At 44.2% G+C, this 72,089-nt stretch overlaps 1 protein-coding gene across 1 annotated transcript; it reads left to right on the top strand.

Annotated features, from left to right (window-relative positions):
* Positions 1-15,177: 15,177 nt before the first annotated feature.
* On the top strand, positions 15,178-41,332 carry LOC139420557 (cyclic nucleotide binding domain containing 1). The gene is made up of 9 exons (XM_071170748.1): positions 15,178-15,280; positions 23,153-23,250; positions 24,822-24,959; positions 25,190-25,322; positions 35,098-35,204; positions 35,498-35,648; positions 35,778-35,845; positions 36,032-36,091; positions 40,931-41,332. The coding sequence occupies exons 1-9, from the start codon at positions 15,178-15,180 to the stop codon at positions 41,150-41,152; spliced, it is 1,080 nt and encodes a 359-aa protein (XP_071026849.1). The 3' UTR covers positions 41,153-41,332.
* The last annotated feature ends 30,757 nt before the right edge of the window (positions 41,333-72,089 follow it).

Genomic DNA, 72,089 nt, shown 5'->3' with positions numbered 1-72,089 from the left:
AACTGGGTGATGGTGGACAATTAACCTCTATCTCCACTGCCACGTCTACCCTGCCAAGGCCTAGCTAGCTGGTGTCTGTGGTTCCAGCCATACTGCTGAGCTTTAGCAGGACTATCAGTGGCTGATGCAATACAGAACATTTCTTAATGATATGATATTACCTTGATGAAAATGGTTCACTTGTGACTATTACGATTTCTGTGTCTGGCTCATTTTAGAGTCTATGTGTTAGAGCTGTAACGCTTCACCAAACCCACGGTTTTGCGCTTTTGGGGTCATATTTCGGTACAGCAGGAAAGTTAAATTCCGACAGTTACTGTAGTTAATGTTTGTTAAGAAAATACAAAGCGTTGGTGTTCCTAATTCCATATATGACCATGAGTCCTATAATACCTGTTGAGAGCACAATCAGGAATCCTAACACTTTGTATTTACTATAACAAATGAAAACACACGATTACTCAACACTAAAATAACGTGCAATATGTGCGTGATATCAATATGTACAGTTGAAGTTTACATACACCTTAGCCAAATACATTTAAACTCAGTTTTTCACAATTCCTGACAATTGATCCTAGTAAAAATTCCTTGTCTTAGGTCAGTTAGGATCACCACTTTATTTTAAGAATGTGAAATGTCAGAATAATAGTAGAGAGAGTGATTTATTTCAGTTTTTATTTCTTTCATCACATTCCCAGTGGGTCAGAAGTGTACATACACGGGCCTCCCGGGTGGCGCAGTGGTTAAGGGCGCTGTACTGCAGCGCCAGCTGTGCCATCAGAGTCCTGGGTTCGCGCCCAGGCTCTGTCGTAACCGGCCGCGACCGGGAGGTCCGTGGGGCGACGCACAATTGGCCTAGCGTCGCCCAGGTTAGGGAGGGCTTGGTCGGTAGGGGTGTCCTTGTCTCATCGCGCACCAGCGACTCCTGTGGCGGGCTGGGCGCAGTGTACGCTAGCCAAGGTGGCCAGGTGCACGGTGTTTCCTCCGGCGCATTGGTGCGGCTGGCTTCCGGGTTGGATGTGCGCTGTGTTAAAGAAGCAGCGGCTTGGTTGGTTGTGTATCGGAGGACGCATGACTTTCAACCTTCGTCTCTCCCGAGCCCGTACGGGAGTTGTAGCGATGAGACAAGATCGTAGCTACTACAACAATTGGATACTACGAAATTGGGGAGAAAAAGGGGTAAAATTCAAAAAAGAAAAAAAAAAAAAGAGGTGTACATACACTCAATTAGTATTTGGTAGCCTTTAAACGTTTCGGGTAGCCTTCCACAAGCTTCCCACAATAAGTTGGGTGAATTTTGGCCCATTCCTCCTGACAGAGCTGGTGTAACTGAGTCAGGTTTGTAGGCCTCCTTTCTCACACACGCTTTTTCAGTTCTACCCACAAATGTTCTATAGGATTGAGGTCAGGGCTTTGTGATGGCCACTCCAATACCTTGACTTTGTTGTCCTTAAGCCATTTTGCCACAACTTTGGAAGTATGCTTGGGGTCATTGTCCATTTTGGAAGACCCATTTGCGAGCAAGTTTAAATCTTTTTGGGATAGGTGGCAGCATTTTCACTTTTGGATGAATAGCATGCCCAGAGTGAACTGCCTCCTACTCTGTCCCAGATGCTAATATATCCATATTATTAGTAGTATTGGATAGAAAACACTCTGAACTTTCTAAAACTGTTTGAATGATGTCTGTGAGTATAACAGAACTCATATGGCAGGCGAAAACCTGAGAAAAATCCAACCAGGAAGTGGGACATCTGAGGTTTGTAGTTTTTCAAAGCTTGGCCAACCGAATACACATTGAGATATGGATAAAGTTGCACTTCCTACGGCTTCCACTAGATGTCAACCGTCTTTAGAAACTTGAATGAGGATTTTACTATAAAGGAGGGGCTCTTTGAGTCAGTGGTCCGGCAGAGTGCCTTGGTCTCATGACGCACGTTCCCGACAGAGTTACCTCTCGTTCCAGTGCTTTTCTGAAGACAAAGGAATTCTCAGGTTGGAACATTATTGATGTTTTAGGTTTAAAACATCCTAAAGATTGATTCCATACATCGTTTGACATGTTTCTAAAGGACTGTAATTGAACTTTTCGAGTTTTTGTCTGGATGAAGTGCCTGCGCCTCATGAAGATGGATTACTGGGCTGAACACGCTAACAACAAGTGGCTATTTGGACATACAGTGCCTTGCGAAAGTATTCGGCCCCCTTGAACTTTGCGACCTTTTGCCACATTTCAGGCTTCAAACATAAAGATAGAAAACTGTATTTTTTGTGAAGAATCAAGTGGGACACAATCATGAAGTGGAACGACATTTATTGGATATTTCAAACTTTTTTAACAAATCAAAAACTGAAAAATTGTTGTCCTATGGACAGAGTCTCCCACATCAGCTGTAGATCTCTGCAGTTCATCCAGAGTGATCATGGGCCTCTTGGCTGCATCTCTGATCAGTCTTCTCCTTGTATGAGCTGAAAGTTTAGAGGGACGGCAGGTCTTGGTAGATTTGCAGTGGTCTGATACTCCTTCCATTTCAATATTATCGCTTGCACAGTGCTCCTTGGGATGTTTAAAGCTTGGGAAATCTGTTTGTATCCAAATCCGGCTTTAAACTTCTTCACAACAGTATCTCGGACCTGCCTGGTGTGTTCCTTGTTCTTCATGATGCTCTCTGCGCTTTTGACGGACCTCTGAGACTATCACAGTGCAGTTGCATTTATACGGAGACTTGATTACACACAGGTGGATTGTATTTATCATCATTAGTCATTTAGGTCAACATTGGATCATTCAGAGATCCTCACTGAACTTCTGGAGAGAGTTTGCTGCACTGAAAGTATAGGGGCTGAATAATTTTGCACGCCCAATTTTTCAGTTTTTGATTTGTTAAAAAAGTTTGAAATATGCAATAAATGTCGTTCCACTTCATGATTGTGTCCCACTTGTTGTTGATTCTTCACAAAAAAATACAGTTTTATATCTTTATGTTTGAAGCCTGAAATGTGGCAAAAGGTCGCAAAGTTCAAGGGGGCCGAATACTTTCGCAAGGCACTGTAAATGATGGACTTTATGGAATTTTATGGAACAAATCAGTCATTTATTGTCGACCTGGGATTCCTGGGAGTGCCTTCTGATGAAGATCATCAAAGGTAATTGAATATTTATGGTGTTGTTTCTAACTTTGTTGACTCCAAAATGGCGGATATTCCTCTGGCTGTTTTGGTTCCTGAGCGCCATTCTCAGATTATGCTTTTTTTATTTTTTATTATCTGACACAGCGGTTGCATTAAGGAGAAGTTTATCTTTAATTCTGTGAATTACACTTGTATCTTTTATCAATGTTTATTATGAGTAATTCTGCAAAATCACTGGATGTTTCGGAATCAAAACATTACTGCACATAAGGCGCCAATGTAAACTGAGATTTTTTGATATAAATATACACATTATCGAACAAAACATACATGTATTGTGTAACATGATGTCCTATGAGTGTCATCTGATGAAGATCATCAAGGGTTAGTGATTAATTTAATCTATATTTCTGCTTTTTGTGTGTTTCTTCGACTTGGCTATGACCTAACATAATCATATGTGGTGCTTTCGCTGTAAAGCACTTTTGAAATCGGACACGATGGGTAGATTAACAAGATGTTTATCTTTCATTTGCTGTATTGGACTTGTTAATGTGTGAAAGTTACTTATTTCAAACAAATATGGGCATAGGCTCTAGTTGTTTTAACGGAAATAGCCTGAAATGTTTTTTTCACCTCAAATTTACTCGACAAGGGTGTCCAAATCCTCCACCAGCCTATTGTTTTCATTTTTGATATATCTCTGTAGTCATTCGGGTTCACAGTGTGAACCAAAGAGTGGTCCCCGGTATGAATACAGTAAGTCTCTACTGAAGACTCATCTCTTCAGTGGGTCATATGATTGAGTGTAGTCTGGCCCAGGAGTGGGAGGGTGAACGGAAAGGCTCTGGAGCAACGAACCGCCCTTGCTGTCTCTGCCTGGCCGGTTCCCCTCTTTCCACTGGGATTCTCTGCCTCTAACCCTATTACAGGGGCTGAGTCACTGGCTTACTGGGGCTCTCTCATGCTGTCCCTGGAGGGGGTGCGTCACCTGAGTGGGTTGATTCACTGATGTGGTCATCCTGTCTGGGTTGGCGCCCCCCCCCCCCCCCCCCCCCCCCCTTGGGTTGTGCCGTGGCGGAGGTCTTTGTGGGCTATACTCAGCCTTGTCTCAGGATGGTAAGTTGGTGGTTGAAGATATCCCTCTAGTGGTGTGGGGGCTGTGCTTTGGCAAAGTGGGTGGGGTTATATCCTTCCTGTTTGGCCCTGTCCGGGGGTGTCCTCGGATGGGGCCACAGTGTCTCCTGACCCCTCCTGTCTCAGCCTCCAGTATTTATGCTGCAGTAGTTTATGTGTCGGGGGGCTAGGGTCAGTTTGTTATATCTGGAGTACTTCTCCTATTCGGTGTCCTGTGTGAATTTAAGTGTGCTCTCTCTAATTCTCTCTTTCTCTCTCTCGGAGGACCTGAGCCCTAGGACCATGCCCCAGGACTACCTGACATGATGACTCCTTGCTGTCACCAGTCCACCTGGCCGTGCTGCTGCTCCAGTTTCTTTCAACTGTTCTGCCTTATTATTATTCGACCATGCTGGTCATTTATGAACATTTGAACATCTTGTCCATGTTCTGTTATAATCTCCACCCGGCACAGCCAGAAGAGGACTGGCCATCCCACATATGCTCTCTCTAATTCTCTCTTTCTTTCTCTCTCTCGGAGGACCTGAGCCCTAGGACCATGCCCCAGGAATACCTGACATGATGACTCCTTGCTGTCCCCAGTCCACCTGACTGTGTTGCTGCTCCAGTTTCAACTGTTCTGCCTTATTATTATTCGACCATGCTGGTCATTTATGAACATTTGAACATCTTGACCATGTTCTGTTATAATCTCCACCCGGCACAGCCAGAAGAGGACTGGCCACCCCACATAGCCTGGTTCCTCTCTAGGTTTCTTCCTAGGTTTTGGCCTTTCTAGGGAGTTTTTCCTAGCCACCGTGCTTCTACACCTGCATTGCTTGCTGTTTGGGGTTTTAGGCTGGGTTTCTGTACAGCACTTTGAGATATCAGCTGATGTACGAAGGGCTATATAAATAAATTTTATTTGATTTGAATACATGTACCGTTACACCCCTACTATGTGTAAAGGATGTCACGCTGCTTGCTTAGTGAGTACCGCTTCCCCCTGATTTGGCTCATACAGAGACTCAGGACCTTTGCCTCGCAAACACACGTGACCACCTTCGTGAAGTTTTCCAACCCATCAGGACATTGGAAAAGGCAATTTATAATTGCGTAAGGGTCGACACTCACTGAGGAGTGAGTTTCAGAGATCCCCGCCTTCTACATTCACATCCCAAATTCACTCCAAGGCGACCCCAGCGGTTGAGCTGAGCGCAAGTGCAGATCCGGGTCACAGCACCATTGTAAAGGATAATTGTGCAAGGGGCGACACTTCAGGCTGAGGAGTGAGTTGGACAGATCCCTATCTGCTACATATGTGTGTGAACATTAATAGAGTATATGTGATCTATATGTGTTCACAAAGGCTCTTTGTTTTCCCATCAGAATGAATTAGACAGTGGCAGAAAGGTTCAAGGCTCTCTTGTCTTCTCCCCTCCAACCAAAGATTGATTGGCTCCCTTGCTCTGCACAGGCCGCAGGCATCAGCCATCTCTGATAAAGGTCTAAACAGCTGTATAACACAAATCTTATCACTGTGGTCCCCAAGACATTGCCTTTCTACGTCCCCTCTCCTATGGGAAGTGAATGCTCAGTCAAAGACAAGGGTGTCCAATTCCCCCCCCCCCCCCCTATAATTTTCTTTCCCATTTTCGGAAAAAGTGCAGTTGAAAAGATTAAAAGAAAAAAAGAAACAGAGACAGAGGCCATTGGAGCTGTGATTTGAGTCTTCCTGATTTAAATTGATTACCTCGAAGGTCCCGCCCCCTGTTATCTTCAAAGTGGACTTTGAATTTGAATTAAGTTGGCTAGCCTAGCCAGCATTTTTTCCTTTTTTTGCCCCGGCCGGCCATCTGAAGAAAAGTGCCTTGTGGCTCTAACTTCCAGACAGATAGCTCTTATCAAGCTCTTCTCTCCCTGTGATTTATGTCACTGGCTGGGTCCGCTTTAGGGGCAATTTTCCCCCAGCGTCCTTTGGTGATAGGTGAGAGGAAAGGAAGGCATTTGGTGGGGCGATAAGATGGTGATGGAGCGGCCGGAGCAGGCTGTAGGAGGCTGTAGATAAGGCTGATTACAGTTATTTGTGAGAAGAAAAATAGCGTTTGCTGCCTCTCCTCTCCTAAAAGCAAGGGTCCAGTGTTGAAACCGATCTGATAGGACTTTTGTCTTGTCTAAAGGCTCTCGATGGTGATGACACTTTAAAAGCCTGTAAGCCAAGGAGAGTGCAGGCCAGGGTCTCTTCTCTCCTGAGCTTCCTGAACTTTGGTAATAACGTTTGTCCTGATAAGACCTTGTAGACCAGCCATACTCAACTGGTCTACAAGTTGAATGCTCCGTTGGGCTTTCAACTTGCTGCTGTTGATGGTTGTAGTAGCATAATGCACAAGGTGCAATTTCAACATTTGGAAGTGCATGGGCAGTTTTCCTCTTATGTCATTCACTGACAGACCCTCAAGCTATTTAGAACCTGTCAGACATGTCCAGTTGATCAATTACTAGCCCATGTTAGCCATATTGCTGGTTAGTTTAATTTACCTATCTAATTTGTGTAGTTAATATGTCTAGATTTACGTGCCCAGGGACTCGACCACCAGGGGTCCATCATTTGACTGACAATATCCATCCGGACCTTTGCCACTTAGGAAATTTGTGTGACCGTACATTCTCAAAGTAGTTGAGTTCCTCTGTTGCAGACGATTTGTGTTTTTTTACACATATTTTCTCCTCTTTTCCACTCCTGATTGCATGTGCTGCAATAGAAATATTGTGACTAGAAACGTCATTCCGATTCAAGTCAATGATGGCATAATGAGCAGACAGGCGGCCATTGCGAGTGTACCCATAGCAAAGCAGGAAGTAAAATATGAGCTAAAAATGTGCTGTGATTTGTTGATTGAACTCAACTGACATTTACAAGAAATACATTCCATTGCATGAGCCACATCAGTTAGCATAATTTGAATGGAAATTCTACATCATCATGGAAATTATTGCATCACAATATCAGGCAGCCATTGCGAGTGTACCCATGAGTTTACCAGTAAAATTGCCAGGGTTAGAGGTTCCAAACCTGTTCTATTCATTCTATTTCTGTGTGCTGCTGCTGAATTTGTTTCAGCAAGGAGCAAAGTTTCATCACATTGTTTAGAGTCCATGTAACTACCAACACGGCAGTAACATTGTTGTTTTATTTGAACAACAATGTGTGCTTTAGATTCGGCTTGATCCAATGCTTGACGCAAATGCTAGATAGATTGAAAAAAGAGAATGCGAGTCAGGAGTGGAGCAAGCGGATGGACTGTGTCAGCATCCCTCCAGGCCTGAGCTAAACTGAGCTGAGCATCTCTCTCCCTCTCAATCCCCCATGCTGTTCTCTGAGCCACAAACCCTCTGGTGTGTCCTCTACAGGATCTCTTCTCTCAGCTCCTCTAAGCACCACGGTTAGTACAGCGTAGCCAGCAGCCCCCTTCGGCGCACACACACACACACACACACACACAAACACACACACACACTGCCTCAGCCCTGCGCCCTGCAAATTAATCTGCCACTCTGTTTACACAACCAGCACTTTCTGTCTGCTCAGCTCCTCACTGTGTGTTTGTGAGAGAGAGTGGGAGAAAGAACCTTGTGTTCGTGTTAGAGGCTACAAATCCTTCACGTTTGCAGAAATGACTTATTCACACAAATGAGTCTTTCCCTGTCCTTCCAATGATAAACCTTCATCCAGTTAATTAGAAACTTATGGAAAGGGATTAGCGATAGCAATTACTATTATCATTGGGGAATTTATGATTAATACCAGCGTATGGAAATGTCAACTGGAAGTCTTGGAATTGGTGGTGTAAAAATGTTTACATTACCAAAGTGACCCTCATAGTTCAACCTTTTGATTATACATGTATCTTATAAGTTACTATGTTGTAAATCAAGTTAACTGTTTAATTAATCGATTTTTCCTTAATATGACTGAGGACCATTGCGATTTAAGGGACTGATGTTTTTTTAGAAGGGATTAAGTTGAAAGGGAAAAATTACTGATGTAATGTCTATACTGTAAACATGTAGTAAATGTGGCCCTATAATTTCCAAGGACATCACTACGAGCTAACAATTAAGATATGTAATCAGATGCTGTGGGATGCTCTAGAAGGACTTATCTGGATAATTATGTGGAAGGAAGGCAGTGGTATACACATTTCAGACACCAAAGCATTCCAACGTCCAACCTCAGATGTGTCTGATGATGCAGCGTCAAGCAAGCAGGAAGTGCATAACTCTGGGTCAAAGGTCATGTTGGGGGCACGGAAAGGGTACCAGGAAGTGAGAAGGCAGGGTGGAGTGGTGCTGTATGTACTCTCAATGGCTGATGTGGAAGAGAGGGTAAGATTTTTACAGAAGTTGTCAAATATATTGGAACTCTTGCAATGGAGCAGAATGTTCTGTTTTTTCTTTTCAAAACTGGTTGAATGGCTATTTTTTACCCTGTAGGCACCTGCAACTAACCAGAGGTTAAATTGCACAGTAAATGAGAATCATTGCCAACAACTAAATTATTTTTAATAATAATAACTTTTAATAATTTAGTCAAGGCCATTGTTTGGCTTTGACATTTCTCAATTTCAATGTTTTCAATTTCAACTTATTTTAGAAGAAAAAGTTAATCTTACAAGGGTGCCAATTTATTTGACCACATCTGTATGCCAGTAGTTTTCAAGTCTCAGACAAGGCTAGTCATCACACAAGTGTAGATCACTGAACCACTTCCACCTACACATACACTAGGTCATCCCATCTATAGGGCTGTTGTAAAGAAAGTCAAAGAGGTTGAATGTAGCGCTGCACCGCTTCGACATGCAAAGCGTAATTTGCTTGCAAGTCTCCCCTTTCTCCCAATGACAGAATAGATAGTACCACTACCCCACCCATATTCATTTATATTTTCCCCCTACACAGCTGCTATAGCAATCATTATATGGTAAGGAAATGGAATACAGATGCCCATAGTTCCTTGATATTTCCCATGGGCTTAGTGTATACTGAGTGTACGCTGTACAGTTTGTGCATATGCATTGATTTAGATGTGATGTGTTTAGAATTATTAGCTCGTCCCTGCTGAACCTTGAAATAGCCTGCTGCGATATTAACCAGAGCTCAGCATAAGTCACGCGTTACTATCAAAGAGGATACTCCCTCGGGATGCTGGGTGGGTTACACCACTGACTTTATTGTTCCCGTATAGGAAAAAGTCGTCGCAGTATCATGTACACATTTAAAAGGACAAGAACAATGAATTCCCAGTGATTCCCAGCAATTTAGAACAATTTCTATAGTTTGAAAACTTAAAGCAAAAGTATTCATCCCACTTGGCGTTTTTCCTATTTTGTTGAACTACAATCTGTAATTTAAATGTATTTTTATTTGGATTTCATGTAATGGACATACACAAAATAGTCCAAATTGGTGAAGTGAAATGAAAAAAAAATATTCAAAAAGAAAGGAGGACCAAGGCACACTTCATATAATTCATTAAAATGCCTTTATTTGTATAGCATGTTCAATAGAAACAAAGTGTTAAAAATCTGACTCGTTTCGGCTGCATGGCCTTCGTCAGGGAGTACAAAGAAATAATACATGTCCTCTTTTGAACAGCTTTTCCATTTAGCCCTAATAGCAGTAAAAATTTGTTTCTATTGAACACACCATACAAATAAAGGAATTTTAATTAATTATATAGAGTGCCTTGGTCCTCCTTTCTTTTAGATGACCAATTCACCCCTTTTACCAAAGAGCACCTTCTGTCTACCAAAATTGACTATTATGTACCTTAGTAGTGCCTCCCTTCCTCTTCTTTCTAATAGAAAAAAATTACTTATTTCAAAAAAGTCTTACATTTAAAAAAAAACGGAAAAGTGGTGCGTGCATATGTATTCACCCCCTTTTGCTGTGAAGCCCCTAAATCTAGATCTGGTGCAACCAATTACCTTCATAAGTCACATAAGTTGTTAAATAAAGTCCACCTATGTGCAATTTAAGTGTCACATGATCTCAAATCAAATCAAATCAAATTTTATTTGTCACATACACATGGTTAGCAGATGTTAATGCGAGTGTAGCGAAATGCTTGTGCTTCTAGTTCCGACAATGCAGTCTGTCACGTGATCTCAGTATATAGAGTCTGCAACACCAAGGGGCACCACCAAGCAAGGTGAGGGACAAAGTTGTGGAGAAGAACATATCAGGATTAGGTTATAAAAAAATATCAGAAACTTTGAACATGCCACGGAGCTCCATTAAATCCATTATTGAAAAAGGGAAAGAATATGGCAGCACAACAAACCTGCCAAGAGAGGGCCGACCACCAAAACCAATTGACCAGGCAAGGAGGGCATTAATCAGAGAGGCAACAAAGAGACCAAAGATAACCCTGAAGGAGCTGCAAAGCTCCACAGCGGAGATTGGAGTATCTGTCCATAGGACCACTTAAAGCTGTACACTCCACAGAGCTGGGCTTTATAGAAGAGTGGACAGAAAAAAGCCATTGCTTAAAGGAAAAAATAAGCAAACAGGTTTGGTGTTCGCCAAAAGGCATGTGGGAGACTCCCCAAACATTTGGAAGAAGGTCCTCTGGTCAGATGAAACTAAAATGTAGCTTTTTGGCCATCAAGGAAAACGCTATGTCTGGCGCAAACCCAACACCTCTCATCACCCCGAGAACACCATCAGTGAAGAATGGTGGTGGCAGCATCATGCTGTGGGGATGTTTTTCCATCGGTAGGAACTGGGAAACTGGTCAGAATTGAAGGAATGATGGATGGTGCTAAATACAGGGAAATTATTGAGGGAAACCTGTTTGTCTTCCAGAGATTTGAGACTGGGACAGAGGTTCACCTTCCAACAGGACAATGACTCTAAGCATACTGCTAAAGCAACACTCCAGTGGTTTAAGGGGAAACATTTAAATGTCTTGGAATGGCCTAGTCAAAGCCCAGACCTTAATCCAATTTGAGAATCTGTGGTCTCCTACAATCTAAGCTAGATGCCCTCAATGTCACACAATTTATCAAGAAACCTAACAGGTACAACCCTAAATCCGTATGGGCACCCTCTTAGATAGCATCCTGACCAACTTGCCCTCTAAATACACCTCTGCTGTCTTCAACCAGGATCTCAGCGATCACTGCCTCCATTGCCTGTGTACGTAATGGGTCCGCGGTCAAACGACCACCCCTCATCACTGTCAAATGCTCCCTAAAACACTTCAGCAAGCAGGCCTTTCTAATCGACTTGGCTCAGATATCCTGGAAGGATATTGACCTCATCCCGACAGTAGAAGATGCCAGGTTGCTCTTCAAAAAGTGCTTTCCTCGCCATCTTAAATAAGCACGCCCCATTAAAAAACGTAGAACAAAGAACAGATATAGCCCTTGGTTCACCCCAGACTTGACTGCCCTTGACCAGCACAAAAACATCCTGTGGCGTTCTACATTACCATCAAATAGCACCCGCAATATGCAACTTTTCAGGGAACCAATATACTCAGTCAGTTAGGAAAGCTGAGTCTAGCTTTTTCACACAGAAATTTGCATCCTGTAGTACTAATTCCCAAATGTTTTGGGACACTCTAAAGCCCATGGAGAATAAAAGCACCTCCTCCCAGCTGCCCACTGCACTGAGGATAGGAAACACCGTCACCACCGATAAATCTACGATAATCGAAAGTTTCAATAAGCATTTTTCTACGGCTGGCCATGCTTTCCACCTGGCTACCCCTACCCCAGCCAACATCTCAGCTCCCCCTGCAGCAACTTGCCCAAGCCCCCCCGCTTCTCCTTCACCCAAATCCAGACAGCTGATGTTCTGAAAGAGCTGCAAAATCTGGATCCCTACAAATCAGCTGGGCTAGACAATCTGGGCCTTCTCTTTCTAAAATTATCCCCCGAAATTGTTGCAACCCCTAATACTAGCCTATTCAACCTCTCTTTCATATCGTCTGAGATCCACAATGATTGGAAAGCTGCCACGGTCATCCCCCTCTTCAAAGGGGGAGACACTCTAGACCCAAACTGTTATAGACCTATATCCATCCTGCCCTGCCTTTCTAAAATCTTCGAAAGCCAAGTTAATAAACAGATCACCCACCATTTTGAATCCCACCGTACCTTCTCCACTATGCAATCTGGTCTGGTCATGGGTGCACCTCAGCCACGCTCAAGGTCCTAAACGATATCATAACAGCCATCGATAAAAGACAGTACTGTGCCGCCGTCTTCATTGACCTGGCCAAGGCTTTTGACTCGGTCAATCACCGCAATAGCCTTGGCTTCTCAAATGACTTCCTCGCCTGGTTCACCAGCTACTTCTCAGATATAGTTCAGTGTGTCAAATCGGAGGGCCTGTTGTCCGGACCTCTGGCAGTCTCTATGGGGGTGCCACAGGGTTCAATTCTCGGGCCGACTCTTTTCTCTGTATGTATCAATGATGTCGCTCTTGCTGCTGGTGATTCTCTGATCCACCTCCACGCATACATCACCATTCTGTATACATCTGGCCCTTCTTTGGACACTGTTAACAAACCTCCAGACGAGCTTCAATGCCATACAACACTCCTTCCGTGGCCTCCAACTGCTTTTAAATGCTGTAAAACAAAGTGCATGGTCTTCAACCGATTGCTGCCCGCACCCTCCCGCCCGACTAGCATCACTATTCTGGATGGTTCTGACCTAGAATATGTGGACTACTACAAATACCTAGGTGCTGGTTAGACTGTAAACTCTCCTTCCAGACTCACATTAAGCATCTCCAATCCAAAATTAAATCTAGAATCGGCTTTCTATTTTGCAACAAAGCCTCCTTCACTCATGCTGCTAAACAATTCCTCATAAAACTGACTATCAAATAAAATAAAATAAAATAACATTTATTTATATAGCCCTTCGTACATCAGCTGATATCTCAAAGTGCTATACAGAAACTCAGCCTAAAACCCCAAACAGCAAGCAATGCAGGTGTAGAAGCACGGTGGCTAGGAAAAACTCCCTAGAAAGGCAAAAACCTAGGAAGAAACCTAGAGAGGAACCAGGCTATGTGGGGTGGCCAGTCCTCTTCTGGCTGTGCCGGGTGGAGATTATAACAGAACATGGCCAAGATGTTCAAATGTTCATAAATGACCAGCATGGTCCAATAATAATAAGGCAGAACAGTTGAAACTGGAGCAGCAGCACGGCCAGGTGGACTGGGGACAGCAAGGAGTCATCATGTCAGGTAGTCCTGAGGCATGGTCCTAGGGCTCAGGTCCTCCGAGAGAGAGAAAGAAAGAGAGAAAGAGAGAATTAGAGAGAGCACACTTAAATTCACACAGGACACCGAATAGGACAGGAGAAGTACTCCAGATATAACAAACTGACCCTAGCCCCCCGACACATAAACTACTGCAGCATAAATACTGGAGACAGAAGGGGTCACTGTGGCTCCATCCGAGGACACCCCCGGACAGGGCCAAACAGGAAGGATATAACCCCACCCACTTTGCCAAAGCACAGCCTCCACACCACTAGAGGGATATCTTCAACCACCAACTTACCATCCTGAGACAAGGCCGAGTATTGCCCACAAAGATCTCCGCCACGGCACAACCCAAGGGGGGGGCGGCAACCCAGACAGGAAGATCACATCAGTGACTCAACCCACTCAAGTGACGCACCCCTCCCAGGGACGGTATGAAAGAGCCCCAGTAAGCCAGTGACTCAGCCCCTGTAATAGGGTTAGAGGCAGAGAATCCCAGTGGAAAGAGGGGAACCGGCCAGGCAGAGACAGCAAGGGCGGTTTGTTGCTCCAGAGCCTTTCCGTTCACCTTCCCACTCCTGGGCCAGACTACACTCAATCATATGACCCACTGAAGAGATGAGTCTTCAGTAAAGACTTAAAGGTTGAGACCGAGTTTGCGTCTCTTACATGGGTAGGCAGACCATTCCATAAAAATGGAGCTCTATAGGAGAAAGCCCTGCCTCCAGCTGTTTGCTTAGAAATTCTAGGGACAATTAGGAGGCCTGCGTGTTGTGACCGTAGCGTACGTGTAGATATCTATCCTACCGATCCTTCACTTCGGCAAAATAACTCTACTCAGCCAACTGGATGTAGTCTATCACAGTGCCATCCGTTTTGTCACCAAAGCCCCATATACTACCCACCACTGCGACCTGTATGCTCTCATTGGCTGGCCCTCACTACATATCCGTCACCAAACCCACTGGCTCCAGGTTATCTATAAGTCTTTGCTATGTAAAGCCCCGCTTTAGCTCAGCTCACTGGTCACCATAGCAACAACAGGTATATTTCCCTGGTCATCCCCAAAGCCAAAACTTTCTTTGGCCGCCTTTCCTTCCAGTTCTCTGCTGCCAATGACTGGAACGAATTGCAAAATATCTCCATCTCTAACTTTAAGCATCAGCTGTCAGTAGCTTACCGATCACTGTACCTGTACATAGCCAATCTGTAAATAGCACACCCAACTACCTCATCCGCATATTATTAATTGCCCTCTTGCTCTTTTGCACCCAGTATCTCTACTTGCACATCATCATCTGCACATCTATCACTGGGCTCAGACGTTCAGACGTTTTCTGGGCTCAGACGTACTGACACGTCTGCATCCTGATTGCCCGGTCATCATCATCTCTCCAAATTAGTAGAGAAATACCCAGCGATCATCATCAATTAATGCGCACGTGTGCACGTCCGTGCTCCCATGCACGCGCAAAAATAATTTTTGGGGGGAGTTTTGAAAAATGTTGTTTTCTCTGTCTGTCTGCCTGTCTGTCTGTCTGTCTGTCTGTCTGTCTGTCTGTCTGTCTGTCTGTCTGTCTCTGTCTGTCTGTCAGCCCTATAGAGCGGTCCCAGTTGGAGCACCATTCTATCCATAAGATGCTGAAGGTGTTCCCGTGTCTGACAGCCTACCTCTCCAGACATGAGTTACAGCAGATCAGCACCATCGTCATCATAGAGACCTGGGATAGGGCACAGATCAGTGAGTCACACACACACCATATTCTTCTTGCATTGTAAACTTAAACATGCTCTAGCATAGCATTGGCAATATATCATTTTGTTTTCCCACACAAACACAGAGAGAAATACTCATACAGGTTTTTATAAGGCCTTGATTTTGTTCTCAGGTATTCTTTCTAGTCCATTCCCATGGTCTTTAACAGGAGATGCTGTCTGTCAGAGTGCTCACAGTCAATGTTATACCTACTGTTTGTCTTAAGAAGTACTGGAGGGCTGTGCATGCGGTGATGTTATTGATTGAGACAGCACTATTCCAGCGCTGTAGACCTCAATCATCCCAAATTCACCATCTATTATTCATGCTATTCAACAGTAATCTGAGTACATCACACGTGCTTCTAGGCTGTTCTATCTATCACATTTCACTGGCGGAGGCTGGTGGGGATAGACAAACAACAAACTCTCATCACGCATGCCTAAGCTGATACACACACACGGTTATACATTATGCATCATGTGCATGCGCACACACGCATACAAACACCCTTCAGCCTCACCCCAAAACACACTCCTTCACCCCACGAAGTACATCGCTCCCTTCACACCCCTGCCCACAGTGCATCTGACTGTGAACATACAGTACTGAAATGGAGTCTTTTTGCTTCCCTTCTGTGAGGGTTTCACGAGCAGTTTTATCTGTGTCCGTTTCTTTTCATCATTCATCCCTCATGTGTGCGCGTACACCGTGTGTGCGTGCACTGATTTGGGCAGATTGAAACCCCTCTAGCTACTCACTGAGATAGAACATCTACAAGTGGTGGTGAGATATGCAGCAGAGCACCGCAGGGAAATATAGAAGCTGCTTGTATATGAAACTCTGCGAGCTGGTTTGGCTTCTGAAATGACTGTCATCCATAGAGGCAGGCAGCACTATCAACGGAATGCTTAGACTCAATCCCCTCTCCTGTTATGTTTGATTTGGTGGTTGGATATTGCTTTTCTGTTACCTTTCCCAGGAGCTTGAGTCGGGAGGCTGATATTTTTGTAGATTTTGATGAGGGGAGAGAAGTACTATATTTTCTAGAGAGGGAAATGAATACTTTAAATAAATTGATCTCTGTTTATGTACACACACATATATATATATATATATATATATATATATATATATATATATATATATATATATATATATACACACACACACATATATATATATATATATATATATATATATATATATATATATATATATATATATATATATATATATATATATATATATATATATGTGTGTACATAAGCAGAGATCAATATATATATATATACACTGCTCAAAAAAATAAAGGGAACACTAAAAAAGCACATCCTAGATCTGAATGAATGAAATATTCTTATTAAATACTTTTTTCTTTACATAGTTGAATGTGCTGACAACAAAATCACACAAAAATGATCAATGGAAATCAAATGTATCAACCCATGGAGGTCTGGATTTGGAGTCACACTCAAAATTAAAGTGAAAAACCACACTACAGGCTGATCCAACTTTGATGTCATGTCCTTAAAACAAGTCAAAATGAGGCTCAGTAGTGTGTGTGGCCTCCACGTGCCTGTATGACCTCCCTACAATGCCTGGGCATGCTCCTGATGAGGTGGCGGATGGTCTCCTAAGAGATCTCCTCCCAGACCTTGACTAAAGCATCCGCCAACTCCTGGACAGTCTGTGGTGCAACGTGGCGTTGGTGGATGGAGCGAGACATGATGTCCCAGATGTGCTCAATTGGATTCAGGTCTGGGGAACGGGCGGGCAGGTCCATAGCAGCAATGCCTTCCTCTTGCAGGAACTGCTGACACACTCCAGCCACATGAGGTCTAGCATTGTCTTGCATTAGGAGGAACCCAGGGCCAACCGCACCAGCATATGGTCTCACAAGGGGTCTGAGGATCTCATCTCGGTACCTAATGGCAGTCAGGCTATCTCTGGCGAGCACATGGAGGAATGCCACCCCACACCATAACTGACCCTCCGCCAAACCGGTCATGCTGGAGGATGTTGCAGGCAGCAGAACGTTCTCCACGGCGTCTCCAGACTGTCACGTCTGTCACATGTGCTCAGTGTGAACCTGCTTTCATCTGTGAAGAGCACAGGGCGCCAGTGGCGAATTTGCCAATCTTGATGTTCTCTGGCAAATGAAAAACGTCCTGCACGGTGTTGGGCTGTAAGCACAACCCCCACCTGTGGACGTCGGGCCCTCATACCACCCTCATGGAGTCTGTTTCTGTCACGGTCGTCCTCCTCTTCGTCTGAAGAGGAGAGGCGAGAAGGATCAGAGGACCAATATGCGGCGTGGTAAGTGTCCATGGTAAAATCTTTAATAAAGAAAGACTGAACACTGTACAAAAGAGTAACAAAAACAATAAACCAAATTCGACCGTGAAGCTACAAAATGAGACCTGTGCTGACACAAGCCACTAACATAGACAATCACCCACATACAAACAGTGCAACCCAGGCTACCTAAGTATGATTCTCAATCAGAGACAACCAATGACACCTGCCTCTGATTGAGAACCATACTAGGCCGAAAACATAGAAATGCCCCAAAACATAGAAAAACCAACATAGACTGCCCACCCAACTCACGCCCTGACCATAATAAATAAATACAAAACAAAGGAAATAAAGGTCAGAACGTGACAGTACCCCCCCCCAAAGGTGCGGACTCCGGCCGCAAAACCTTGACCTATAGGGGAGGGTCTGGGTGGGCGTCTGTCCGCGGTGGCGGCTCTGGCGCGGGACGCGGACCCCACTTCACCATTGTCTTAGTCCGCCTCCGTGGCTTTCTCACCATGACCACCCCTCTCAATGACCCCACTGGACAGAGGGGCTGCTCGGGACAGAGGGGCAGCTGCTCTGGGCAGAGGGGCTCCGGCAGCGGCGCCGGGCAGGCGGGAGGCTCCGGCAGCGGCGCCGGACAGGCGGGAGGCTCCGGCAGCGGCGCCGGACAGGCGGGAGGCTCCGGCAGCGGCGCCGGACAGGCGGGAGGCTCCGGCAGCGGCGCCGGACAGGCGGGAGACTCCGGCAGAGGCGCCGGACAGGCGGGAGACTCCGGCAGAGGCGCCGGACAGGCGGGAGACTCCGGCAGAGGCGCCGGACAGGCGGGAGACTCCGGCAGAGGCGCCGGACAGGCGGGAGACTCCGGCAGAGGCGCCGGACAGGCGGGAGACTCCGGCAGAGGCGCCGGACAGGCGGGAGACTCCGGCAGCGGCGCCGGACAGGCGGGACCACCTGCAGGGAGGAGACAGAGAGACAGCCTGGTGCGTGGGGCTGCCACAGGAACCACCAGGCTGGGGAGACCTTCAGGAGGCTTGGGGTTAAGAGGAGGCACCTGAAAGACCGGGCTGTGGGGGAGCACTGGAGCTCTGGTGCGCAACCTTGGCACCACTTCCCCAGGCTGGACAACCACTCTAGCCCGGACCCTCCAGAGTGCAGGCACAGGTTGAACCGGGCTGTGGGTAAGCACGGGAGATCTAGTGCTTACTACACGCACCTCTCCCTTCGGCTCCATTCCCACATTCGCCCGGCACGAGCGGAGCGCGGGCAGAGGACGCACTGCACCCTCCCAGCGCCCCGGAGACACAGCACGCAGAGCCGGCGCAGGATACCCTGGACCAAAACTGCGTACCGGCGACCAGACCCGCTGAGCAGGCACCATACGCCCTGGCTCGATGCCCGCACTCGCATGACACTCTCGGGGGGCTGTCCTATAGCGCACCGGGCTATGGACACGTACTGGCGACACCGTGCGCTTAACCGCATAACACGGTGCCTGCCCAGTATCCCGCTGCTTATAATAAGCACGAGGAGTGAGCGCAGGTCTGCTACCTGGCTTAGCTCCACCCCTCGTGTGCCCCCCCCCAAAAATTTTTTGGGGCTGTCTCATGTACCTGTCGCACTGCCGTGCTGCCTCCTCATATCGCCGCCGCTCAGCTTTCGCTGCCTCCAGCTCTGCTTTGGGGCGGCGATATTCCCCAGCCTGTGCCCAGGGTCCCTCTCCGTTCAGTATCTCCTCCCATGTCCAGGAGTCCTGTGATACCGGCCGCTGTTGTTGCTGCTGCTGCTGCTGTCGCTGTTTTCTACCACGCCGCTTGGTCCTTGGTTGGTGGGTGATTCTGTCACGGTCGTCCTCCTCTTCGTCTGAAGAGGAGAGGCGAGAAGGATCAGAGGACCAATATGCGGCGTGGTAAGTGTCCATGGTAAAATCTTTAATAAAGAAAGACTGAACACTGTACAAAAGAGTAACAAAAACAATAAACCAAATTCGACCGTGAAGCTACAAAATGAGACCTGTGCTGACACAAGCCACTAACATAGACAATCACCCACATACAAACAGTGCAACCCAGGCTACCTAAGTATGATTCTCAATCAGAGACAACCAATGACACCTGCCTCTGATTGAGAACCATACTAGGCCGAAAACATAGAAATGCCCCAAAACATAGAAAAACCAACATAGACTGCCCACCCAACTCACACCCTGACCATAATAAATAAATACAAAACAAAGGAAATAAAGGTCAGAACGTGACAGTTTCTGACCGTTTGAGCAGACACATGCACATTTGTGGCCTGCTGGAGGTCATTTTGCAGTGCTCTGGCAGTGCTCCTCCTGCTACTCCTTGCACAAAGGCGGAGGTAGCGGTCCTGCTGCTGGGTTGTTGCCCTCCTACGGCCTCCTCCACGTCTCCTGATGTACTGGCCTGTCTCCTGGTAGCGCCTCCATGCTCTGGACACTACGCTGACAGACACAGCAAACCTTCTTGCCACATCTCGCATTGATGTTCCATCCTGGATGAGCTGCACTACCTGAGCCACTTGTGTGGGTTGTAGACTCCGTCTCATGCTACCACTAGAGTGAAAGCACCGCCAGCATTCAAAAGTGACCAAAACATCAGCCAGGAAGCATAGGAACTGAGAAGTGGTCTGTGGTCCCCACCTGCAGAACCACTCCTTTATTGGGGGTGTCTTGCTAATTGCCTAAAATTTCCACCTGTTGTCTATTCCATTTGCACAACAGCATGTGAAATTTATTGTCAATCAGTGTTGCTTCCTAAGTGGACAGTTTGATTTCACAGAAGTGTGATTGACTTGGAGTTACATTGTGTTGTTTAAGTGTTCACTTTATTTTTTTGAGCAGTGTACTGTATATATTATATACATACATACAGTACCAGTCAAAAGTTTGGACACACCTACCTATTCCAGAGTTTTTCTTTATTTTTAAGCGCAAACCAGATGGGATGGTTTATCACTGCAGAATGCTGTGGTAGCCATGCTGGTTAAGTGTGGTTAAATGTGCCTTGAATTCTAAATAAATGATCTTCTTATTGGTGTTCTTTAATAGTGGATTCTTTGCAGCATTTTGACCACAAAGGCCTGATTCACACATCAACTGTTCTCTGAACAGTTGATGTTGAGATGTCTGTTACTTGAACTCAGTTATTTGGACTGCAATTTCTGAGGCTGGTAACTCTAATGAACCTATTATCTGCAGCAGAGGTAACTCTGGGTCTTCCTTTCCTGTGGCCGTCCTCATGAGAGACAGTTTCATCACAGCGCTTGATGGTTTTTGCGACTGCACTTGAAGAAACTTTCAAAGTTCTTGACATTTTCCGGATTGACTGACCTTCATGTCTTAAAGTAATGATGGACTGTTGTTTCTCTTGGCTTATTTGAGCTGTTCTTACCATAATATGGACTTGGTCTTTTACCAAATAGGGCTATCTTCTGTATACCACCCCTACTTTGTCAGAACACAACTGATTGGCTCAAACACATTAAGAAGAAGAAGAATTCCACCAATAAACTTTTAACAAGGCACACCGGTTAATTGAAATGCATTCCAGGTGACTACCTCATGAAGCTGGTTGAGAGAATGCCAAGAGTTTGCAAAGCTGTCACCAAGGCAAAAGGTGGCTACTGTGAAGAATCTCAAATATAAAATATGATGGCAAGGTTTAATGTCTGAGACGTGTGATGTGATAAGCTACAGTGCCTTGCAAAAGTATTCGGCCCCCTTGAACTTTGCGACCTTTTGCCACATTTCAGGCTTCAAACATAAAGATAGAAAACTGTATTTTTTTGTGAAGAATCAACAACAAGTGGGACACAATCATGAAGTGGAACGACATTTATTGGATATTTCAAAAACTGAAAAATTGGGCGTGCAAAATTATTCAGCCCCTTTACTTTCAGTGCAGCAAACTCTCTCCAGAAGTTCAGTGAGGATGTCTGAATGATCCAATGTTGATCTAAATGACTAATGATGATAAATACAATCCACCTGTGTGTAATCAAGTCTCCGTATAAATGCACCTGCACTGTGATAGTCTCAGAGGTCCGTTAAAAGCGCAGAGAGCATCATGAAGAACAAGGAACACACCAGGCAGGTCCGAGATACTGTTGTGAAGAAGTTTAAAGCCGGATTTGGATACAAAAAGATTTCCCAAGCGTTAAACATCCCAAGGAGCACTGTGCAAGCGATAATATTGAAATGGAAGGAGTATCAGACCACTGCAAATCTACCAAGACCTGGCCGCCCCTCTAAAATTTCAGCTCATACAAGGAGAAGACTGATCAGAGATGCAGCCAAGAGGCCCATGATCACTCTGGATGAACTGCAGAGATCTACAGCTGAGGTGGGAGACTCTGTCCATAGGACAACAATCAGTCGTATATTGCACAAATCTGGCCTTTATGGAAGAGTGGCAAGAAGAAAGCCATTTCTTAAAGATATCCATAAAAAGTGTTGTTTAAAGTTTGCCACAAGCCACCTGGGAGACACACCAAACATGTAGAAGAAGGTGCTCTGGTCAGATGAAACCAAAATTGAACCATTTGGCAACAATGCAAAACGTTATGTTTGCCGTAAAAGCAACACAGCTCATCACCCTGAACATACCATCCCCACTGTCAAACATGGTGGTGGCAGCATCATGGTTTGGGCCTGCTTTTCTTCAGCAGGGACAGGGAAGATGGTTAAAATTGATGGGAAGATGGATGGAGCCAAATACAGGACCATTCTGGAAGAAAACCTGATGCAGTCTGCAAAAGACCTGAGACTGGGACGGAGATTTGTCTTCCAACAAGACAATGATCCAAAACATAAAGCAAAATCTACAATGGAATGGTTCAAAAATAAACATATCCAGGTGTTAGAATGGCCAAGTCAAAGTCCAGACCTGAATCCAATCGAGAATCTATGGAAAGAACTGAAAACTGCTGTTCAGAAATGCTCTCCATCCAACCTCACTGAGCTCGAGCTGTTTTGCAAGGAGGAATGGGAAAAATTTCAGTCTCTCGATGTGCAAAACTGATAGAGACATACCCCAAGCGACTTACAGCTGTAATCGCAGCAAAAGGGGGCGCTACAAAGTATTAACTTAAGGGGGCTGAATAATTTTGCACGCCCAATTTTTCAGTTTTTGATTTGTTAAAAAAGTTTGAAATATCCAATAAATGTCGTTCCACTTCATGATTGTGTCCCACTTGTTGTTGATTCTTCACAAAAAAATACAGTTTTCTATCTTTATGTTTGAAGCCTGAAATGTGGCAAAAGGTCGCAAAGTTCAAGGGGGGCGAATACTGTAAGGCACTGTATTTGAAACGTTCTGAAAAGACGAGACCGGTGCATTTGGGATTTGGGATATGCTGTGAGAGAGTTTTTTCTGTCTACTATAGTGTACTGGTCTAAAGTAGTGCACTATATAGAGAATAGGGTGCCATTTGGGATGCAGGGAGATTCTGTGATGTTCCTCTGTGATTCTTTACTTTTTAAAGTTTTTATTTCATTTTAACACTTTAACATCCCTTATCCTCCTGCAGTATTTGGACACAATGGATTCTACCTCATCCTGAAAGGTTCAGTAGCTCCGTACACTCAAAAAAGATCCAAGGAGGCTGTTGATCCAAAGGGCTCAGTGGTAAGCAACCACACCATGGCATTGCCAGAATGTTACTCCAGAGTGTTAAAGATGGTATCTGCTGTAGGGGGAAACGGTGACACTGGCCACCCAAACCACCATTGTTATCGTTTTTGTTGCCGAGCTGAGGAGCATCGTGCAGCATGGTAAAAGCGGAAAGAACCGTGTTCGTTGTTTGCAGTGACTTCTCTGTTGTAATCTCGCAATGGAATGTGGCTGTTTCACCATTAAGGATTCTTTAACCCTTGTGTAGTCTTAACATTCGGTATACTCCCCTTGTCCTAAGGGTAAAAAATTACCCACCTTCACTAAACCCCTAAAATAAAGCAGCTTAATTTAATTTTAAAGAAACAACCTGTCGTTCATCACAAACTTTGTGAATATCTGGGTTTTCCCTCTTCACAATGCAGAAAGACTGCATTTAATCAGTGGACACCACTCGTTTTTATTACAACACACCTGTCATAATTGTTTTATCATTTATTATTATTATTATTGCTAAAGGTAGTACGTAGGTGTAAACATACATTTTTTAGCAAGAGATAGCACCTGTATAGCCAAAGAAAGTAGCAGAAATGTGAAGCAAGTAGTTTTGAATGCATTTTATTGAAGGGAAATATTAACGTTCTTGAACTTTTTTGGGTACATAGTGATATATTCTTATATACTGTACAATGAGGAATTCAACTACAAAATACTAGTCTCTTCACATTTTTTTGACCATTGCTCCCACCCACAAGGTGTATAAACAACAACAATAAATAAGAATAAAATAAGATAATAGATACAAAACAAAAACGTGAAGAACACAAATCAATCAACTCTAATTAGCACATGTAGGACAGTATGCAAGTGTGTGTGCATGGACTTTGCAGATGTATTTCTCACATGTACAGCACATAGTATTTGTTTTACAGTCCTTCTTTGGGGGGCAGAATTGGAATCTCCTCCTCTTGCCTGCCCCAGCTGCAGCCTCAGGTGGATCAGGACAAGATTCAGCCCCCTAAACAGCTTTCACAAGCGCTGCAGAGGCTGCTGTGTGGGGGAGGCACTCCCTTCTTTGAATGTGTGGGGTTACAAGTGCCTTTTACAGCTGCTCCAGGAACACCCTCCTCTTGTTCTGCTTATCAGGCATCCAGGTAGGGTTGATTTTGTTCCATATCATGAAGGCATTGTATGAGGACACATCAATGATGTTATGGAAGATGACCAGGGGCCAAGCTGAGTTCAATCTCTCATTGTGTGTGTGTCTTTGTGATTTTTATGGTGTGTAAGTTATTTTATAACTGCCGGGTCAAAAATGACCCTAAGACAATCTTTGTGCCCTGGTGGTGTACAGCTTTCATGGAAATATGAACAAAGGCGATGTTTAACTTTTTGTAATGTTGGGGTCACTCATCAAATGTCAAGTTGAAAAAATATAATTTAAGGTGTTTTCTCTGCTATTAAACATAGTGGCGGGTCATGTTTTACCCTTAAGACAACACAAGGGTTAAGCTTTAAGGTCTTTTCACAGTTTTGGTTAGTTGATTGATTTGTTGGTTGATTGAGTGATTGATTGCGTGTTTCAGATAGGTGTGGGTGGCAGCTTTGGATCGTTTGAACCTCCTGCAGGTACTGAGGCAGGCATCACCATCCAGTGTACATTAACACAGGAACCCTGCGAGATCCTGAAAATCTCCCACTCAGGCTACGCCAAGCTGAAGAAGGTGAAGGAGCTACATTTACTATCCAAAATGAATATGCTATGTACCTGATTTATATGCATACCAGCATATGCGACTGTATTAATCAACCACAAATACAAGTTACTTATACTTCCACATGTTTCAATGTCTTTAGACATGCCCTCAATGTTTTCAACTTTATTTTTACACTAAGACATGTGTCCTTGCCCACTGTCTTGAATCTGTATTGTGCTGTATGTCTCTTGTTGTAGGAGATCTTGGCCCAGAACTATGCTCTGAAGGAATCTCTGATCCAGGGTTGTCACTTCTACCTGCAGTGGCCCAAGCTCTCCATCGATAGGTTGGCCAACCTCATCCAGATGAAGAACTTACCAGCCAAACACGGTACAGTTCAGTAATAACCTCCCCTCAGTCAGCCAATCACGGTAAACCCATTTCTGTCACCCAATCATGGTACAGTAATACCCTCAGTGAGCCAATCACGCTAATACTCGCCTCACAGTCAGCCGATCATGGTAATACTGTACTACTACTACCTTATTCGAATCATGGTAGTACATGGTAATTCCATAGTGCATGGGAGTTAGGCTGTGTGTTCCTGTAATGAATAATATATGTTCTCTTTTCCACACATTCATCTCTGTATGAGTTCAATTAAATCCCTTTGTTGTTTTTTTATCTTGGAAAATATGATACATCATGTATGAAATAAGTCTTTGTAATGTGTGGCAGTTTTTTTATTACATCTTTATTTGTCAGTAATTAGGTACAGATGCTGTATGCTTCATTGAAAACAAGACAGACTTAGACCTAGACGCAGATGGTTGCATATGAAACCGAGGTTACTGTAGTATACCACTAGATCTTAACATCTTCAAGACAATATCAAAGCAACATGAACGGCTTATGCATTAACCAAGCAAACAAGCACAAGCAAGGCGACAGTAAAACATGTCATCCCCCACGAATGATACAGCGCCCCCCCTTCTGCCAATCAGTGTAATTTGTGTAAACGGCGGCTCTCTATGACGAGATGTATCATTCACCCAAGTTTCGTCAAAAATGGGCCAGTGGCGTCTGAGATATCGTGTAGGACTAACGTACCAACAGTTGATTCCTGTAGCGCCCTCTTGGGCCAGTCAATGTCATTTTGTCAATGCCGGATCACTATGGCAAACGCATCATTCACCAATTTCATCACTCTGAGTCAAACAGATCAAGAGATATAAACAATTGCCCGTTATAGCGCCACCGGGTGGTCAATATTAATATTCTTGCATATGTTGAGTGATGATAGTGTTTGCAACAAGTGTGCCACATTTTGTTACAATACGAATATCCTTGACTAATTTCTATTTATTAATGTGCTAGAGCACGCCTGCTTGAATATGTATTCGTCAATGTCGGCGAAATTGTTTAACGTAGTCTGGAAAAAATTGCATTGAGAGACCTTTGTCCATAGATGTCACATATGAAGTTTCGTGCAGATTGGTCATTTGGGGCCAGAAAAGTAGCGTTTTGCCAAACATTTTAAATGGAAGAAAATCAATCATGGCGGACCTTATGGGTCCTTGAGGGAAATGTGTTCTTTGTGAGAACAGGGACCTATGTACCAAATTTCATGACTAGGTCAAATGGGGTGAGGGGCGTAACCTTTTAAAGTTTGCGTTTTCAATCTCCTGTTATAGCTCCACCATCTGGCCAATCAGTAAATGCCAGATCTTTATGACAAGACGCATCATTCACCCAAGTTTAGTCAAAATCGGGCTCGTGCTGTCTGAGATATTGCGTGACTAACGTACTAATGGACAGATGCACAGTCCCCTCCCCAATTTAATTGGGGGGAACAACAAATTAGATCCATCCTCTACTTCTTCCTCTCTCTCTCTCTCTCTCTCTCTCTCTCTCTGTCTTTCTCTCTAGCCTCTACCTATCCCTATTCCATCTTTAGATGTAGTCGAGGCGACAGGAGAGCATATGGTGAACGTTGAATGGAGACGTTACGCAGTGAGGCTAAAGGCACCGTACCAAATGTTTTATATCAAACACTTAACTCAGAACCTTGTCTTTTCCACTACTTGTAGCGCATGTCATCATCACTGATCCCCTCCCTCTTCTCTCACCTTTCTTCTTGTCTTTTAAGGAGAGAGCGAGCCAGGGCCTTCCTACAGCTCCCTCCAACAGGAGACCATACTCTCTCCATCCCCATTTTCCTCTTCATCCCCTTCATCCGAATGCAATGATACATTACCTATATCAGAGGGAAAGTGAAAGACGAAAAAATGGTGGGTGTGCATACGTGCATCCGCTAGTGATTGGATATGTTGGGTGGGGTATAGGATGGTATCATACTGTCAAACGATAGGATCTCATCGCAGGCTGGAATAAGTCGAGCGAGTCGTGTGTGCTGTGTGTGCCATTCGTTGATTGCTATAGGGCCGATCTCTAGCTCTATTTGCCCAGTGGGGAAGCTGAAGCTAGCCAGCCGGCTGGATCTGGGTTTATGTATCCTGGATAGATGAACGGTTTGCCTGGAGGGCAGGACTCCTGTCCTGAGGTTTGTACAGATGAATGACTTGTTTACATGCTGCTGCCTATCATCAGAGGCCTAGTCTGCCTCCCAAATGGCACATTATTACCTATTTAGTGCACTACTACCCATAGGGCTTTGGTCAAAGGTAGTGCACTATATAGGGAATAGGGTGCCATTTGTAATTCAACCCTATAACACAATATCCCCATTTGTCTCTCTGTATTTTGGCCTGTGACATGGAGAGGATACCATAACCATCTGGCTTACCTGCCTGCCATGTTAACCTATACGTACGCCTAAGCCTGTCTCTCAATCCCCAACAGGCTACTTGATCACCTTGATTGGCTCCATGTTGATGCTTCAGTGGCTTTGAGAGGGATAGTGTTTCATGTAAAGGTTTGTGAGAGCAGAATGAAGACTGTTATCTGCTGATGCCACCATAGAGACATTCAACTACTGTCGGAACAGACAATAACTCTGGAGGTTAGGCCGGGCCATGACATTTGGGGCCACCTCAATTTGGGGCCCCTCTGTTGAAGTAATAGCCATTTTAACATTTTGATGCATCCTAAATCTCTCTATGACCCCTTCCGTCACATCTGTTATGCCAGCGCCTGTATACAGTACTATAGGTGAGATGTACAAGTCAGTGGAGAAAGGCAGTGTTACAGAAGGCTATGACCTCACCACTGCAGGGGGACTCTTCATCTCAGAGGGGTGTGTGTCTAACTCTGGTGTTAACACTTCATGTCACCACAGGCACAACTGTCCTACAGTAGCTGCTTCAAGTTTCCACATACTGATCCTTTGTCTATATGAGATGACCTCAGTCACAGTGAATGTGTTGGACAGGCTTGCTTGCCGGCTGACTGACTGGCCGACAGGCTGGCTCTGGTCCATCCAGTACCCTTTTTACATTACTATGCGTTTCACATTGTCCTCTCCAACATGGTTCAAGCAACTAAGGAACTGTAGTTGCGTAACCTGGCTTGGCTCGGTAGTGTAAAAAGGGTACATTCGTTTCCCTTCTGGCTCCAACACAACAGAAACAGCAGTCTGGCTGGAGACTAAGGCGTTTTCCCACGCGAGGCTTTTTCAGAACGTCCGATAGACAAGGCTGTCTGTATGGGAATACTGTGTCCCCATCCCAGACGGTCATGCTTGTCCATGAGCTCTCCTCTGGAATGTAGTCCTCTGACACACGCGGGCGCGTACAAACACACACACACACACACACACACTGCACATAGTTTGGCAGACTGTTTTACATTGATTGTTCACGGGGATCAAACATCCAGCCGGTATCTTAATCCAAGCAAGAGATGGATTACATTACGCTTTGTGTGTAAAGTGGCTGATGGATATTTTCATAGTGGTGCATGGCAGGAATGAAACACATGTTTTCGGGGTATTGTAAAGAGTTGAGTGATTCACCATGCCTTAGTCTTACAGACTACGTCTTCAGCGAGGTATCCTGTTACACTTAATTGAATATGACCGCTCTGCCTTATGACGTACGTCGAATGCCTCCGAGGCCGACAGGTAGAGTAGTGGTTGATCACAAGCAGATAAGTATGCTTTTCCCCTTCCTGGAATCTGGTGAAGCCAACACAATTTCAACGTATACTGGTAATAGAAAATAAAACGGTTAATTTAGAAAATATCCCTTTCCTTCGGTTGTAGTCATTTCCTCTTCTTAATAATTCTCAGCTGTCATCTTTGTGCCCTTCTCACCCCTTCTTCCATCACCTCACCCTCCTCCCCTTCTCCAAACTGTGGCAAGGCTCTACTATCCATCATTGGCTGATTATTGTTTCAGAGAGCTCATTACTGTAGACGAGGGCCTCAAACAGATTAATAACTGACTATTAGGGCCCTATTAGAGTGGCTAATTCAACCCCTATTTGGATTTCCTCCCTCCGTCCCTATATACAGTGAATGAGGTCTACCACAGTGTTTGGACAAAACTCCCTTCCGAATCTTTCTCTGTCTGGCGCATGAATGCACATGCACACACATAGGAGAGGAGAGAGGGTTTGGCTGTCTCCCATCACACCAGTAAAAACACTGGCATTAACTACCCATTAGTTCTGTGACAATCAAAAGTCTGTCAGGCAGCAACTTAAACGTTAAGGGGAGAGGACAGGGAGGCTAGAGACGATATGGCTTGTCAGTCAAGAGGTACTATCAGCTCCAGGAAAGATAATGGACTGCACGCTTGATGTTTTCATTTCACGGTAGATGCTGTATGCTTGGAGATATAGTAAGCACAACCAATGCACTCTGATGTATGGGAAAATCATACCAAAGACAACCTCACACTAACCCTGCCATCTAGCAGTTTATCCTAAATACCCTGCACATTGCCCATTTTTCATTTTCTATGTGAAAAAGGATAACAAAACAGACATGGCCACTAAATTAACCTGATTGCCAGGGGAAAACAGCCCTCTCACTTAATATGTGACGGCAGTTTGAGTGAACCTTGGCCCCAGCCTGTTCTGGAGGGAACATTGACTATGACTGTGTTAGAAATTACACCCTGTTCCCTATAAAGTGCACTATTTTTGACCAGAGCCCTATGTGTCCTGGTCAAAAGTAGTGCACTAGGGTATAGTGTGATATTTGGAACGCAGTCTTTGACAGAGAGTTGGAGCAGACAGACACAGTCCAGGGGATCCTACTGGGTAATTTCCCAGGTGAGGCCCTGTTAACTGTTTGATTATTCTGGGGCCTGAGTGAGTGAGAAAGGTCAAAGGGGATCTTGAGGTTCTGAGGTCTTAAATAAAAGCTGCCAAGCGTTTCATTGGAATAGGCCGAGAATGACACACACACACACACACACCATGGCTCCCCCAGTGATGTCTACCACTGTATGTGAGGCTGGGCCCTCCCGTACTGTCAGCACACATAACAAATGGGCCCCGTTTGTCCAACTTTCCCCTACATAGAGATAGCGTTTAAAAACACCTGTCAGCACTAATATACCGTGTTTCTCCTAGCCGTTAAAGGCTAGAGGGCCGTGAATCAATATAATGCTCACCTCCCAATGCACACAAACCAAAGATTTGTCACATGACAAAATAATCCTCCAGCCCAGACTTTGGGGCCTCTTGCTAAAACAAGAGGACTTCTTCTGTAATTTACAGTGTAGCCTACTTTTTTTTCACAAAACTTTTGGTATATTTTGTTGGTTGTGATGCATCAGTCAAAGAAGCGGTGGATTGAGTGTTGCTGTGGGGGTTAGTAGGATGTGTGTTTGTGTGTGCGTGCGCAGTAACCCAAGAGTGTTTGAGGCGATGAATAGACACATAGAGTACAGCTTCAAGTAAGGTTAAGAGGGAGGTGTGTGTCTCTTTGTTAACTACAGCTGGTGAGCAATCTCTAATGCTAAGGAAGTCTCAAGGTTTTACTCGCCTGAGTTAGAATACCTCATGATAAGCTGCAGACCTTACGTAGATGTCTGTTTACTTGAGCGAGCTAAGGCCCCACTCAACGAGCTGAAAAGGGCCATAAACAAACAATAAAATGCACATCCAGAGGTGGCGCTCCTTGTGGCCGGTGATTTTAATACAGGAAAACTGAATTCTGTCTTACTTCATTTTTACCAGCATGTCTCCTGTGCAACCAGAGACGACACAACTCTAGATCACTTCTATTCCACACACAGAGACACATACACAACTCTAGATCACCTCTACTCCACACACAGACACATACACAACTCCAGATCACCTCTACTCCACACACAGAGACACATACAGTGACTTGCGAAAGTATACGGCCCCCTTGAACTTTGTGACCTTTTGCCACATTTCAGGATTCAAACATAAAGATATAAAACTGTATTTTTTTGTGACGAATCAACAACAAGTGGGACACAATCATGAAGTGGAACGACATTTATAGTCTCAGAGGTCCGTTAAAAGCGCAGAGAGCATCATGAAGAACAAGGAACACACCAGGCAGGTCCGAGATACTGCTGTGAAGAAGTTTAAAGCCGGATTTGGATACAAAAAGATTTCCCAAGCTTTGAACATCCCAAGGAGCACTGTGCAAGCGATAATATTGAAATGGAAGGAGTATCAGACCACTGCAAATCTACCAAGACCTGGCCGTCCCTCTAAACTTTCAGCTCATACAAGGAGAAGACTGATCAGAGATGCAGCCAAGAGGCCCATGATCACTCTGGATGAACTGCAGAGATCTACAGCTGAGGTGGGAGACTCTGTCCATAGGACAACAATCAAGTCGTATATTGCACAAATCTGGTCTTTATGGAAGAGTGGCAAGAAGAAAGCCATTTCTTAAAGATATCCATAAAAAGTGTTGTTTAAAGTTTGCCACAAGCCACCTGGGAGACACACCAAACACGTGGAAGAAGGTGCTCTGGTCAGATGAAACCAAAATCGAACTTTTTGGCAACAATGCAAAACGTTATGTTTGGCGTAAAAGCAACACAGCTGAACGCACCATCCCCACTGTCAAACATGGTGGTGGCAGCATCATGGTTTGGGCCTGCTTTTCTTCAGCAGGGACAGGGAAGATGATTAAAATTGATGGGAAGATGGATGGAGCCAAATACAGGACCATTCTGGAAGAAAACCTGATGGAGTCTGCAAAAGACCTGAGACTGGGACAGAGATTTGTCTTCCAACAAGACAATGGAATGGTTCAAAAATAAACATATCCAGGTATTAGAATGGCCAAGTCAAAGTCCGGCCCTGAATCCAATCGAGAATCTGTGGAAAGAACTGAAAACTGCTGTTCACAAATGCTCTCCATCCAACCTCACTGAGCTCGAGCTGTTTTGCAAGGAGGAATGGGAAAAAATTTCAGTCTCTCGATGTGCAAAACTGATAGAGACATACCCCAAGCGACTTACAGCTGTAATCGCAGCAAAAGGTGGCGCTACAAAGTATTAACTTAAGGGGGCTGAATAATTTTGCACGCCCAATTTTTCAGTTTTTGATTTGTTAAAAAAGTTTGAAATATCCAATAAATGTCGTTACACTTCATGATTGTGTCCCACTTGTTGTTGATTCTTCACAAAAAAATACAGTTTTATATCTTTATGTTTGAAGCCTGAAATGTGGCAAAAGGTCGCAAAGTTCAAGGGGGCCGAATACTTTCGCAAGGCACTGTACACAACTCTAGATCACCTCTACTCCACACACAGACACATACAAAACTCTAGATCACCTCTACTCCACACACGGAAACTCATACAAAAATCTAGATCACCTCTACTCCACACACAGAGACACATACACAACTCTAGATCACCTCTACTCCACACACAGAGACACATACACAACTCTAGATCACCTCTACTCCACACACAGAGACACATACACAACTCTAGAGCACCTTTACTCCACACACAGGAACTCTGAGGTCTTGGCTGATTTATTTTGATTTTCCCATGATGTCAAGCAAAGAGGCACTGAGTTTGAAGGTAGACCTTTAAATACATCCACAGGTACACCGCCAATTGGCTCAAATTATGTCAATTAGCCTATCAGAAGCTTCTGTAGCCATGACATAATTTTCTGGAATTTTCCAAGCTGTTTAAAGGCACAGTCAACTTAGTGTAAACTTCTAACCCACTGTTATTGTGATACAGTGAATTATAAGTTAAATAATCGGTCTGAAAAGAATTGTTGGTAAAATTACTTGTGTCGTGCACAAAGTAGATGTCCTAACCAACTTGCCAAAACTATAGTTTGTGGAGTGGTTAAAAATGAGTTTTAATGACTCCAACCTAAGTGTATGTAAACTTCTGACTGAAATCCCTCCACGAACACCGACAAGCCATCAAACAGTCAATACAGAACTAAGATCGAATCCTACTAAATTGGTTCTGAGACTCGTTGGATGTGGCAGGCTTGCAAACTATCATTGATTACAAAGAGAACACATTCTCATTTACAGCAGCAACCTGGGGAATAGTTACAAAGGAGAGGAGGGGGATGAATATGCACTGCTTTGAAAGGCTGGTCATGGCTTACATCAACACCATCATCCCAGACACCCTGGACCCACCCAAATTCGCATACCGCCCCAACAGATCCACAGATGATGCAATCTCTCTTGCAATCCACACTACCCATTCACACCTGGACAAAAGGAACACCTTTTTGAGAAAGCTGTTCATTGACTACAGCTCAGCGTTCAACATCATAGTGTCTTCCAAGCTCATCACTAAGCTCTGGACCCCGGGAAAACACCTCCCTCTGCAACTGGATCCTGAATTTACTGACGGGCCTCCCCCAGGTAATGAGGGTAAGCAACAACACATCTGCCACACTTACCCTCAACACAGGGGCCCCTCAGGGATGCATGCTTAGACCCCTCCTGTACTTCCTGTTCACCCAAGACTGCATGGCCACAAACGACTCCAGCAGCATCATTAAGTTTGCTAACGACACAACGGTGGTTGGCCTGATCACCGACGATGATGAGACCACCTCCATATAGGCGGTCAGTGACCTGGTGCCAGGACAACAACCTCTCCCTCAACATCAGCAAGACAAAGGAGCTGATCGTGGACTACAGGAAATGAAAGGCAGAGCACGCCCCCATCCACATCAACAGGGCTGTAGTTGAGAGGGTTGAGAGCTTCAAATTCCTTGGTGTCCACATCACTAAGGAATTATCACGGTTCACACACACTAACACAGTCGTCAAAAGGTACAACAATACCTCTTCTCCCTCACGAGGCTGGGAGAGCATCTTGACTGTGTTAGTGTGCACCATTGAGAGAATCTTGACTGGCTGCATTACTTCTTGGTATGGCAACTGCTTGGCATCTGACTGCACGGCACCACAGAGGGTAGTGCGTACAGCCCAGTATATAACCGGGGCCGAGCTCCCTGCAATCCAGGACCTCTATACCAGGCGGTGTCAGAAGAAGGCCCTAAAAGACTGCTCTCTCTGCTACTAATTGCAGTGCGGTAGCAATTAGTCTGATTTATTTTTAGGGCCTTCGTCTGCTGCACCACTCTGGAACCAACAGGACTCTGGACAGCTTATACTCCCAAACCGTAATAATGCTAATTAGTTTGTCTGGGTAGCTAGTTGGTTAACTATTTAACTGTCTGCATTAACCCTTTTTGCGCCAACTCTTTTGACTCCTCACATACGCTGCTGCTACTGTTTATTATCTATCCTGTTGCCTAGTCACGTTATCCCTACCTATATGTGTTTATCTACCTTAATTACCTTATACCACTGCACATCAACTCGGTATATAGCCAAGTTATCATCACTCAGTGTGTATTTATGCCCCATGTTATAATTTTTCAATTTTTCTCTCTGCATTGTTGGGAAGGGCCGTAAGTAAAATTCCACTGTTAGTCTACACCTGCTGTTTTGAAAGCATGTGATGAGTAACATTTTGATTTGAGTACAGAACATACTTATAAGGTCGATGTTACACACACCAACCCACACTTCTCACGTACTGTATGCTGGTTCATAACCTCATCCATCCTATGATAAAGGAGCCCACACTCTGACCTGAAGAAGCAGAAGAACATTACTTGATCTGAAATGAGTAGGCATGCAGGTAGAGAACTTATTTTCCTATTTCCTCCTCTTTTTCCTTCTCTCTTCTTTCTGTAGTACTGGCGAAGGAAGGTAAGGTGTGTCCCTTTGTGGCCTACATCCGAGAGGGGGAGTGCAACATCCTCCAGGACATTAACTCGCTGATGAGGACCCCACAGGAGAAGGTGTCGGTCTGCGCGCACACACACACACACACAACACACACACACATCACACTGTAACAGTAGGCCTTCCTCCAGGCTGCTGCATGTTCCCTGTTTGATTAAAAACCACTTCATCTAAATCAAGGAGTGAAAGAGCAGGACTTGATTTGAATATTAATTACATGGTTAAGACTGATTACCATAATTGTGTTACATTTTATACCGGGAAATGGGAATATCAATTCCTGGAACATGTCATTTGTGATAATGATTGGGCCTTGGCTATTTTTCCTTCATTGGTTGTTGGTTTCCAGGGCAGCAGGATAAAGTTTGTTGTCGTGGGGAAGCTCGGACCAATGGAATCGTTCGGTGAGGTGAGCATCCTGCTTGATCAGCCCTCCCCCTGCAGCATCGTCACAGCGACAGAGGTACAAGTAGGGATCATTCAACCAGATGCTCTGAAAGGTTAGTCACAAGCTCTTATATCATATCTGGTAGCCTATACAATCTCTTAAACTATTGGATGTTTGAAAGGAAATAAAAACTGAGTTCATTACTGTGCGTTAATTTGATTTATGTTCATATTTTGCTTAGGACTTGATTCAGTGACATCGGCACTGATGTTACAAACAGCACAGCCGACTTACGGGAAGTTGAGTCAGGTACTGCAGTCAATTTGTCCAACATAATAACCTTACATTATTCACCCTTTCCCTTTACCCTGATACTATTGTGTTATGGAACAAGTGGAAAAGCGCTGGTTCGAATAGTGAATAATATTCTGTTGCATTCACCTAGAATACTGTTGACCGCTTGGTTCTGTATGACTTGCCCCTGTCTTATTCCAGGAAGAGATTAACAAGGAATACATCAGACAAGAGCGGCACAAGGAGTGGGACCACATAAAGGTGTAGTATATACGTCAGTAAAGCATATTGTTACTGTCTTTCCTTTTCTCACTAATGAGCCTTTCAATTCTACTAAGCCTTTTCACATTACAGAGCTGTACAACACTGGCCTGATTATGCATCCCCCATAGTTTCTGGACCTGTGCAGTGAAGGACAATGTGAATCGAAAATAACAAGCCAGCACAGTACGGGTCGGCTCAGTAGTGTGAAAGGGTCTCTCTCTGTCTTAGGCTCTTATGGAATACCCAGCACAGTACGTTATAATCCCTGTGCCTTGTCCAAACCCAGAACACAAACACAACGTTTCTTCTGAGAATCAGCAGCCATGCAGCCAGCCCTAACTAATTCCCAGGCCTGAGTGCCAATGTCTGCCTTTGTTCTCAACCAACTGTGTGTGTGTGTGTGTGTGTGTGTGTGTGTGTGTGTGTGTGTGTGTGTGTATATTTGCGCATGTTCGCTTGTGTATGCGGGTATGCGTGCCAGTTTCCCATAGATGATTACACCACTGTGTAGCTCTGCTCTGTTATTGCCATGGCAAAATCCTTACTTGGAAGGAAATTAATTATGGACGCTGGCTAACTGGTCCAGTGCAGTCCTCTCTGAGGTACCTTTCTACAGCTACAGCTTGTGTATCTCCCACGTAATAAAGACAGACGGACAGGCCGGCCAACCTCCCTTTCTCTGGCTGCTTGTTTCACAGGAATATAACCTTTCAGACCCTTCCCATGTAGCTCTGGGTTGTAGGCCAATAGAAAGGGTCTCTTTGTGCATTTTGTCAGGAACACTATACAGTTTGTCTGTCAGGAGGCTAAAGTGATCATCAGCCCCAGCTGTCTGCCTCTGTCATGGTTTGGTTTGGTTTAGTGTGTGTGGTCTGGATCTGGGTCTCACTGCCAAGCTTTCTCGGCTGAACAGACAGGAGGCGTTGGAGTTCGGGAGCCCCGGCCTGTTGGGGTGTGGTGGGAACCGACATGCAGTGTCCCACGGCCAATGAGAGAGGAGGATCTTGACCGATGAAAGTCTCACAAAGCAAACCGTTACCGTAACAATCAACTGTCATGAACAGTGTTCTGATAGTGACATAGAGCTCAGTGGGGGCAGGTTGTTGGGTGTTGTCATCCTAGCTAACACATAGAGACTAAAACAGACAGCTGTAGCTAGTTGTTTCAAACAGCATGTTGTTGTACAGTATATGGTCAGCTGTTCTGCACTGGTATGAATCGGCCCGTTGTTCTACAGGGAGGCCTCTGTAGCACCACTGTAGCTTCTCTCTTATATGCAGCCTTTTCCTGATCCCAGATCTGCTTGTGCTGTATTTCCAAGATCATGGGAGTTATCTATACAACCCATCAGGTTAATGCAGCCTCTCTCTGCATGGGGCCAGATACGACTCCTTCTCATGTTAAGTGCCTTTTGAACTGTGGTTCATGCCATTTAACATTTAAAAGACATGTAAAGGTCCAGTGTCAGTGCTTGCTTGTATGTCATGCTTGTTTATCGCAATTACACAGTCTGACAAATGGACACTGATGAACCTAAACTGAAACAAAGGATATGTGTCTATTGAAACCTTTCGTTCTTGCTACAGCTGATGGCATTTTCTATCTGCCATCGCTAAATGGTGTTAGATCATTTACGATCTGTAGCAGGAGCACAGAGCAGGAAAAACGACTGTTTACATGTCTAGCCTCTCTTTGATGGAGACGGGCAGTTATTATGCCTGTTTGATTGCTAATCTTACTGTTGAGCTGACGAATGACAACAGTCACAGCGTTTGTTTGCTGTCAGGCTTTATTTTTCAGCTCCAGAATAAGGACAGATTTGTTTGTTTATGCTCTCATATGGAGAACCCAGAGTGGCTAGGATTAATAGGACTGCGAGTGTTCACGTTTCTGACGCAACAGCCCTTTTTTAGCCAAACATCGGAACTATTTTTTTGCCTTTTAAATAGGAGTTAAGAGTTTCCAAAGTATTGGGACATGGGTGAATCACCTATAAATGATGTGTTATTCCTATGTTATGCTCAGTAATCTAGGCTGAGTGTGTGTAATTTTGGGCGGTGGAGTTTTACGTCAGACGGTAGGTTCTAAATATGGGTTGGAGAAGAGGTTGTGTGTCTTCCTGGTTTTTTTAGTCTCTGGTCACTGTTACGACAGACATCTGCATGAATGTGGGTGTGGTGGGGAAAAAAAACGCAAACAGACAGACAGTGACTATTATTCCTTGTGTAACCTTGTCTGAGACCTAATGACTTGAATTAGCTCCCCGAGTCACAAACAGACAGCGTTTGAAACACTGTACTCCTACGTGACAAAGATAGTGAACAATGCTCACTTGATGAGTAACCTTGCTTGAGACCTGAAGACTTCTATTAGCCCCCGGAGTTAATGCCCAGTTTTTGGCTCAGATCGCTAAACAGTCTTGTGGTACACTACCATGTTTGCAAGTGTCATGCCCTTGAGAATATGGACGGATCACTCAAAAAATAAATGACTTAGAAATTTCACCAGACAACGACAAAATGTTCATCAGCTTTTCCTTTCAGAATGTGCCGATTTACATTTTCTTATTAAAGGTTTTGAGTCCCTCAAAATATCACTCAATCCACACAAAAGAAAAAATCCTCACAAATACATGATTTTCTAATAGGAAAATAATAATGAGCAAAGCCTTTTGTTCAAGAAATTCTTAACATTCCCCAAAATAACAAGTCCTAACCGTTATGTGATTGTTTCATACTGAGGAACTGCATGAATTAATTTCTCAGACAGAACCATCTGAATTGAACCAATCAATATCTGACTGGACTGAATACAGAGCACCAGTTTGCAAGAGAGTGTTTGGGCAAGATAAAATTCTGCAGCGGAATATTAAAATGGTCCTGATGTTACATCTTAGCCACACTGATATGTAGGATGATGCTGATTGTGTTGAATGCTTCACTTATAACCAGTGCTATATAGTGGGAGAGCGTGTGTGTGTGGCGTGTGTCGAGCAAGAGAAAACGCGTCGGAAAGACCAAATTCATCCACAGACCGAATGCATTCACTTTATTCATTGCAAACTTTAAACACGATTGCCCTTTGAAAATGTGTGTTCATAAACAAATGCATATTGATCTGTGATTTGTGTGCTCACACACATCTGTTTAGACTGCAGCCCAAATAAAGGCTTCACAGAGTTCAAGTAACAGCCACATCTCAGCATCAACTGTTCAGAGGAGACTGCGTGAATCAGGCCTTCAAGGTCGAATTGCTGCAAAGAAACCGCAACGAAAGGACGAGATGAAGAGACTTGCTTGGGCCAAGAAACATGAGCAATGGACATTAGTCCGGTGGAAATCTGTCCTTTGGTCTGATGAGTCCAAATTCGAGAGGAGGAGATGTGGGGGGGGGTGCTTTCCTGGTGACATTGTCAGAGATTTATTTATAATTTAATGCACACTTAACCAGCATGGCTATCACAGCATTTTTCAGCGATACGCCATCCCATCTGGTTTGTGCTTAGTGGGACTATCATTTGTTTTTCAACAGGACAATGACCCAACACACCTCCAGGCTGTGTAAGGGCTATTTGACCAAGAAGGAGAGTGATGGAGTGCTGCATCAGATGACCTGGCCACCACAATCACCCGACCTCAACCCAACTGAAATGGTTTGGGATGAGTTGGATCACAGAGTGAAGTAAAAGCAGGCAACAAGTGCTCAGCATATGTGGGAACTCCTTCAAGACTGTTGGAAAAGCATTCCAGGTGAAGCTGGTTGAGAGCATGCAAAGCTGTCATCAAGGCAAAGTGTGGCTCCTTTGAAGAATCTCTGATGTTGATTTGTTTAACACTTGTTTTGGTTACTACATGATTCCATATGTGTTATTTCATAGTTTTGATGTCTTCACTATTATTATACAATGTAGAAAATAGTAAAAAATAAAGAAAAGCTCTTGAATGAATCGGTGTGTCCAAACTATTGACTGGTACTGTATAATTGGTTATCTGTTTCCTATAATCAGACCCAGGTAGTGTGGGGTGCCAAAGACCAATGTAATAACGTTCCATTGATTGGTGCTTCTGATCTTTAGCACTGGGCATACAGTGTGATATACTGGCAGGGGCATCATGCACCTAATAAATCTGAGGAGGCACACAGTATGTGAGGATGGCTGAAGGGGCGTATGTAGGGGCGCTAGGCTCCTCATCCAGAAGTTGGAGAATTTAGCATTTTTCAAACTCGTGAAATAGCCTTTTCCTGCTATCTACAGCCATATTCATTATGCTTAATTCTTTGTAAAAAAATTAAAAATAAATGTTTTTCTGTTGAATTTTCTGCATATTGAAGCATACCTCTTGAGCTCTCTCCTTCTGACTGGTGGTTATTTTCTTAAAGAAAAAAATATGCTTCTCTGCTAAAAATCTGGGTAAAAGGTTCAAAGGAATTTGAGTGTTATTTGTACATTTAGTTATTGATTGCTTTTCTAAAGTCTACAACCGTGCCAGCAGGCATGTCAGCTAAGATAGACAAGCTAGCTACTCTAACTAGATTGATTGCCTCAAATGGCTTCTTGGTAACTATTTATACGGTTGGGAAATTGGGAAACCATCTAGGCTATCTAATGCCAACTTCCTAAAATTGCTAAAGTCGCTAGTAGTATTACAGAAGGAAAACAAATGTGTAATTACAATTTGTCATATTATAATATAGTTTTTTTACTGGACAATTCTGAGGGAGCACGTGCCCCTTATGGGCATGACGCCTCTGTACTGCAATGCAGTGTGACATCCTGTAATGCTCACCATAAGTGTGTATTTTAATGTCATGTTTTGTCTCTTATTTCCTCCACAGAAGAGAGTGTTGTCTGATGCCCTGCTCTACAACGGGATCCAGCAGGGGAACGGGAAGTGGACCTTCACTAGGGGAGGTGGAAGAAGATCTGGGGACAAGAGCAACCCCCATCCAATAAACACAGCACACACACAAACACCCCAGCGTATACTGCCTGCTTTGACTCCAGATGTTACAACAACAACGCAAGAAAACACAGGAACTGACATTGCCAAACCCTAATTTGCCGTTTAAAAGTATAACTCCAGTCCCATGCTCCAATCCAACTTCTGACACCACACCCTCCAATATCCCGCCACATACACTTTCGTTCTCTGCCTGTATCTTTGGACTCAACGTACAGTGACCACTCCAGATGTACACTAATATAGCATCAAAGAAAATAAACTGTTATTCTCCCCAGCTTTCACTCTCACTCAAAGCCTTTGAAATAAGAGGCAGTTATTGTCAATCAGCTAGCAGCTTTCACTGCAGTGCTTCCTATATCCCTGCCAGGGCCAGAGGAACTCTTGAGGACAGTGACACATCATGTTGTCTTTCACCCACTTAGTATAACGTAACCAGACATGTCCTACGTGTGCAAATACAGAGCCTGACCCAGCCCAAAACAACCCACCATAAGCATACACCCCTAACACAGGTCAAAACAACACAGCCGTATTGGATCTTATACTTGTGTGAAACAGTGTTAGGCAAGACAGGCAACAAGTCCGCAATGACATACAGAGCCCAACACAACATCTTGTTGCGCAGACACTGTGAATACTGTAGAGAACGGAAAACTATTCTTTATGAAAGAGACAATGCTGAACCGTATCATAGAGAAACTGAAATGACACTTGACCGTATAATTAGTTTTATGTCTAAATATTTGGGTCGAGACATAGACTTTTTAGATTGCTGGGATCTATATGGAAATAGAAACACAGACCTTAAAATACATGGTGTTTGTTTAGATTTGACAGACCGCAACTGACCTTGACCGAGACTGTTTGTTCCACATTCCCAAAGGAAAATACCTCTTTATTGCTTCTTTGTATATATTTTTGTTCTCTCCTCAGATGACAGTTCTGTACTGAAATGACCTGCTGAAATTGTCCCTCAGTCTGGAGAATGATTTGAGATGAGAATGGGCTTGAAACGAGCTGTGGTAAATGGTATGGTTTTATTGTAGCAAATATTGTAGCATCTCCTCGTCTGCATAAGCCTAATTTGATTAAATGTTTTTGTGCGTGTGTGTTATGGAAATTTTACCTGCATAGAGATACATTTAGCAATTTGTGCTCTATTCATTGGTTAATTTATCCCCGCCAAAAGTGTTCCTTCATGTTAGCAGAGATTTCAGAAACTCAAACAAATAGCTAATTCCCAAGATGAGTGAGGCTCTTAACCCTTAACATTGACACAAGTAAGATTAATTATGCTTTCACGTGGTTTTGTCCACACACGCACGGTCATTTCACACAGTCCAAGAGCTGCTTTCAATACAATGTTTGGCAGGTTAGGTTGGTGAGGTGAGATGTTTTCCCTCAAGGTGCAGGGGAAAATGACAAAGCTGTTTCCTTTGTTTGGACAAGGCCCCGTGAGAACGTAGTCCAAGGCTAGAGGAGAGGTGTTGCATGTGTCTCCAAGGCGAGAGGAGAGGTGTCACCTAGGTGTGGTGTGACACAGTCACGGTAGGGGGTGTTACTAGGAAACGAGGTGATGAAGCCTGAAATATCCCATTCACTTCCCATGACCTCACAACAGGACATGCTATCCCACACAACACTTTACTGGACTCCAGGGCATTTCACCACGTGTATATAAAAAATGGTAATAGCCACGCATTGTGGAGTTTTCATTAAGCCTCCTCTTATCTGTAAAATAACAGAATACTGGTCAGATAATTGATTGCTCAGATCAGATGATTATTCCAAAAATGACTGGTGCATATCTTGTTCAATTACACTCTGCATTTATTTACCTGTCTTTGGGAATTAAATTCTCCTGGCATTTATTTCCCCTGGGATTTCATACAACATGTTATAATTAACACAGTGCAGGCTATATGGAACATGGGATAGACCTAAATGGCACCCTATTCCTTATATAGTGCACTACTTTTAAATAGAGCCCTTATGGCCCTGTTCAAACGTATTGTACTAGGGAATAGGGTGCCATTTGGGAGACACCCACTGTCTTGGGCCTGTCAAGGTGATCCATCATAGCTGCTGCTGACCTGTTAATTTCTTGTTTATTAAGCAGTAGAGAGGCTGGAGCTCTTCCCAAGGATATACACATCACACATACTGTATGGGAGTTGTCTGCCTGGCTGTGTCAGTGGATCTGCACCTATTGACATCAACCATTGTTTCTCTACTCCGAGGAAACCGTAATAGATAAACACAGCCAATTATCTTGGCACAGAGTTTTGTCTTCTTCATAATGAACTCTAACCCCTGAAGTTGGGGGCATAATCTATCATGGCTCTCTCTGCTGTGTGTCCCCAAGTAGGAAAAAGCACTCAAGTTGTTCTATAGCAAAACGAAACAAATAGCAACTGATTTGCCCCCCCCCCCATAAAATGCAGGGGGCTTATTTGTGCTGTTTGGCTGGGAATGTTTGGCTGGGAATTCAAAATCCATGTTTCCTGGTTGTTAGATGGCAAATTGTTTGTCTAGCTATCGGATCTTCAAGTATTTTGATAATTTTCCATTCCTGTTTTATATAAAGTAGTGTCAAGACTTGTCATGGTACCAGATATACCCTAAGTGCATGGGAGAATGTCAGATATTGTTTAATTGAAGGCAAATCTTCCGTACTGTATGTGGACATCAATTCTCTTCCACCCACACACACACACTTTCATAACACAAGGTTACACTAAGCGAACTGGGTCATGACTCATGTTCAGGCCTGATGTCTGCTATGTAGTGTTGTGTTGTCTGTGTCTCTGTAACCTACATCTCACATCTCAATGGGATCTCTCTTCCATATCTCGTGGTTTCCATTTAGCTCTACTATGTCTCTGTCTGTTGTCAATGCAGTGTCACAGAGGACCAACCCCAGGGGAAATAAGGATGCCCTTCTCATTGTTTCCTACATCGGCAGACAGAGGCTGTGGCATCCCAAGTTGCACCCTATTTCCTATATGGTGCACTACTTTTGACCAGGACCCTTAGGGTAGTGCATAGGGAATATGTTGCCATTTGGGACACAGGCTGAGAGGTAGCTAGTTAAACCATATGGGACATGCTCCACATCCCCTCAGAAGCAGGCACCTCAAATTAATTTCCTATCATAGATTAGATTGGTATCTGTGATGTTATTGTCTTCTGACAGGTGGCGTCACTCCAACACGACGCAAAGTCAATGCGCTATCTGGTGTAAGACAATGTTGTGATGTTGGTTAATGCATGTCTTGAACAGTCTTTTTGATGTGATGCATCTATTTTGTGTACCTCAACGCTGTGGCATTAAAGGCAAAGGCAGGTTTGAGTCAGGTTGATGTACAAAAGAGTACGTTTCGTCAGAACAAACTTGATTCAGTTTGAGTTTTTCCGAATAAGTATATTCTTTTGTTAAAAGGGCAGTGCAGTCAAAAACATGATTTCCCTATGTTTTATATACACTGAGTATATCAAACATCAGGAACACCTTCCTAATATTGAGTTGCACCACCAGTCCCCCCTTTTTCCCTCAGAACAGCCAGACAGTATAAGTTAATACACAAATAACAGAGTTTTCCCTCCTCTCTGCCAATAACAACTAGTTTTCAGGTTACACATCCCTCCCATTAGGCTCCTCCAATTAGACCCCTCTTTCAGACCACTCCCAGACAGTCCTAGCAAAAATCTTGCTTGAGAAATGGCATTTAGCTAACAACTTGTTTTTGTTTATTTTTGACAATTTTAATTGAAAACAATCAAAGTAAGATACATGATTATTGTTACCCATAAATTATTTGATATTGACATTAAAACACCTGCATTAGAGCTTTCATTTGTGAACAGAGATACTCCTGCATATTACACCTATTGTATAAAAGAAGTGTAGACATACAAACAATGGTGGTTAGAACACACACATAACTGTTGCCTGTACCAGATGGGGGAGGTCAAGTGAGTCTGGGGTGGCATCCTAAATGGCCCCCTATTCCCTATAGCCCATAGGGATCTGGGCTAAAAGTAGTGCACTATGTAGGGAATATGGTGCCAGTTGAGACTCACACTGGGTTCTATTAAATCTGTTTCTAAATCGAGAATGTACGGTTGAGAAAGGAAGAAAGTCCAAAACAAAAAAAAGTGGGTAGCCTTTAGGGCATTGGCTCTGTTGGAAAGTGGAACCATATGGTAGGAAGCAGCGTCGCCTGTTCAGTCGTCCAAACCAACAAATACAGCCGTTTGGTGTGGTGACTCCTTCCAGACGGGAGTCAAATGCTTTAGTGTATTTCTGGTTTAGAGCACTTTCAAGGAAAGAGATGGATATGATTTTTGGCTGTGCTTAATGTGTTTTATTTACATTTCAATTTGGTTGTGATGATGAAAAAGATGAATGATTGCATACAAATTCATAGTCTAAGCAGAAATTATTCCAAGGAGCCACTATTGTCTGTTGTCCGTGTAATGCAGTATGGATCGCTCTTAACATTGAATGGAATACTATTAAAACATTTTCCTCACAACTTCTATGGTAATCACTCATTCAACTTGGTGAGAGTCATCTGACAGATATTAACAAAGATAGTTGTCATTAGACATCAGAGATTAAGGCTGGAAAATTGGGATAACTTTCCCAAATTTTCCAGGTTTTACAGAAATCCCTGTTGGAGAATCCCTGGGTTCCCAGTTTATTCCCTCCTTACTCCAGGAATCTTCTAACCAGGATTTCTGGTAACCTGGGACTTTTAGGAGTTACCAGAATTGGGCATGCCTAATTGCGATGACATCATCAAAGTAAATAGCTATTTTTAGAAAAAGTGCCTATTAGTTGGTGTAGCCTAATACTGTAATGTTTTGTGGTCACGCTGTGGTATCTTCAGACCACGCTCCAGTTTGATCCTCCTCCGGTAGTGGTGAGTTTGTAGTCTGTATCCATGCCCAGGAGACACTGGTTGTGTCTTAAATATAGTGTACTACTTTTGACCAGCTCCCATAGGGCTCTGGACAAAAGTAGTGCACTACATAGAGAATAGGGTGTCATTTTGCAACCACATTGGGTTCCAGTCCTCCCAGTCACACTGTCTGAGGTTAAAGCTTCTCTGAAGAGTCTGTTGGTTTTGGCACAGTTAATACACCCCTGTAAACTGCACCACTTTGCTGAAAGAGAGTTCTCAACATGTGCACCCCCTTCCTCTTCCTCTGACTTCACAATAGAATAAGTAAATGGATGTCATATCATTGAAACCTGTTTTCATCTCAATTGTTGATGGATGGTGGAGAGCTTCTGGGGGCTTAAGCAAATGAGACGTGTGTGAAATTGAGTCTGAGAAAAGCTTGATCTGCATCATTCCTTCTCCTACAGTACATCTATCTCCATTTGGATCCCAGAGCAGAAAGGTCAGAGAGAGAGGCCCTCTGTCGTCAGCTCCAGTAGTTTTAGATTATAGACAGTGATCCAAATGATGGATTGCATGGCATCACATTTGGCATTTAAACTGGCCTAAATATTCCTATATGCCTAAAATAGGCTACTTGCTTCACTATTGTTTTTGGAGTTATGATGATTCATATTCAACAATAATTTAGCGTTGCCGTATTGGACATTATGCAGGCAGACAGATATGGTCATACCACTAATTACAGCCCTAAGCACTAATCCTAAAATATAATGAAAAAACAACACTTTTCATTTAATTCTTAGAGGTGGAAGCCAGACTAGCCTCAGAGCAGTGGTCAGTGGAATGATTCTGTCTCCCGCTGTGTCCTCTGTCTTATAGAAGGTACCTTATTAATGTATACTACACTGCACAGCTCAGGACATTACTTCATTGTCAAGAAGAAGCATTTCAAGCAGATTATATGTCAGGTAAAAGAAAACCCATTTGTATTGTGGCTTGATTAGGTGGCAAGAAAACTACAATAAACCAAATTGCATTCTGTCAGGAGCGTTGTCAAAACCAAACGGGAGCCTATGGTGCCGCTACGTACAGTGACACATCTCACACCTTGCCTCGACAGTTCTTAGGTGTTTCACTCTTCTTTTTTTTTTAAGAATCGATTAAAGAAGCTTATGTCATCCTTTGACACATACACTACTATCCAATCTTGTCTTTTATAAACCAATATCCAATCTTGTCTTTTATAAACCAATATTTACTCTATCTAACTGTTGCCAGCTACAAACTACCATATTAATACTCAGAACAGGGAATCATTTACTCACTGATTTTATGACTGTCTGCGTTGTCGTTTCTTATCATTATCTACAGTATAAAGGGCGAGCGTGGTTCATTTCTCTGGCCCCCTCTGGCCTGGACACCACATCGGTTATACTGTCATCTCGATGCAGTCTACTGTCATGAAGATGCATGTCTCTCTCTCTCATATATATGTAGTGGTCTGGTTACTCATTATTTATGATGTCATTAGCCATACGGGGAAATTACATTGAAATATCTTAAGTTAGACCTCAGGGAACTTGAAACACTCCATCAGAGGAGGGGAGGTGTTTTGATATCTCTGACCTAATTCAGAGTTTTCTTTAAGTGGATTCTGTATCCCAATGTCAACTAGGCACAACTTGACTTATTCACTTCATGATGCCCCGCCCACTTGAGCCAGTTCCTGATTGAACATGATTGCTTTCCTCCTTTCTCCCATTCACAAACAAGCAAAACATTGTTAATATGAATTAGGTTTGTCAAAACTATTAATAGAGTCTATTGATGCACCGGTGCATCAATCTAAGTAACATAATAAAATAAAATACATTTTGCATGGGCACCGCATCCGCCTATGTAGTCCTTCCGCATCTGCTGTTGAAAGTGGCAGAGCTGGCGGCGCGGGTGGCACGGGTGGTTAAGGGCGCTGTACTGCAGCACCAGCTGTGCCACCAGAGACTCTGGGTTCGTGCCCAGACTCTGTCATAACCGGCCGCAACCGGGAGGTCCGTGGGGCGATGCACAATTGGCCTAGCGTCGTCTGGGTTTGGTAGGGTTTGGCCGGTAGGGATATCCTTGTCTCATCGCGCACCAGAAACTCCTGTGGCGGGCCGGGCGCAGTGCACGGTGTTTCCTCCGACACATTGGTGCGGCTGGCTACCGGGTTGGATGGCGCTGTGTTAAGAAGCAGTGCGGCTTGGTGGGGTTGTGTATCGGAGGACGCATGACTTTCAACCTTCGTCTCTCCCGAGCCCGTACGGGAGTTGTAGCGATGAGACAAGATAGTAGCTACAAACAATTGGATACCACGAAATTGGGGAGAAAAAGGGGTAAAATTCAACAAAAATAAATAAAAATAAAAATAAAAAGTGGCTGTTTGTCAAACCAGGAGGAAGGGGAAGAGTCTCACGGACATGATGGTGTTCTCCGTTTTGCTCTACGACCCACACAAGCCCGACAGGACTCGTCTGACGTCGGTAACGCTGATGTGCCAACTTTGGCCTGTAGCGCCCAACAAACTAATATGACAATATGACCCCACTTTAGGGGGTAGTTGGCTTTACTATTCTTAGGTAGCGGATTTACTTTTGCTTCCCTCCAGGCCTGAGGGCACACACTTTTAAGTAGGCTTAAATTGAAGATATGGCAAATAGGAGTGGCAATATCGTCCTCTATTATCCACAGTAAGTTGTCAGACCCCGGTGGCTTGTCATTGTTGATAGACAACAACAAAAAATGTCAACTCTTCCACACTCACTTTATGGAATTCGAAATTACAATGCTTGTATTTCATCATTTGATCAGTTATACTTGGATGTGTAGTGTCAGTGTTTGTTGCTGGTATGTCATGCCTTAGTGTGCTAATCTTGCCAATGAAGAAATCATTAAGGTAATTGACAATATCAGTGTGTTTTGTGATGAATGAGCCATCTGATTGAATGAATGATGGCGCTGAGTTTGCCTTTTTGCCCAACATTTAATTTAAGGTTCCTCAAAGCTTTTTGCTATCATTCTTTATATAATTTATCTTTGTTTCATAGTGTAGTTTCTTCTTTTTACTCAGTTTAGTCACAATTTCTCAATTTGCAGTAAGTTTGCCAATCGGTTGTGCAGCCAGACTTATTTGTCATTCCTTTAGCCTCATCCCTCTCAACCACACAATTGTTCAATTCCTCATCAATCCACAGGGATTTAACAGTTTTTACAGTCATTTTCTTAATGGGTGCATTCTTATTAGTAACAGGAATAAGCAATTTCATGAATGTCTCAAATGCACTGTCTGGTTGCTCCACATTACACACCACATACCAACAAATATCACAATAAAACTTATTGTATGACCTATACACTATATTAGGCCCAGCCTTTGGAACTTCATAGATATGGCAAATATATATTGTGATCACTACATCTGGTGGATCTGGATACTGCTTTCAAGCTAATTTCTCCAGCATTCATAAAGATCTGATTAATACATGTTGATCATTTAATTCCTGTGCTGTTTGTAACTACCCTGGTAGGCTGACTGATAAACTGAACCGGGTTGCAGGCACTGGTTACAGTTTGAAGCTTTTTCTTGAGTGGGCAGCTTGATGAAAGCCAGTCAATATTTAAATCACCCAGAAAATATACCTCACTGTTTTTATTTATTTATTTATTTTACCTTTATTTAACCAGGTAGGCAAGTTGAGAACAAGTTCTCATTTACAATTGCGACTTGGCCAAGATAAAGCAAAGCAGTTCGACAGATACAACGACACAGAGTTACACATGGAGTAAAACAAACATACAGTCAATAATACAGTGTAAACAAGTCTATATACAATGTGAGCAAATGAGGTGAGAAGGGAGGTAAAGGCAAAAAAGGCCATGGTGGCAAGGTAAATACAATATAGCAAGTAAAACACTGGAATGGTAGTTTTGCAATGGAAGAATGTGCAAAGTAGAAATAAAAATAATGGGGTGCAAAGGAGCAAAATAAATAAATAAATGAAATACAGTTGGGAAGGAGGTAGTTGTTTGGGCTAAATTATAGGTGGGCTATGTACAGGTGCAGTAATCTGTGAGCTGCTCTGACAGTTGGTGCTTAAAGCTAGTGAGGGAGATAAGTGTTTCCAGTTTCAGAGGTTTTTGTAGCTCGTTCCAGTCATTGTCAGCAGAGAACTGGAAAGAGAGGCGGCCAAAGAAAGAATTGGTTTTGGGGGTGACTAGAGAGGTATACCTGCTGGAGCGTGTGCTACAGGTGGGAGATGCTATGGTGACCAGCGAGCTGAGATAAGGGGGGACTTTACCTAGCAGGGTCTTGTAGATGACATGGAGCCAGTGGGTTTGGCGACGAGTATGAAGCGAGGGCCAGCCAACGAGAGCGTACAGGTCGCAATGGTGGGTAGTATATGGGGCTTTGGTGACAAAACGGATTGCACTGTGATAGACTGCATCCAATTTGTTGAGTAGGGTATTGGAGGCTATTTTGTAAATGACATCGCCAAAGTCGAGGATTGGTAGGATGGTCAGTTTTACAAGGGTATGTTTGGCAGCATGAGTGAAGGATGCTTTGTTGCGAAATAGGAAGCCAATTCTAGATTTAACTTTGGATTGGAGATGTTTGATATGGGTCTGGAAGGAGAGTTTACAGTCTAACCAGACACCTAAGTATTTGTAGTTGTCCACGTATTCTAAGTCAGAGCCGTCCAGAGTAGTGATGTTGGACAGGCGGGTAGGTGCAGGTAGCGATCGGTTGAAGAGCATGCATTTAGTTTTACTTGTATTTAAGAGCAATTGGAGGCCACGGAAGGAGAGTTGTATGGCATTGAAGCTTGCCTGGAGGGTTGTTAACACAGTGTCCAAAGAAGGGCTGGAAGTATACAGAATGGTGTCGTCTGCGTAGAGGTGGATCAGAGACTCACCAGCAGCAAGAGCGACCTCATTGATGTATACAGAGAAGAGAGTCGGTCCAAGAATTGAACCCTGTGGCACCCCCATAGAGACTGCCAGAGGTCCGGACAACAGACCCTCCGATTTGACACACTGAACTCTATCAGAGAAGTAGTTGGTGAACCAGGCGAGGCAATCATTTGAGAAACCAAGACTGTTGAGTCTGCCGATTAGGATGTGGTGATTGACAGAGTCGAAAGCCTTGGCCAGATCAATGAATACGGCTGCACAGTAATGTTTCTTATCGATGGCGGTTAAGATATCGTTTAGGACCTTGAGCGTGGCTGAGGTGCACCCATGACCAGCTCTGAAACCAGATTGCATAGCAGAGAAGGTATGGTGAGATTTGAAATGGTCGGTAATCTGTTTGTTGACTTGGCTTTCGAAGACCTTAGAAAGGCATGGTAGGATAGATATAGGTCTGTAGCAGTTTGGGTCAAGAGTGTCCCCCCCTTTGAAGAGGGGGATGACCGCAGCTGCTTTCCAATCTTTGGGAATCTCAGACGACACGAAAGAGAGGTTGAACAGGCTAGTAATAGGGGTGGCAACAATTTCGGCAGATAATTTTAGAAAGAAAGGGTCCAGATTGTCTAGCACGGCTGATTTGTAGGGGTCCAGATTTTGCAGCTCTTTCAGAACATCAGCTGAATGGATTTGGGAGAAGGAGAAATGGGGAAGGCTTGGGCGAGTTGCTGTTGGGGGTGCAGTGCTGTTGACAGGGGTAGGAGTAGCCAGGTGGAAAGCATGGCCAGCAGTAGAAAAATGCTTATTGAAATGTTCAATTATGGTGGATTTATCAGTGGTGACAGTGTTTCCTATCTTCAGTGCAGTGGGCAGCTGGGAGGAGGTGTTCTTATTATCCATGGACTTTACAGTGTCCCAGAACTTTTTTGAGTTAGTGTTGCAAGAAGCAAATTTCTGCTTGAAAAAGCTAGCCTTGGCTTTTCTAACTGCCTGTGTATAATGGTTTCTAGCTTCCCTGAACAGCTGCATATCACGGGGGCTGTTCGATGCTAATGCAGAACGCCATAGGATGTTTTTGTGTTGGTTAAGGGCAGTCAGGTCTGGGGAGAACCAAGGGCTATATCTGTTCCTGGTTCTAAATTTCTTGAATGGGGCATGTTTATTTAAGATGGTTAGGAAGGCATTTTAAAAAACATATCCAGGCATCCTCTACTGACGGGATGAGGTCAATATCCTTCCAGGATACCCCGGCCAGGTCGATTAGAAAGGCCTGCTCGCTGAAGTGTTTCAGGGAGCGTTTTACAGTGATGAGAGGAGGTCGTTTGACCGCTGACCCATTACGGATGCAGGCAATGAGGCAGTGATCGTTGAGATCTTGGTTGAAGACAGCAGAGGTGTTATGCACGTGAGTGAGGACCCAAAAGCGGTTTAACAAAAACAGAGTCCTTTAATGTCAAAACACAGGGAAGACATAGATCCTCTTCAGATGTATATAATGGCAAAATAGACAACCCGCAGAGAGGGCGACAAATGAATCATAAAGTCCTTCTGATATTTACAGAAGAGTCCCCCTTCTTAGCAGCAGAGGAGAATAGTTGGGTTAGAGTCCCCTTCTTAGCAGCAGAGGAGAATAGCTGGGTTAGCAGCGACAGACTGCTGGTCTCTCTGGGTAGGCGCGGGTCGTAGAGGACAGAGGTTCCTGATCACACGTAGCATCAGATGAACAGGCAGATTCCGACAGGACGGGACAAGGGTGAAGCAAACGAGACGATAGTTTGGTTCTGGCATGAGAAACTCAAACGAGAATCTGACAAAGACAGAAGCAGGAACAGAGAGAGAAATAGAGACCTAATCAGAGGGAAAAAGGGAACAGGTGGGAAAAGGGTGAACGAGGTAGTTAGAGAAGATGAGGAACAGCTGGGGGAAGGAGAGGAAGAGAAGGTAACCTAATACGACCAGCAGAGGGAGACGGAGTGAAGAGAAAGAACAGGAACAAGACATAATATGACAATACATGACAGTACCCCCCCACTCACCGAGCGCCTCCTGGCGCACTCGAGGAGGAAACCTGGCGGCAACGGAGGAAATCATCGATCAGCGAACGATCCAGCACGTCCCGAGAGGGAACCCAACTCCTTTCCTCAGGACCGTACCCCTCCCAATCCACTAGGTACTGATGACCACGGCCCCGAGGACGCATGTCCAAAATCTTACGGACCCTGTAGATAGGTGCGCCCTCGACAAGGATGGGGGCGGGGGGAAGACGAGCGGGGGCGCGAAGAACGGGCTTAACACAGGAGATATGGAAGACCGGGTGGACGTGACGAAGATATCGCGGAAGAAGTCGCACTGCGACAGGATTAATGATCTGAGAAATACGGAACGGACCAATGAACCGCGGGGTCAACTTGCGAGAAGCTGTCTTAACCTGTTGCGACGACCAAACCCGGATCCGGGATTCTATTTATAGACCTAAGCTCATTACCATAACGCAACGTTAACTATTCATGAAAATCGCAAATGAAATGAAATAAATATGCTATCTCTCAAGCTTAGCCTTTTGTTAACAACACTGTCATCTCAGATTTTCAAAATATGCTTTTCAACCATAGGAAAACAATCATTTGTGTAACAGTAGCTAGCTAGCGTAGCATTTAGCGTTAGCATTAGCGTTAGCATTTAGCAGGCAACTATCACAAAAACAAGTAAAGCCTTCAAATAAAATAACTTACCTTTGAAGAACTTCGCAGACCGAACAAGCAGCCACGAAACGACGCGTGTCATGCTCCCGAGTGGGCCACCAAAAACGCTGGCGAATGGAAGCAAGCGTACCCCGAACGCCGGGGTGGCCGGCTAACTTGGCAGAGTGAGCCCACTGAAGAACGGCCAGACGAGTAGGAACGGGAACGAAAAGAAGGTTCCTAGGACAAGCGCGCGGCGACGGAGTGTGAGTGAGTGCTTGCTTTACCTGCCTCTCAATTCCCCAGACAGTCAACCCGACAACACGCCCCTCAGGGAGAATCCCCTCGGGGTCAGTGGAGGCTACTGAAGAACTGAAGAGACGAGATAAAGCATCAGGCTTGGTGTTCTTAGAGCCCGGACGATAAGAAATTACGAACTCGAAACGAGCGAAAAACAGCGCCCAACGAGCCTGACGCGCATTAAGTCGTTTGGCAGAACGGATGTACTCAAGGTTCCTATGGTCAGTCCAAACGACAAAAGGAACGGTCGCCCCCTCCAACCACTGTCGCCATTCGCCTAGGGCTAAGCGGATGGCGAGCAGTTTGCGGTTTCTCACATCATAGTTACGTTCCGACGGCGACAGGCGATGAGAAAAATACGCGCAAGGGTGGACCTTGTCGTCAGAGAGGGAGCGCTGAGAAAGAATGGCTCCCACGCCCACCTCTGACGCGTCAACCTCGACAACGAACTGTCTAGAGACGTCAGGTGTAACAAGGATAGGTGCGGATGTAAAACGATTCTTGAGGAGATCAAAAGCTCCCTGGGCGGAAACGGACCACTTAAAGCACGTCTTGACAGAAGTAAGGGCTGTGAGAGGAGCTGCCACCTGACCGAAATTACGGATGAAACGACGATAGAAATTTGCGAAGCCGAGAAAGCGCTGCAGCTCGACGCGTGACTTAGGAACGGGCCAATCAATGACAGCTTGGACCTTAGCGGGATCCATCTTAATGCCTTCAGCGGAAATAACAGAACCGAGAAATGTGACGGAGGAGGCATGAAAAGTGCACTTCTCAGCCTTCACAAAAAGACAATTCTCTAAAAGGCGCTGGAGGACACGTCGAACGTGCTGAACATGAATCTGGAGTGACGGTGAAAAAATCAGGATATCGTCAAGGTAAACGAAAACAAAGATGTTCAGCATGTCTCTCAGGACGTCATTGACTAATGCCTGAAAGACAGCTGGAGCGTTAGCGAGGCCGAAAGGAAGAACCCGGTATTCAAAGTGCCCTAACGGAGTGTTAAACGCCGTTTTCCACTCGTCCCCCTCCCTGATGCGCACGAGATGGTAAGCGTTACGAAGGTCCAACTTAGTGAAAAACCTGGCTCCCTGCAGGATCTCGAAGGCTGAAGACATAAGAGGGAGCGGATAACGATTCTTCACTGTTATGTCATTCAGCCCTCGATAATCTATGCAGGGGCGCAGGGACCCGTCCTTCTTCTTAACAAAAAAAAACCCCGCTCCGGCGGGAGAGGAGGAAGGGACTATGGTACCGGCGTCAAGAGCTACAGACAAATAATCAAGAGCCTTACGTTCGGGAGCCGACAGAGAGTATAGTCTACCCCGGGGGGGAGTGGTTCCCGGAAGGAGATCAATACTACAATCATACGACCGGTGCGGAGGAAGAGAGGTGGCCCTGGACCGACTGAACACCGTGCGCAGATCGTGATATTCCTCCGGCACCCCCATCAAATCACCAGGCTCCTCCTGTGAAGAAGAGACAGAGGAAACAGGAGGGATAGCAGACATTAAACATTTCACATGACAAGAGACGTTCCAGGAGAGGATAGAATTACTAGACCAATTAATAGAAGGATTATGACAAACTAGCCAGGGATGGCCCAAAACAACAGGTGTAAAAGGTGAACGAAAAATTTAAAAAGAAAGGGTTTCGCTATGATTACCAGAGACAGTGAGGGTTAAAGGTAGCGTCTCACGCTGAATCCTGGGGAGATAACTACCATCCAAAGCGAACAAGGCCGTGGGCTCCCTTAACTGTCTGAGAGGAATGCCATGTTCCCGAGCCCAGGTCTCGTCCATAAAACAGCCCTCCGCCCCAGAGTCTATCAAGGCACTGCAGGAAGCTGACGAACCGGTCCAGCGTAGATGGACCGACAAGGTAGTGCAGGATCTTGAAGGAGAGACCAGAGTAGTAGCGCTCACCAGTAGCCCTCCGCTTACTGATGAGCTCTGGCTTTTACTGGACATGAAGTGACAAAATGACCAGCGGAACCGCAATAGAGACAGAGGCGGTTGGTGATTCTCCGTTCCCTCTCCTTAGTCGAGATGCGGATACCCCCCAGCTGCATAGGCTCAGCACCCGAGCCGGCGGAGGAAGATGGTAATGATGCGGAGAGGGGGGCAACGGAGAACGCAAGCTCCTTTCCACGAGCTCGGTGACGAATATCAACCCGTCGCTCTATGCGAATAGCGAGTTCAATCAAGGAATCCACGCTGGAAGGAACCTCCCGGGAGAGAATCTCATCCTTTACCTCCGCGCGGAGACCCTCCAGAAAACGAGCGAGCAAAGCCGGCTCGTTCCAGTCACTGGAGGCAGCAAGAGTGCGAAACTCAATAGAGTAATCTGTTATGGATCGATTACCTTGACATAGGGAAGACAGGACCCTGGAAGCTTCCTCCCCAAAAACAGAACGATCAAAAACCCGTATCATCTCCTCCTTAAAGTCCTGATACTTCTTAGTACACTCAGCCCTCGCCTCCCAGATTGCCGTGCCCCACTCACGAGCCCGTCCAGTAAGGAGAGATATGACGTAGGCGATACGAGCTGTGCTCCTGGAGTAAGTGTTGGGCTGGAGAGAAAACACAATATCACACTGGGTGAGGAACGAGCGGCATTCAGTGGGCTCCCCAGAGTAACACGGCGGGTTATTGATTCTGGGCTCCGGAGATTCGAAAGCCCTGGAAGTGGCCGGTGGATCGAGGCGGAGATGGTGAATCTGTTCTGTGAGGTCGGAGACTTGGGCGGCCAGGGTCTCAACGGCATGTCAAGCAGCAGACAATTCCTGCTTGTGTCTGCCTAGCATCCCTCCCTGGATCTCGACGGCTGAGTGGAGAGGTTCCGAAGTTGCTGGGTCCATTCTTGGTCAGATTCTTCTGTTATACACGTGAGTGAGGACCCAAAAGCGGTTTAACAAAAACAGAGTCCTTTAATGTCAAAACACAGGGAAGACATAGATCCTCTTCAGATGTATATAATGGCAAAATAGACAACCCGCAGAGAGGGCGACAAATGAATCATAAAGTCCTTCTGATATTTACAGAAGAGTCCCCCTTCTTAGCAGCAGAGGAGAATAGCTGGGTTAGAGTCCCCTTCTTAGCAGCAGAGGAGAATAGCTGGGTTAGCGGCGACAGACTGCTGGTCTCTCTGGGTAGGCGCGGGTCGTAGAGGACAGAGGTACCTGATCACACGTAGCATCAGATGAACAGGCAGATTCCGACAGGACGGGACAAGGGTGAAGCAAACGAGACGATAGTTTGGTTCTGGCATGAGAAACTCAAACGAGAATCTGACAAAGACAGAAGCAGGAACAGAGAGAGAAATAGAGACCTAATCAGAGGGAAAAAGGGAACAGGTGGGAAAAGGGTGAACGAGGTAGTTAGAGAAGATGAGGAACAGCTGGGGGAAGGAGAGGAAGAGAAGGTAACCTGATACGACCAGCAGAGGGAGACGGAGTGAAGAGAAAGAACAGGAACAAGACATAATATGACAATACATGACAAGAGGTGTATTTAGAGGGGAAGTTGGTTAGGATGATATCTATGAGGGTGCCCGTGTTTAAGGCTTTGGGGAGGTACCTGGTAGGTTCATTGATAATTTGTGTGAGATTGAGGGCATCAAGTTTAGATTGTAGGATGGCTGGGGTGTTAAGCATGTTCCAGTTTAGGTCGCCTAGCAGCACGAGCTCTGAAGATAGATGGGGGGCAATCAGTTCACATATGGTGTCCAGAGCACAGCTGGGGGCAGAGGGTGGTCTATAGCAGGCGGCAACGGTGAGAGACTTGTTTTTAGAGAGGTGGATTTTTAAAAGTAGAAGTTCAAATTGTTTGGGTACAGACCTGGATAGTAGGACAGAACTCTGCAGGCTATCTTTGCAGTAGATTGCAACACCGCCCCCTTTGGCAGTTCTATCTTGTCTGAAAATGTTGTAGTTTGGAATTAAAATGTCTGAATTTTTGGTGGTCTTCCTAAGCCAGGATTCAGACACAGCTAGAACATCCGGGTTGGCAGAGTGTGCTAAAGCAGTGAATAGAACAAACTTAGGGAGGAGGCTTCTAATGTTAACCTCTTAAGTCTACCCCCTCCTTTTTCAAACATTCTGTTAAAAATCGCGCAACTTTTCAGCGTCCTGCTACTCATGCCAGGAATATAGTATATGCATATGATTAGTATGTGTAGATAGAAAACACTCTGAAGTTTCTAAAACTGGTTAAATCACGGCTGTGACTATAACAGATCGTGTGTTTCATTGAAAAGCGCAATAAAAACTGCTCTCTGAAAGCTAAAAATTATTTCCATGCGTCACTTTCATGGGTTGTTAACATGCATAAAACCAAGGCTATTACGGTTACAGAAGTCGTCAAAAGAGAGCGCCTGGGAATAGGAGTGGAGCTAGGCACTGCAGGGCCTGGATTCACCTCTACATCGCCAGAGGAACATAGGAGGAGTAGAATAAGGGTGCGGCTAAAAGCAATAAGAATTGGTCTGTTGATACTGTTGATAAGCATTTCACACATTATCCAGATACTGACTGTCAGCACTTGCTGGTCTATAGCAGCTTCCCACAAGAATGGGCTTTAGGTGAAGCAGATGAACCTGTAGCCATATTACTTCAACAGTATTTAACATGAGATCCTCTCTAAGCTTTACAGGAATGTGGTTCTGAATATAAACTGCAACACCTCCGCTATTGGCATTTCTGCTCTTCTGTAAATGTTATAACCATGTATTGCTACCACTGTATCACCAAAGCTATTATCTAAGTACATTTCAGAGATACTATGTGAATGTCATCTGTTACTAGCAAGTTATTAATTCCATGAACCTTGCTTCTTAAGCTACATATGTTAACGTGGGCTATTTTTGCACTTTTCTGGGATGCTTGATTGTTTCATTGCTTTACTGGGAAGCTTGGCAGAAGTAGACATGCTCATGTTATTTATGTCAGTGCAGGGTTAGCTGCACACAGTAGACTTCCTACTAGGGCACAATGCCTCATTGCTAACAGAATAACTCTGGTTCATAGGCGCATGATTACTGCATACAATAGCTGTTGGATCAGCAGCAGCATTCAGGGTAGTTAGAGGGACATAAATTAGGTTACTTACATTGTGTCTACCAACGCCTCTGTTATAATGTATATTTACGAAAACTCAGCAACACAATGGTAAGGATTAACTGACCTGGGCTTGGGTCATTGATAAGTTATTGTCTCAATGCAGCCTTACAATGCTGTGAATGGATCCAGGAACATCCTCTTTATAAAACATGCTTTGTCTTCAAAAGGTTTCAAAATTGTCATCAAAAGTTACACACATTGAAATGCAAAAATCATGTAGCCAATTGTGAAGAGAAAGAATCCTGCTTAAGTGTTCAATGCCATGATTCAGAGAGGCCACATGGCCAGATATGATGGGTCTTTTATTAGCGTCTAGAAGAGAATCAGCTCTTTAACATCCAGTTTCAACTGTTCAGAGCTGCCCTTCATAATTTCAATAAAATCCACATGGACTATGATAGAATCGCTTTCCATGTCCTGGCGTAAAACATTCAGGAGCAGTTTAGTAATGTAATTTACTCAAGCTCCGGGATAGGACATTGTTTTTGCACCAGGAACAGTCACATTTCTTACCATGGAGCTGCCCAAAATCATGGCTGACAAGAAGAACGAGGAAAATCCGCCCACTCCCCACTTCACAAGATCCGGAGAATCCTTTAAGGACGGGCGAGAGGCAGGATAACTTGAACCTGTAGCTGCCGGCGTCAAGTGCAGGGCCTTTGACAGATGGAGAAGCACAGCTCGATCCAAAACAGGGACAGAAGGTTGCCAACGTCGACTTCGGAATCGTAGGGGAAGGTATAGACGCAGCGGCCGCAGATACAGGTACCCGCAAGGACAAAGGTCTCGGAAGATCAGGCTCCTGGGCGTCGAAACTATTTGTTGTACTATTTGTTGTACTCGTTGGGAGTATAGCCTACTTTGCGGAAGGCCGCTATCTTCGGCTTCCACGGCTCGTGACATGCAACCATTGTTGAGACAAAGACAAACGAGAATCCAACAAGAGCAAACGCCCTCCAGCAACTGGTGTGGAAAAGGTAAACATTCAACTCTGAGTTTTCCCCAGTTTCTTACTTAGGCTGGTGACCTGCTTGATCAAGGAAGCAACTTCAATTATATTATCCTCGGCAAGCAAACAATTGCCGCATTGGAACTCTAAGTAATCCAGATTGTCCCGAAACAAAGTGTAGTAGATACAGCTCCTACAGCGCTGGAACCGTTAATTTACTTCTCCAGACAAAGAGTGTTCCATTGCAAAACTCATCGGAGACTAACTTCGTTAGCTTGATGGCTAACAGCTTAGCTAGTTAGCTAGCTAAGGTTAGTGGCTCTGTCAAGCAGGCTTCAACCTGTTTGTTAAGTGGGATTACGGGACAAGAAATAGCGGTCCTAGCTGATTAAAGATAACCGCGTCACGGAATCCATGCAAAAACATGTTCAGTATTTATATTTAATGAAGATTGATTAGGTTTTCCTCAAAAGCAACACACCAAGTGTTCAGCTGCACACTCTGATGCTGGCACACAACCCAGTAGAAACCCTAGTGTAGGGTTGATGCTGGTAAGCAAGTTAGGTCCAAAAAAACTGATTTTCACCAAGTCAAATGCATTTATTGTGTTATACGTTTCATGATTCTTGTATAAGTAGATACGTTTAAGATTGTTCTATACATCAGTTGGGGTCTCTATAAGCTTCAATATGAGGTCCCTCAACCTAGCATGAAAGTGCATCATTGTAGCTGTGTGGGCTAAGTGGTAAGTTGAGCCAATGGCAAGATGAGCAAATTGAAGTGTTTTCTTCCCAGGCGTAATGCAAGGCATTATCACTGGGATATAAAGTAACAACAGGGCCTGGCTTATGTTAAAAGTGTTTGTTAGTGGTTAAGCCTGTGCTAAAAGATACTTAACATTATGAAAAGCGATTGTGATTGTGTTGAATTGTTTTTGGGAAATAAAGATAGACATGATTTTAAAAGGGTAGTGGTAATAGTTGTAGGAGGCTTAATTCACAGTGCATTTGGCAAGTATTATGACCCCTTGACTTTTTCCACATTTTGTCAGTTTTTTATATATAAAACTGAAATATCACATTTACATAACTATTCAGTACTCAGTACTTTGTTGAAGCACTTTTGGCAGCAATTACAGCCTTGAGTCTTCTTGGGTATGATGCTACAAGCTTGGCAGACCTGTATTTGGGAAGTTTCTCCCATTCTTCTCTGTAGATCCTCTCAAGCTCTGTCAGGTTGGATAGGGAGCATTGCTGCACAGCTATTTTCAGGTCTATGAAGAGATGTTCGATTAGGTTTAAGTCCGGCCTCTGGCTGGACTTAAATATATATAAATGTGCAAACATTTCTAAAAAACAGTTTTTGCTTTGTCATTATGCGGTATTGTGTGTAGATTAATGAGAGGAAAACACTACTTAATCCTTTTTTGAATAAGGCTGTAAAATAACAAAATCTGGAAAAAGTCAAGGGGTCTGAATACTTTCCGAATGCATTGTATATACCTGTATATACTCGGCGGTTACACTTGCATACTTCAACACATACACACACACAGTCATGCACATACGTACCCACACACACACACACACACAAAATTACTTCAAGCGCTAATCTCAGTCTAAGGCTATTTAGACAAAACTTTTTCCTTAACTTTGATGGGAGAACTGCGCTACTGCTCTTATCCATCAAATCTATCCAAATGTCTTTTTACTCCAAACAAATGTTCATCATTCTGTCAGTGTAAAACCTCCCTTCTGCTGATAGTTTAGTGCTTAGTCAAACGTGTTAGAGAAGGAAGAACCAGTGAATTATGTGACTGTAATTAGTTGAATAATGAGAGGAGGGAATAAGGGGATTGGAACAGGATACAGCTAGTCAATTTTCTCATTGTATTACAGATGGAAGAAAGGGACATTATCTATCAGGGAGGTGGAGGGGAGTTGGCAGCTTGGCGGAAGGAAGGAGTGGTGTTGGGAGGCCTTGTTGGTAAAACAAAATTAAACACCTGTTACTGTTCCAGATTGTTCTCACTTTGGGTCACAGCAGCCAGCCAGAACATCCTTCTCCCCTCCACCCTAATTCTCCTCAGAGGTTGCGTCCCAAATGGCACCCTTTTCCCTACTTAGTGCACTAATTTGACCAGAGACCCAGGCCCTAGTCAACAGTAATGCACTACACATGGAGTAGGGTGCAATTTGGGATGCATCCAGAACCTCTATAGCTGAGCTCATGTTTGGCCTTAGTAGAGAGCTGCATGGGCGATACCCCTGCAGCTAATAGTAACAGTCCTAACTCCTTACACATCTGGCAAGAAATAAAAATCACCCTCAATGGGATACAAATTGTATTTTATAAGATATCCTATCATTTTAATGTGATGCCGTAAAAGTTTTTTTTTTTTGTATTTTCAACTTTTTTATTGCCAGCTATGCTATTTCCTGGCCCACATGGCGCTGCATCTTTCACCATCTCCTTAGCGCTGTGGATTTCTCACTTTTTTTATGCATCAGTAACACATCTTCAGCTAAATTGGGTGGTATATAGCCAGCATTTTACTAAGTGCTAAATGCAGCCAGGTTTTGTAGCCTTCCTCTAAAAGAAAGGAAGTGAGAGATTTCCCACCAGGTTGTTGGTGTTAAATGCAGCCAGGTTTTGTAGTTTGTAGTTTACCTACTACTTTATGAAAGGAAGAGGGAAAGAAAGAGAGCAGAGAGAGAGAAAGGAGAAATGCTTTGTTGTCCCCCTGTTTACTTTCAGCCGCTGGCTAACTTTATCTGTGTGATAAATTCTCCTGCCAGTCTGAAGCAATGGTAGATTGACCAGACAATACTGTGTGATGCAGAAGTAGCATGGGAAAGCTTTGTTGGTTCCACAACATTACACCGCTGCTTTTTATAGGACGTCTGTGGAAGAGGTGAACATTAATTCTCGGAGAAGATAAAAAGAGAAATATAACAAAATGGACAGGGTTTGCATCCCAAATGACACCATTTTCTCTTTATAGTACACTACTTTTGACCAGGGCCCATAGGGGCCCATATAGGGAATAGAGTGTCATTTAGGATGCATACAGGGTATTTTTTATTCCCTGTAGTTTCAACATCCATACTAGCATACAATGTGTGACAAATACAGTAGTGCAGTGTAAGTAGAATGGTAGCATGGACATAGAGCCTGTGTTCCCATTGAAATAGAGCCCATGTTCAGTTCACTGCCATATTGCATCTGAACAGTTAATGAGTGTTTTAATGTGTTGTTGGCTCTCCATAAAGCTAAGCAGGGATTTATATCTTACAACATACAAAGTATTGGTCTACGCCTCTGCTATTCAAATGTGTTTATTTGTTTGTAAATTAGGTTATTTTCCAAGGCAGCAGTCATGAAGACATATAGGCGCTGCAACAATGTTGAAATGGCTCCAAGGTTAGTCGATACAAACTCTCTTCATCATATTTTCCAGTTGCCAAATGTCAAAGTGTTCCCCCTCCCCTCCCCTTTCATTTCCTGTCCCCGTACAGAGGGCAGACACTGAAGAGGAGACGGAGGAAGAAGAGGAGAAGGAGATGAGTGTCCTTCTCTGTCTGTCTCTTTGATACCCAATGTTCCATCACAGTGTTTCGACAGCGTTGGGGTTCATGGTGCGCATCAGGACCCAATGGACTGTTAAATGTGCACCAGCTGGTGTTTGTGTGTGTGGTGTGGGCGGTTGTGCTGCGCCGTCTCAGCGCAGACCAGGCAGCTCGACTTCACCGTGATGTCTGCCGCCATGAAAGACAATTTTTGTGGAACCATGTCCATATAATGGGATACATCTGGCCAGGCTTTCTGAGGAGGCTTCAGACGGCCACTAGTGACAGGAGCTGGTGCTCCCACACCAGATGGAGCAGAGGAGGCGGGGGGGGGGGGGGCATGCTCAATTTGAGGTGAAGTGTGTTGTGTTGAGTTGTGTTTTATGGGACAAAGTATCGCTGTATGTGTGAGTATTAGACCTAACTTGGGAATCTTATTCTCGAACCAAATCTAAAGTCATAGCAGTTTGATCGTTACCCCCCGTTACCCCGTTACCCCTTTGCCTTGGGTTGTAAAATGGCCATATAATGTAATGGCTTTGACGAAGGCAAGTTCACTGAATAAGATGTCTTGTTTTCATGGTCGCCCCCTTATTCATCTCTCCTCAGAATGATCTATTAATCACCGGGGTCCTTCAGCACCTGCTCATTTTAAGACTATTAGACCAATAAGGGAGGCCCATTCAGGGAGATACAGGAAGGAACGTTGTAACTCAGCCAACCAGCCAACCGCTCTGCTCTTACGTACCAAATGGCACCCTATTCCTTCTTTAGTGCACTACTTTTGATCAGAGTCATATGGGCCCTGGTCAAAAGTAATGTACTATATAGGGAATAGGATGCCATTTGCGATGCATATTCAGTGAGGAGAATCAGCTCTTAGTTCTCCAGCTCCCTTCACTCCCATCTGTAATGAAATGTGGCCTCCAGACTTAGCCTCTCTCCTCTTCTTTGATGTCAGTTTAGGGGAATTGAGGGCTCCTGGAAATATGAACCGGCTCCACAGACAGGACAGACAGTGGGGGAGATTGTCTTTGGGTGGATGGATCTGTCATTGAAGACATTCACAAGGACCCACTGACAGGCTTGACGAATCACCGTGGGTGGTTCAGACTCACTGCTTGCTTGGGATCCAAAGCCATCCTCCCCTTTGTGTGTTAACCATGTTGTTATAGCTGATATCTACTGCGTCTCCTTGACCAATGTTATAATGTTTCTATGGTGATACTGTAGGCCTGAAACAACAGTCAACCTTGTGTCCTTCCTCGGCACATGCTGTCACATCAGGGAATTTCCCAAACTTTCCAGTTAGTTGTTGCTTTATCTTTGAGCCCAAGACACCAACAGGTAATCACGTATATGAGCTCTACCTTCACCATTCTGGAGGTCCTCACGGTAGATCATCACATTACTTCTACGAAACACAAGCAGATGGTGGGTGAAATGGAAGATGGACACTACTCAATTGGTTTATCTAATTTCCTTCACGTTGGAAATTGGTTTGACCTCCTGCTATTTCCTGTTGAGCGTACTTTTATTTGTGTAACTTTGTCCCGGATACACATTGCATGCGTCCAAGACCTACTTCCATAAACAATTACAAACATTCTATTGAGATTAAGGATCTGTTCATGTCCAGCTGACATGTTTGTGTAGACAGTCCTCTGCAATTGAACCTTCCTATTAAATGGTAACAGTCAGCTGTGAGATTGTAAACCTTCATTTCAGTGGTATTAGTCTGTTTCAGTGGTATTAGACAATTGCAGGAGTAAGCTGATTGTCAGTGCAGGCCTTTTGATCCTGTAGGGACCATCCAGTATTGATGTCTGTAGAAGGAGATTCAATACCTTGGCTTTACACATTACAATTAAATGGGCTTGGGTTGTCAGGCTCCGTCTGGATTCCCACTGTCACCATCTACATTGATCAATGGCTCTCATTCTATGTATTGACTTTCAATCACGTTTCCCCATTTTTCTTGTTCCACACGAAACACACAGACCAATGACGCAGTAAAGGGTAAATAAACGTATCTAGGGCAACAATCTGAGCTGAAACACAATGGGTTGTGGGCTGGCCTAATGGAAAGTTTCACTCGTCATTTTACATGACTGTCCAAGCTTCCGTCGGTCCCTCTGTCTGACAGTCTCAATTGTCACACTTTCCAAAATGGCGTTGACCTTTAACGCCGGCAGTAACAATACATATCCGCTCTGGTTTCTGTTAATTCAGCAAAACCAAGTCTCTGAGGGACACCGCAAAAAGAAAAACAGAATCATCTCCTTTGGAAAATATTATTGGTGCACTCCACGGCTGTGTACACAAGGTCTGCCTTCTGCCGTGTATACAAACACAGATGACTTTTACTGTCTCTCTGGCTCCCTCTGAGAGGTCAATCGGGACCATTTCCTGTCTCCTGTGACCCACCGTTCACTGAGTTACGAATCGATGACATCTTTTCTTCCACCGTGGTGCTTTTGGAAACTAGAAAGGTTTAAGATGGGAAGAGAGAGAGAGAGAGAGATGTTGGCTCATGATTTTCATTGTTTAGGCGGGATAGAACATCAAGTGAGCGCGTGGTGGAACAAATAATACAAAGATGAGAGGAAGGGAGAGGGAGGGATGACATCCGGATGGGATGGGGGAGACCCAGGGAGTTGTGGCGAGGAGAGGAGCCATATGGGGGAGAAGGAGGAGCTGGTCGGCAGGGGAATTCCTCCTCGTTTCTCGTCCCTCCTCCCTTCTTTTCCTACTGAAGTTGATGGAGATTGAGGCATTAAAGGGATTATGATCACGTTGCTCAGGGGGACAATTGATGTTGATGTGGCAGGGCCTAGGAAAACAAAGAAAAACAATCTAAACCTGTCATTCCTCCATTTATCATTGTTTAGACGACAGCTGCAGTACTCTCACCCTGGTCCCCCCAGAGTCTCTCTAAGCTGCAGCTCTACTCTATTGTCTGGGACCATATTTCTACATGATGAAGACAGTTATTTCACCAGAGTAGGCTGGCTATTTTAATGGAATCAGGAGAGGTAAAGGAAAGGTGGGTGTCTCCCAAATGGCAACATATTCTGTCTACTCGACAGTGCACTACTTTGTTTCCAGAGCCCTAAAGTGCAGTAAAAAGGGAATATGGTGCCATTTGGGATGCACACCATGTAAGTGGAATTGGGATAGCGGAAAGGAAAGAGAAGCTTGTGAAATAATTAGTGGAATGGATATAGGTTTACCTATGGAATGTGTGATTTGCTGGTGATAGAGAACAGTATGCTTTTCACATTCAACGTTTGCTTGTTCGGACATTGTTTGTCATCAAACGTTCAGTGTGTGTGTGCGCATGCGTGTGTGTGTTACAAACACTCTGAGGACGTCCCGGGCAAGACATGAGTTGAATGCTGAGTCAGTTCATTACTGTCATTGCCAATAAATACCCTAACAGCCCCTGGGCTCCTGTGAATGTCCATGGAGACGTATTCATCTGCACTGTGTGGCACTCTGCCTGATGAGGCTGCTGTGCAATGGCCCCACTAAGAACTGATGTCCCCATTTGGGTGGGTGTTAGTGTGTGTGTGTGTGTGTGTGTGTGTGCGTGCGTGTGTGTGTGTGTGCGCACTGTGTGTGTGTGCTGTGTGAGCGTATAGTTGATCGAAAGAGGAGAGGTGTACTGAACAGTGTACTTGTATGGCTAACTGCCTTGCATTCCAGAGATCAGGATATGCTCTTTTGGTTATAGCCCACTCAGGGCTTTCATTATCATGACAAATTTATTATGAGAGAAAAAAATATATATTTTCCGGAATGTACTGTAAGAATCGATGACTCTCACATCATACTTGGAGAGCGCATGCTGTTTTATGATCTGCCCATCTTTTGAGTGCCTGTTGTGGGGTAGAAAAAAGGAAAGCTATGTGATTTGCAATGTAAATCCATATCGCTGGGACTTACAGGAAATTACCTAGCTGCAAGCCAACAGGAGAAAGCTTGAATGTTAAATATACAGGAATTAACAACAGGAAGAGTGATTTCCTTCATTTGCATTTTGCTTCTCAAGGTTAGTAATTTAGTCCTTCCTTCATTGAGGCAACAAGTGTCAGTAACAGGAAGTGCCAATGGATGGAAGATAGCATTTGAAACAGAGACGGTAGAGGAAGCGAGACACCCCCCTCACAGTTTTTTTCTGCTTATTTGTGTTTCAATTAAAGTCAATGAACTAAATATACCAGACCCAGATGCTATCTCATTGATCTTTATAGGAGTGCCACCCTGTTAAGCAGACAGGAACTGACCATTTTTTGCTATAGTAAAAATGTATCAACCATCTTTGGTTTAAATCAAGGGGTTCATCCCAATAATGTCTCCTTTCTCCTGAAGTGTGCACTCATTCACCACTTCCCACAAATCTAAAAGCATTGGATTGGTGGAAGTCTGAGCTAGTGTGGGTTTCCACCATATTTATGTTAAATACTTTCATATCAGTGAAGGGAAATAAACAAAAGTACACTTTGGGAGGAAGGAGAGATAAATGAGACATAGCCATAGAGTTTATTAGAAAGATGTGCCCTCTTTCTATGCAACTCTATGCACCTCACCAACCATAGTTGGTTTCCTTGGTTTAAAGCAACACTGTTAAATAAAAAACATGTAGGGCGCTAACCTATTCAGATTAACTTCCAAAAGATAATGAACAGTCAAACTGAAAAGGTAATAGTTCTTGAAAGGTTAGCGTCTACATTATATAATTTTTTGACAGGTCTTTCTTTCTCTATTTTCCCTTATAATTTTCCCATTTTCATGGTGCACAGCATGCCTTTGAGTGAGTGTATCTCTGTTTAGTCTTGGCTAATTTAGAAATTATTCGGGTGATTCAGGGGTGCGTTCAGGGGCGTTCGTTTGACACACCTCTGATTCATCAGCTCCTTCCTGCTGTACGCACTCCGTTCCTTCGTTAGGAATCGGTAATTAGCAATTGGCCCCAGTCCTATTAACGAGGTGAGGCAAGAGTGATTTCTACATAAAGTCTGGCTGTGTGTGTGTAGGCAGGTGTGGACTGGGACAAGAATTTGGCTCTGAAATTTGATCCACACCAGCCCACATCACTCTTGTCTGTCTGTCTGTCTGTCTGTCTGTCTGTCTGTCTGTGTCTGCTTAAAGGGTAGGAAGCATGATTTTGAATCACCAAAGTAACAGCAGTGTGGTCAAAGACTTAGTAACTTAGTTGTAGTCACGATCTGGTTACCTATAACTACAAGCTAGCTCAAGCTTGCTAATGTTAGCCACACCTCATGCTCTTCATTGACTTTGGGACTTTAATCTATTGAGAACACGTTAGCACTGCAGGCTCTGGTGCGTTCTTGCCATGGGCTCAAAACGGAAAAAAATCATACCTGCTTTCTCTAACGGCGGTACCTTGTCTGTTCTCCGTTTTGTTTTGTCAACTTTTCAGCCTACATCAGAAAAACTCCAAAAGCAACTTGTCGTAGTGCTAGCATGCTAACTGACTGACATCTGCAATCTTTGGATTTTCCGCTATAGCAATTGGATTAGCCTCCAGCCGACAATCTGTAAGTCTCTGCTCTTTTCATTTGTGGTTATGTGTTAGTTGTGTTCTAACTGGACTCCAGTAGTTGGGCTCTAGCGTGCCGACCATAGCCATGCTGGTTTGCTAGGCTTGCTAGGCTAAGAACTAATGTTTGTTGGCTAAATAGCTAACGTTAGCTGGCTGGTGAGCTTCTTTTTTGTTACTGGCTAGTTTTCTAGCTAAAAACTGCACATACAGTTGAAGTCAGAAGTTTACATACACCTAAGCCAAATACAATTAAACTCAGTTTTTCACAATTCTTGACATTTAATCCCAGTAAAAATTCCATGTCTTAGGTCAGTTAGGATCACCACTTTACTTTAAGAATGTGAAATGTCAGAATAATAGTTGAGAGAATGATTTATTTCAACTTTTATTTCTTTCATCACATTCCCAGTAGGTCAGAAGTTTATATACACTCAATTAGTTTTTGGTATCATTGCCTTTAAATTATTTAACTTGGGTCAAATATTTTGGTAGCCTTCCACAAGCTTCCCGCAATACGTTTGGTGAATTTTGTTCCTATTCCTTCTGACAGAGCTGGTGTAGCTGAGTCAGGTTTGTAGGCCTCCTTGCTCGCACACGCTTTTTCAGTTCTGCCCACAAAATTTCTATAGGATTGAGGTCAGGGCTTTGTGATGGCTACTCAAATACCCTGACTGTGTGGTCCTTAAGCCATCTTGCCAACTTTGGAATTATGCTTGGGGTCATTGTCCATTTGGAAGACCCAACCAAGACTGATGTCTTGAGATGTTGCTTCAATATATCCACAAATTTCATTACCTCGTGATGCCATCTATTTTGTGAAGTGCACCAGTCACTCCTGCAGCAAAGCACCCCCACAACATGATGCTGCCACCCCTGTGCTTCATGGTTGGAATGGTATTCTTTGGCTTGCAAGCCTCCCACTTTTTCCTCCAAACATAAAGTTGGTAATTATGGCCAAACAGTTCTATTTTTGTTTCATCAGACCAGAGGTCATTTCTTCAAAAAGTATGATCTTTTATGGCGGTTTTGGAGCAGTGGCTTCTTCCTTGCTGAGCGGCCGGTCAGGTTATGTCGATAGAGGACTCATTTTACTGTGGATATAGATACTTTTGTACCTGTTCTGGGATTGATTTGCAGTTTTCACACCAAAGTACGTTCATCTCTAGGAGACAGAACGCGTCTCCTTCCTGAGCGGTATGACGGCTGTGTGGTCCCATGGTATTTATACTTGCATACTATTGTTTGTACAGGTGATTGTGGTACCTTCAGGCGTTTGGAAATTGCACCCAAGGATGAACCAGATTCGTGGTGGTTTAAAAAAACACTTCTGAGATCTTGGCTGATTTCTTTTGATTTGTTGGAGTTTAAATCATAGAGAGTAGGCTGGCTTGCTGGGTCCTCCATATTACATTACACCCCATGTGTTTTTCCCGACATTACTTTGGGGTTCTGATCAGTTTTATAAAATAACTCTAAATATAAAAGTGAGGTGTAACTTTGCATTGGGACTTTTTATGCATATACTAATGCAAATCCATATGTTACGTTTATGCTACCTACCCTTTAAGCCTCATGTTATAAAACTTAGGCTACAACACTGTTGAATATGTGCCTGCCCTGTCATATGTGTTCCCCAGAATCAAAACCTATCCTAGGTGTTAATTACCATTACTGGACTGACAGACTAACATTCCCCCCTGGTGTCACTAACTTTTAGTTGGTGGCACGAGCCCATGACTTTGAGTATTCATCTTATAAAGTCAGTGCTTTATTAAGTATAATAAATAGACTTGAAGAAAGGACGGACTGTAAGCTAGGTTCAGGACTGTTGCTGCCACCATGGAAAGGGAAATAGAAAAGGGGATACCTAGTCAGTTGTCCAACTGAATGTATTCAGTTGAAATGTGTCTTCCGCATTTAACCCAACCCCTGAGCTTCGATCAGAATGCAAATGAGGATATGGAGAAGGAATCCAGTTTCACACACACACAGGAAGGAACAGAGGAAGGTGAGGAAGGATGGGCTACGAGTTGTGGCTTGTAAGGCCATGGAGATAGAATGTGGTGGTTTTAGGAAGGATGTGTTTTAGGATGTGCTGGCCTGGAAGGGAAATACAAAAAGGAAACATTAGGCACAGAACATAACGCTTCAGGGGAATGGACTTAACATATAGCTACAAACTAAGGAAGCTGCCATAACGGTGCATTAGCAAAATCAAACTGAGGACATAGATATAACGTAGGGCAAGAAATTATATATACTGTACAGTACCAGACAAAAATTTGGACACACATACTCATGCAAGGATTTTTCTTTATTTTTACTATTTTTTACATTGTAGAATAATAGTGAAGACATCAAAACTATGAAATAACACATGGAATCATGTAGTAACCAATAAACCAATAAACAAATCAAAATATATTTTATATTTGAGATTCTTCAGAGTAGCCTTGATGACAGCTTTGCACACATTCTCTCAACCGGCTTCACCTGGAATGCTTTTGCAACAGTCTTGAAGGAGTTCCCACATATGCTGAGCACTTGACTGTTTTTCCTTCACTCTGCATTCCAACTCATCCTAAACCATCTCAATTGATGGTTGTAGAGGGCAGGTCATCTGATGCAGCACCATCACTCTCCTTCATGGTCAAATAGCCCTTACAGAGCCTGGATGTGTGTTTTGGGTCATTTTCCTGTTGAAAACAAATGATAGTCCCACTAAGTGCAAATGCCAAACGTCCTGCACGGTATTGGGCTGTAAGCACAACCCCCACCTGTGGACGTCGGGCCTTCATACCACCCTCATGGAGTCTGTTTCTGACCGTTTGAGCAGACACATGCACATTTGTGGCCTGCTGGAGGTCATTTTGCAGTGCTCTGGTAGTGCTCCTCCTGCTCCTCCTTGCACAAAGGCGGAGGTAGCGGTCCTGCTGCTGGGTTGTTGCCCTCCTACGGCCATCTCCACATCTCTTGATGTACTGGCCTGT

Source organism: Oncorhynchus clarkii, chromosome 11 (genome assembly GCF_045791955.1).
Source record: "Oncorhynchus clarkii lewisi isolate Uvic-CL-2024 chromosome 11, UVic_Ocla_1.0, whole genome shotgun sequence".
Lineage (NCBI taxonomy): Eukaryota > Metazoa > Chordata > Actinopteri > Salmoniformes > Salmonidae > Oncorhynchus > Oncorhynchus clarkii.
Note: the sequence above shows the minus strand (reverse complement) of the source record. Positions and strands in the feature narration are given on the sequence as shown.

What these genes read in the sequence shown, in the direction of transcription:
- LOC139420557 (XM_071170748.1), top strand. Translation starts at nt 15,178, where the DNA reads ATGCTGAAGGTGTTCCCGTGTCTGACAGCCTACCTCTCCAGACATGAG. An exon ending in TTGATCCAAAGGGCTCAGTG is followed by an intron (nt 23,251 to 24,821) that starts GTAAGCAACCAC and finishes TGCGTGTTTCAG; the next exon opens with ATAGGTGTGGGTGGCAGCTT. An exon ending in TCAACCAGATGCTCTGAAAG is followed by an intron (nt 35,649 to 35,777) that starts GTTAGTCACAAG and finishes TATTTTGCTTAG; the next exon opens with GACTTGATTCAGTGACATCG.